The sequence below is a fragment of the Danio aesculapii genome, chromosome 5, assembly GCF_903798145.1.
Source record: "Danio aesculapii chromosome 5, fDanAes4.1, whole genome shotgun sequence".
NCBI classification, from domain to species: Eukaryota; Metazoa; Chordata; class Actinopteri; order Cypriniformes; family Danionidae; genus Danio; species Danio aesculapii.
The window spans coordinates 25,102,668-25,174,756 of record NC_079439.1 but is presented as its reverse complement, the minus strand read 5'-3'; the positions used below and the strand labels follow the sequence as shown (position 1 = coordinate 25,174,756).

General features: G+C 38.4%; 2 protein-coding genes across 2 annotated transcripts in view; both read left to right on the top strand.

Annotated features, from left to right (window-relative positions):
- LOC130228342 (globoside alpha-1,3-N-acetylgalactosaminyltransferase 1-like) overlaps positions 1–8,971 on the top strand; it is a 13,791-nt gene extending 4,820 nt beyond the window's left edge. The window contains exons 3-5 of the mRNA XM_056456781.1: positions 6,296–6,411; positions 7,294–7,445; positions 8,797–8,971. Coding sequence (XP_056312756.1) covers positions 6,296–6,411; positions 7,294–7,445; positions 8,797–8,971 — 443 coding nt within the window. The remainder of the gene's footprint in view (positions 1–6,295; positions 6,412–7,293; positions 7,446–8,796) is intronic.
- Positions 8,972–37,651: 28,680 nt separating this feature from the next.
- Positions 37,652–65,770, top strand: LOC130228341 (globoside alpha-1,3-N-acetylgalactosaminyltransferase 1-like). The gene is made up of 5 exons (XM_056456780.1): positions 37,652–37,773; positions 52,875–53,033; positions 60,543–60,572; positions 60,717–60,854; positions 65,074–65,770. The coding sequence occupies exons 1-5, from the start codon at positions 37,652–37,654 to the stop codon at positions 65,762–65,764; spliced, it is 1,140 nt and encodes a 379-aa protein (XP_056312755.1). The 3' UTR covers positions 65,765–65,770.
- The last annotated feature ends 6,319 nt before the right edge of the window (positions 65,771–72,089 follow it).

Sequence of the window (72,089 nt, the reverse complement as noted above, 5' to 3'; positions counted from 1 at the left end):
AATCAGTGGCGCTGCGTTGTCTGAGGGCCTCGGGATGAGTATCCCCAGGTAGAAATAGAGAATAAAGATAATAATTAGCGTAGCTGCTGTTCATAGTGTATATAAACAAGATGCAGAAACCTGTGTGGAGCACATTCATATATCATACCGCTAAGTGTGCTAGGCAGCCAGCAAACAGAGCATTACAGTAATCCAGCCTTGAAGTCATAAAAGCATGGACTAGCTTTTCTGCATCTGAGATGGATAGCATACTTCGTAACTTAGCAATATTTCTCAGATGAAAGAAGGCAGTTTTGGTGACTATGATTTTCAAAAGTTAAGTTGCTGTCTAATATGACACCCAGAACTTTTATAGTAGAGCTAATGCTAACTTTGTATCCCTCTTATTGTAGATTGAGTTGTGGGATCTGCTGTGTACAGGAGTTTAAGAGAAGAAAATTGTTGGTCATCCAGTCTTTAACATCTTTAATACATTCAGTTAGCTTAGACAGTTCAGACATCTCATCAGGTTCAGTTGAAATATATTATTGAGTATCATCTGCATAGCAGTGAAAGCTGATCCCATGTCTTCTAATAATGTCTCCCAGGGGTAGCATGTATATTGTAAACAGCAAAGGGCCTAAAACTGATCCTTGAGGCACCCCATACTTTACTGGGCTGACTTGTGAAGGCTGTCCATTAATATTCACTGGTAACAATCAGCTAAGTATTACTTAAACCATTGTAGAGCCTGCCCCTGGACACCTGTATAATTTAGGCGATTTATGAGGATATTGTGGTCAATGGTGTCAAATGCGGCACTAAGATCGAGTAAAACTAATAGCGAGATGCACCCTTGGTCAGCAGCTAAGAGTAGATCATTGGTTATTTTCACTAATGCAGTTTCTGTTCTGTGATGAGCCCTGAAACCTGACTGAAACACTTCAAAAACATTGATCATCTGCAGAAAGGAGCATAATTGGGCAGAAACAACTTTTTCTAGCATTTTAAACATAAATGGAAGATTTGAAATAGGCCTATAATTAGCTAAGTTGCTGAGGTCCAGTTGCGGTTTCTAAATTATAGGCGTAATAACAGCTAGCTTGTAAGGATTTGGAACATGGCCTAAAGATAATGAAGAGTTGATAATGTTAAGAAGAGGTTCTCCTATAACAGGTAGCAATTCTTTCAGTAATTTTGTTGGAATTGGGTCCAACATACACGTAGCTCGTTTAGAGCTATTTATAATTTTATCTAGCTCTTCCTGTTCTATGATTTTAAAGCACTGTAGGTTATTTTGATTCAGTGGAATGTTTACTGGATCTGAAGCATAAGGCGGTGCAGAAAGTTTAATGTCTCCTATTTTCTGTCTAAAGCCTTCTATTTTATCACTGAAAAAATTCATGAAGTCATCACTACTAATTTGCCATGGAACATTTTGTTCCAAAGATGGCCGATTATTGTTAATTTAGCAATGGTGTTAAATAAGAATCTAGGATTGTTATGATTATTTTCTATCAGTTTGCGGAGGTGCTCAGCCTTGGCAGATTTTAGAGCTCTCCTATAGCTGGACATACTGTCTTTGTATGCAATTCTAAAAATTTCTAAATTAGTTTTTTTCCATTTACGTTCCAGGGCACGGGTTGCTGTTTTCACAAGAATGACTATTATACCATGGTATAGTTTTAGTCTCTCTAGCCTTTTTTAATTTGATGGGTGCCACAGTATTTAGTGTGCTAGTAAAGATGGCATCCATACTGCTGGTTACTACATAAAGGTCATTTGCGTTTACGGGTGCATTTCGAAGTAGAGAAAGATCAGGTAAATTATTTATAAATTCATCTTTGGTGGATGGAACCAGGGGCGTCGCTAGACCCAATTCACTGGGGCACGTGCCCCAGTGAAAATCTCCAGTGCCCCAGTAAATGCATTGAGATATGATTTACTTCATATGCAAGTGTATTTATTAAGAGTGGTCATTCCGAAATAAAGACGTTATTCTCTATGTGCAACTGAACCAACGCTGGTGAAAGCAATGTAATCAAAAAGCAAACTGACGCATCTCTGCGTGTGCGCAGAGAACACGCGCGCCTCGCGCACGCGCTGCTCTTCTGAGAGTCCCGATAGTAAACATGCGCGCCAAAAAAGCAGGCTGCTTGTTACGCGCTGCTCATGCGTTGGAAACCAGCGTAACAGCCTTTTTTGTTTTGCAAGTGGACAAAACTAAAGTTTAAACAATATGATGGTGATCTTACTAAGCATGCCTCCTGATAGATTTTTTTGTATGAGGTTGGGGGGGTATGGGCGAAGGGGGTACGTGCCCCAGTAGAGCTTTATGTCTAGCAACGCCCCTGGATGGAACAATAGTTCTACTAGGGCGATATACAGTATCGGAGCGGATCTGCTAATTTCAGGTAAACACAGCTTATATAGTAAGAGGTAGTGGTCTAATATCACTTTGTGGTATAATGTCTACATCAATGACCTTAATTCCATAAGACAGAATTAGATCTAATGTATGCTTTAGGCGATGGGTTGGACCAATAACGTTTTGCTTTATCCCCATTTAATGTAGTAAATCCATAAACGCGAGCCCTAATGTGTCGTTAGCATCATCTATGTGGATGTTAAAGTCTCCTACAATTAGTATTTTATCAGTTTAAACTAGTAAGTCAGAGATAAAATCAGAAAACTCTTTTAGAAAATTGACATAGGGTCCTGGGGGTCTAAATATGGTGATTAAGGCGAGATATATCGTCCTGGTTACGTACATAACCCACGTTCCCCGAATAGGGAACGGAGACGTGTGTCTGTATAAACAGACTTTGGGAGTGCTTTAGACGACCAATCACTTCTGAAGATAAGAAAACGGGCCAATGAAATGCCAATTGAATTGGCGGAGCTTAGCTCCACAACTAACACTGATGAGCCAATTAGGGCTATATCAGTCAGCTGCTGGAGCCAGCTCATCAGAATTTGCCTGCTGAAGAGCCGATCAGTCAGCTCCCAGCTGGAGACTCAGGTGCTGTGGCAGTGGAGACACAAATCTCCGTTCCCTATTCGGGGAACGTGGGTTACGTACGAAACCAGGACGTTCCCTTTCAATAGTCCCCTAGGCCCAACATATTACCATTACATGGGAATAAAAGTTTTAAATCGGGGGTCGTAATTGTGCTTTTACCTAGCTAATATAGACTAGGGATTTTTGGAAAACGACAGTACGTTGGGAAGCGTGCCAGTCCCCGAAGTGGGAGGACGCAGCAGAGACCACCTGCTACCCTAGAAAGGGAGACCTGATGGTAAAGAGATATTTGGACTAGCCCTAATGAGGGGGAGTGCTGCATATGATAAGCTAGTTAGCGGTTTAGGGAAGACATGGGACCGCCTAATGAGGGGGAACACACCGTGGTAATAATGCATATGGCATCACCAAATGGGGATGCACATAGCTGGTTCCGATCCTCAATATGCGTGTAGACCAAATGGGCATACCAAGCCATGCACTCAACTCCTCTGCTTAGTCGATGCTGGGGCCCTCGGAGGAATTCTCTAGGGTTCGCCTGGGAAGGGGAACTTACCAGTAGAGTAGTAAAAGCGCACGCAACTCCGAGTTAGGGAGCCTGGCGCAGTAAGCGTTTGTGACACCGAGCTTAATTCCCCCCCATCCCCCCCCCCCCCCCCCCCCGATTGATTGGGATTACCCAATAACCGGGAGGAAACTGGCTCCACTCGAAGGTTATAGAACCACGCGAATGTGTTAGGTGTTGACCAACCCATGAGGAAGCGACACCTCTAGTCGTGTGCGCTCTCACGTTAGGGGGGGCGTGGCTTGCCCTGGCAGTGATAAGCGAGGGCGATGGCATCACCTAACCAGTGGGCCAACCTCTGTGTTTATACAGCATTTCCCTTCTGCCGACCACCGTAACAGATAAAGAGCTGTTCACATGATCTTACATTTTTTGTTCGTTCCACGTAAAGGCGCAAATCGCGAACCAGACAAAGCAGTGAGTGCGCTGGGAGTGCCTCCTCCGCAGGCAGCGATTGCAGGTTCATCACCTAATCTCTAAATGGGGTGGTAGGAACCTTGGGCACATAGCCAGGTCAGGGTCTCAGGACAACGTGAGGGTAACCCGGCCCGAATTCAAGGCACAATTCGCTGACCAAAAATGCCTCCAGATCCCCAACTCTCTTGAATGACGCCAATGCGATCAGCAGAACTGTCTTTAATGACAGAGTTTTAAGTGATACAGAATCGAGTGGCTCAAACGGATCTCTCTGCAGACCCACCAGGACTATAGAGAGATCCCAAGAGGGCATGAGAGGGGGCGGGATGGATTTAATCGCCGTGCCTCTGAGGAATCGGATGATTAGATCATGCTTCCCGAGCATTACCATCCACCATGTCAAGATGAGCGGAGATCGCAGCCACCTAAACCTTCAGTGTGGAGGGTGACAGCCTACGCTCCAGCTTATCCTGAAGGAAGTATAACGCAATACTTATCTGGCAAGTTCGGGGGTCTTCTCGGTGAGAAGCGCACTACTCAGAGAATAGACTCCACTTCAAGGCATAGGCATGCCTCGTAGAGGGTGCTCTAGCCTGAGTGATGGTGTTAAGTACCGCAGGCGGTAACGTTAAGTCATTTAAGTCCTCCACGCTCCGTCTATGGACCACACATGGAGGTTCCAGAGATCTGGGCGTGGGTGCCAGATGGTGCCCCGTCCCTGAGAGAGGAGGTCCACCCTTAGGGGAATGCGCCAAGGAGGGGCCGCCGCGAGGAGTGTGAGATCGGAAACCCAGGTCCGGTTGGGCCAGAGGGGCGCAACAAACAAGACTTGCTCCTCATCCTCCCTGACTTTGCACAAAGTTTGTGCGATTAGGCTCATTGGGGGTAACGCATATTTGCCAGTGCATCCGTGCCGAGGGGGGCCTCGGTCAGGGAATAAAACAGCTGGCAATGTGCGTTCTCGGTGAAAGCAAACAGATTGATCTGGGCTTCCCCGAAGTGCACCCATATCAGCTGGACCGAATCGGGGTGGAGTTTCCATTCTCCTCGGGACACTAGCTGCCGTGAGAGTGCATCGGCTGCGCGGTTGAGCTTGCCTGGAATGTGATTGGCATGCAGTGATTTCAAAGGAGCAGACGGCGAACGAGCTGAGACATACGGCGAGAGCGCATACCCCCCATTCGGTTGATATAAGCCACCATCGCCATGCTGTCCGTCCTGACCAGCATGTGTTTCTGCTCCAGCACCGGAAAAAAAGTGGCGGAAAGACAGATACACTGCCAATAGCTCCAGGCAGTTGATATGCCAATGCAGGCGGGGTCCGGACCATGAACCCGCGGCTGCATGCTCGTTGCACACGGCCCCCCAGCCCGTGCTGGAGGCATCTGTCGTTACGACAAAATGCCTGGATACTAGCCCTAGGGGCACTCCGGCCCGTAGAAAAGCCAGATCCATCCAGGGCCTGAGGGTCAGAGACACAGCAGAGTGATGTGCACCTGGTGCGTTCCCGCGTGCCATGCCCGTCTGGGGACTCGATCGTGAAGCCAACGCTGAAGTGGTCTCATATGAAGCAAACCGGGCGGCGTGACCGCGGCTGCAGATGCCATATGCCGCAGGAGCCTCTGAAAACATTTCAGTGGGACCACTATCTTCCTGTGGAGCTCGTTTACACAGGAAAGCATTAGCCTGGCATTTTGTGTAAATGACAGTTCAGTCTGCGCAGATCTAGGATTGGTCTTAACCCCCCATTCTTTTTAGGCATGATGAAATACGGGCTGTAAAACCCGACAGCGATGAGTTTAGAGTCGTTGTGGACTGAAATAATAATCCTTGGCCCCCCACCAAGGAAAGAGCAGGTCCCCTCTTCTCCCTTCACAGAACCATTAGTGGGCATTGTACAGCCTCAATCTCCTCCAAGCTATATCATTGGGTGTAGTGCGCACTCTTACAACACTTAAAAATGGCCAGGGTGTCGTTAGAATTGTTAACCCTACAAACCAACCGGTCTCCTTGGGGGCGGGATGCCCGATTGGTCAGTTTTTTTGCATTATGGGAAAATCGCAGGATGAATACGCAATAGTTTAATCTATAACCACCTCCGTTAATAAATTTAATGCTGCTCAAGAAATGCTTTTAACGGACACCTGGTTGAATGCAGACCAACAATCCTCGCTGAAAGATCTGTTAACCGAATTTTTCGGATATTTTTAGCACACACCCACATGATTATGGCAAGATGGATTTAATTGCACACTCCATTAATACTGGTAGTGCCATGCCAATTAAATTGTGACCATATCGCACCTCACCAGCAGTGCAGAACATCCTTCAGGACGAAGTGTCTAAACTATTAGAACAGGATATCATCCTGGACAGGAGTCGCAGAGCCCATGGTCAGCCCCGGTTGTGCTCGTTCGTAAAAAGGACGGTACACACCGGTTCTGCGTGGACTTCAGACTACTTACTCAACACGGTTACGATTAAAGATTCACATCCTCTTCCTCGGGTTGATGACACTCTAGATAGGTTGTCTGGAGCACAAATGTTTAGCACGATCGATTTAACTGCGGGATACTGGCAAATACCATTAAATCCAACAGACAAACAAAAAACGGCATTTTCAACAGGTGCGGGGCTTTATCAGTTTCGTATGATGCCCATGGGGATATCTAATGCGCCACCTAGCGTCCAGCGATTAATGGAGCTAGTTCTCCGTGGTCTCCATTGGAGCATTTGTTTAATTTATCTTGACGATATAATTGTTTATGATGCGAACATCACACAACATCTGAAACACTTGTGTGAGGTCTTTGGACGCTTTCGTTCTGCTGGACTTAAACTCAAACCATCTAAATGCCATTTGGTACGTGCTTCAGTTACATTTTTGGGTCACCAAGTGTCCAGGGCTGGAGTTGAGCCTGACCCTTCAAACGTCGAGAAAATTAAGACATGGCCAATTCCCATGTCCGCCAGGCAGGTCAGGGACTTTTTAGGCTTCACTCACTTCACTCACACGGCAGAACCTCTACACTGGTTAACACACAAAGGTGTCACATTCAGTTGGTCCGCTGATGCAGACAACTCGTTTGGTGCCTTAAAGGAAGCATTGACATCACCCCCCGTTATGGCATTTCCTAACCTCTCGATGCCTTTCTTACTCTACACGGACGCGTCTTTACATTCAGTCGGTTCAGTCCTTTCACAACATGTGGATGGTAAGGAGCATGTTATTGCATATGCCAGCCATGTGTTGTCAGCTTCAGAAATAAAGTGGTCCACATTTGATCAAGAGTTATTTGTCATTGTGTAGTCGGTGCGCCATTTTCGCCATTACCTTGCTTACCCCCCTTTTACCATCATCACCGATCATAAACCGCTGGTCGGACTCAAAAAGCTGCCCTTGGACCATGATCCAACAGGAAGACGAGCACGTTGGGCAGTCGAATTAGATCTCTATGAATGGTGCGTGCGCCACCACGAAGGAGCTGAACATTTAAATGCAGACTCCATGTCTTGATACCCGCATGTTGAGTTCACGCAAGAGAGTGATGGCATCAAAAGAGAGTCTGTCACATTTTCAGTTGCAACACAAATCGAGTTATCTGAACCACAAGTAACTCTGGTGCTAACACTGACACTCACACATAAGGTGAACAATAAGTCTATAGGGGTTGCGCCACTTCCAAGTCATGTCTTCTAATAAAATCTAATCTTCTAATCTAATAAAAATTCAGAGCGACGGAAAAATGGCGGATCAACAACGGTTTGACTCTGACTTAGCCTCCATCATTTCATGGGTAGAATCAGGTCACAAGCCCCCGTTGTGGAAGATCCGAAACTCATCACGCTATGTCTGAATAATGTAGTCCTAATTCAATCATTTGACTTTCCATGACAATGTCTTATGTAAAGTGTCACGCACCTCTCATGCTGAGGATGTTCTCCAAGTATCATTCCGACGCCTTTAATCCCAGATGTACTTGTTCAGGTTCATGACGATCCTTTGGTTGGGCATTACGGTTATGCTAAAACATTAAGTAGGGATAGAGGTTTCTTTTATTGGCCATATATGTTTATGGATATTTCTGAACATTGTTCCCGATGTGTGGCTTCTCAGTCCTGGCATTCACCTGTTCCCAGATCGCAAGCCCCGCTCACATCCATACCCCCGGATCGACCATTTCAAATTACTGCTGCAGATATAACAGAGCTGCCTCTGTCAACCAGAGGCAATCGTTATGTCTTGGTGATGATGGACCTGTATACAAAATTTGTCAACCTGTATCCCTTAAAGGATCAGACAGCTGTATTGTTAGCGGGTTGTATTTTTGATCACTACATATGAGTCCCTACATGGAGTCCCGGATGCCTGGCATTCTGACCAAAGCAGACAATCTGAATCAGACCTCATTAAAAACCTCTTAGAGCTAATGAACATTAAAAAGTTCCGCACATCCCCCTACCATGCCCAATGCGACGGTGCAGTAGAGCGATTTAATAGCACCTTAAAAGATGAGCTCGCCAAATTCCTCTTTGAACACCTCTCTCACATCGCGTTAGCTTACAATACAATTAATCATTCCAGCACAGGGTTTATACCATTTTTCCTAGCGCATAGCCATGAGGCCCGGGTCCCATTAGACATACTGTCTCACAATAGCTACCGTACGCCTGCAGCATTTGCCAATTCGCTACGCCAAAGATTGTCTGCTGCTTATCGTTCAGCAACTGTGTTTAGGGACAAAGCACAAGAACGTCAGCGACATTATTATGATCAGCATGTTCAATACACCCCGTACAAACCTGGTGACAGGGTGCTCATTGATGACCCGGCCAACAAGCATAATAAACTACATCCTCGCTGGGTGGATCCTTATGAGGATCTACAGTCAGTTGCACCACCTGGTACCTTGATCCCTGTAGATTTCACTGTTCGTGACACATCCAAACCACATACAAAGCCTAAAGTCATTCACTATAACCTATGAAGCCATATATCACTCACAATCATGCACTCACCCCTGTTACGCCAGTGACCCCTGGACCCCTTGCCAGATCAAACTTGCCAGAAACAAACAAACCTGTGGTGCAATACAGCTCGTCACAGGAGGTTGTGTCTGCAAATGCATTAGTCATTGCCTCCACACCACCCGTGTTGCAGCCAGCCCAGATGCCAACCTTAGTGGTTGGGGAAAGATCAACTCGGGCCCCAGTGCCCCCTGTCACACCACACGGACATTCACAGTCATGTTGACCACCTGCTTACTTGAAAGACTTTCAACTCTACTAGGTTACGTACTGTCACTGAACTGCTTTGCCTTGGTTATAATTTTCAGCTGCATGCCTTGGGTTATGGCCAGGTATGTGTTGTTACTAACCACTGTTGTGAATCTGTATAATTGACCCATTGGTTTTAGGGCTATGTTGCAGTGTTGACAGATTGTTTTATTGTTTTTTAGTTATTGGCTGTTGTTTTTGTTATGTAATATGGGACAATATACTATTATGACTATTCTGTTATGAGAAAGTAAATGAAAAAATATATATTAGAAATGAGGGCATTTCTTAGGGGAAGGGGAGTAATATGTAAGAGTTAAAAATGTGTTTTAAATAAAGTTAGATTCTACTCTCGCTTGCCAACTGCGCCTCCTCCAACACCCGACTTGGCGGAGAAGTGGAATGCCTGGCTCAGTGTGATGCCTGGTATGACCATTTAGTCTACCCATATACTGAGATTCGGTGCCAGCTATGCGCGGCTCCCTTTGATGACGCCATATGCTTATTTCAGCCACGGAGTGTTCCCCCTGATCAGGCAGACCTGTGTCTTCCCTTCCCGCTAACCCGCTTATCATATGTAGCACTCCCACTCATTAGGGCTACTCCATATGCTCTATTACCAACAAGTCTTCCCTCTTGGGTAGCAGGTGATCTTTGCAGCGTCCTCCCCCTTCGGGGTCTGGCACACTTTCCCAATGTACTGTCATATTTCAAAAAATCTCTAGACTATATTATCTAGGTAAAAGCACATTTATGACCCCCAATCTAAATTCTATTAATTATTCCCATGTATGGTAATTTTCTGGGCCTAGGGGACGTTGGAAGGTTGTGCTTTTGGTGATGTCAGTGAGCGTATGAAGGGGAACGTCCTAGTTACATCCGTAACCGACGTTCCCCAAATAGGGAACGGAGACGTGTTTCTCCAATGCTACAGCCCCTGAGTCTCCAGCTGTTAAAAATTACTGACTACTACCAGAAAATTGTAATTGGATTACATTACTAATTACGGTAAATAGTAATCAGATTGCTTATTACTTTACTTTGAAGTTTAGCGTCCACCATGTGAAGTCTCAAAGTCAGGAGCTCTGCTTACAAATTCTTAAATTTACTAAATACATAGTTACAACCTACTCCAAGTTTATTGTTGCAGCAGCTAATTTGTTTTGTGGACTATTTCTGAACCTGCGCCTCGATGTCGAAAGCCCTACGTCAGAAAAAGACTGATTTGGCGAGCTCTAATGGGTCCACTGAGTTGGCCAGCATTCAAATCTTTGGAAATCGAATTCACCAAAAGTTTCACATGCATGCGGCTGAGTTCCGAAAAGACATATTATCCCAGCGGGAAGACATGCACAACGCGCTAATGGCGGTAACTTCAGATATGAAAGCACACGAGGAGAGGCTAACTTGTCTGGAAAATGCAACATCCGAGTGGACGGTTAGTTTACAGGCACTTGAACCGAATGTGACCGCCCTACGGGGTGAGATTGCTGCTCTTCAGGCCAAGTGCATAGATTTGGAATGCCGTTCTCGATGAAGCAATCTGCTTCTTGTGGGTATTCCTGATGTTATGGAGGGTACACAGCCTGCAAAGCTCATTGTGGAAACACTGCAAGAGATATTCAGCCTCCACGATTTTTTTGTTTTTTTTGGTTTCAGTTTCAGAAGAAGTGACTGGTGCGTAATTTTGGGTGTTAACCTAGGGAGGCATACGCTCCATCAATTTTTCATATGTGGGAAAGGGAAGCTGTGTTGTTTAAAAACGGAGTTCATTATTAGATTTCATATTTTTTCAAAACATTCACCTTAGACTTTTTTTGTGTCGTTTATGCTTTTGTTTGGTTATTTTCTTTGCTTTTCTGTGTTTTGATTGTCTCTTTACTTTTGTTTATTTTTAAATATTTTTTATTTATTATTTTATTTAATAATATTTTTTATTTTTGCATAACATCTCCATTAAACACTTATGACAAACTTTCTGAGGTATGTTAGCTGGAACTGCAGGGCTGTCAACAATCCTGTTAAGCGCAGTCGAGTCTTGAACCATTTGAAGAGCCTAAATGCAGACTTTGTTTTTTTTTTTGCAAGAAACACATCTTCTTTCCTCTGACCACTTTAGATTAAAGAAAAATTGGGTAGGTCAGGTTTTTCATTCAAAATTTCATTCTAAATATAGAGGCTGTGCAATTTTAGTGCATAAGTCTGTCTTGTTTATGCTCCTAATTACAATGACCCTACTTTTATCTCCTCCTTTTTGTCCTCTAGTCCTAATATTCATTCACACCCACTTATTTTGGCTGGGGACTTGAACTGCATTATGTCTCCTGCTCTTGATAGATCATCCAAAAAATTATAGCTCTATCAAAATGTGCCTATATAATTCACAATTTTATGCAAAAAAATGGTATGTGTGATGCATTCCACCACCTACATCCCTCCGAAAGGAATTATTCATTCATCTCCCATGTTCATCAAATGTATTCTTGCATTGATTATTTATTTTTCTACCATATATTTCTTTCATATTTAAAAGACTGTTCTTATCGTAAGTTTTGTAAGTTCTGATTATGCACTTATTAGAGCTTCAGATTCCAAATCAGCCACCAAAATATAGTCAGTGGCGTTTAGATCCACATTTCCTAACTGATAAGGATTTCATCAAAAGATACCACATCAGGCATGCCATATTGTACTATTTGGGAAAGTCTAAAATGTTATCTATGCGGTTTAATATTCTCTTATTCATCCCATAAGAAACAGGAGAAAAAAAAAGACATCTCAAAGAACTATTTAACTCAATAGCACTTATTGATACACAGTATGCTTTGGATCCCTTTCCTGAAGCTGAATTTTTTTGAGGAGCGTCAACTCTTACAAGCAGGATATGATATATTATCAACTGATGAGGTTGAAAAATTGATTCTGCATGCCCAGCATATGATTTATGAGCAACGTGATAAGACAGGAAAACTGCTCGCTCAACAAATCTTGTATGATCCCCCAGATCAAAACAAAGTCAGGGATAATCACAATAAACCATACAAAAACAAACTCTGAATTCAAAGAGTTTTACATGGATTTATACTCCACAGAATGTCCATCAGATATTTCCTCAGTAAACTCATTTCTTAGTGAAACTGAATTTCCTACTATAAATAAGCTGTCCCATGACTCTTTGGAGAAAGACATTCAAATTGAAGAAATTAAGGAATCATCTGGCAAGGCCCCAGGACCTGATGGATTTCCGTCTGAATTTTATAAGGTATTTTCTAACTGGCTAAGCCCAATTTTACTTTTGGTTTTCTCAGAAAGTCTCCAGAATGGTTATTTACCTGTAAGTCTATATGAAGCAACTATTTCGTTACTTCTAAAGAAAGACAAGAATCTACTAGAATGTGGTTCATATCGTCCCACTTCCTTGTTGAACTGTGACTATAAAATTTTAGTCAAACTTTTGGCCAACCAGTTAGGAAATTTTGTTGGTCAAATAATATCACCTGATCAAACTGGCTTTATTCGGGATAGACATTCTTTTTCTAATATTAGGTGCTTTTTAAATATTGTACTCTTCCCACTCAAACAGCCCAGAGGTGGTACTGTTACTTGACGCTGAAAAGGCATTTGACCGTGTTGAGTGGAGCTACTGTACCTCTTTCAGGTCTTAGGAAAATTTGGATTCGGCCCTACATTCATATCCTGGATAAAAATCTCATATGCGGCCTCTAAAGCTTCTTGTACGTACTAATAATGTTTTCTTAAAATATTTCAAACTTCAACGGGTACAAGACAGGGTTGCCCTCACTCGCCACTTTTATTTGCCATAGCTATTGAAGCGCTCGCAATTGCTATAAGGTCTAGTGCACAGGTTTGTGGTATCACCCGTGCTGGTATAATGCACAAGATATCTTTGTATGCAGATAATTTCAGTTCCTCAAATTCTCTCCATTTTAGATACCTTTAGCAGTCCCTCTGGGTATAAATTTAATTTCTGTAAAAGTGAACTGTTCCTATTGAACTCATCTTCTCTTCAGATTTCATTTTCAGACTTTCAGTTTAAGGTGGTTAGGAATAGTTTTAAATACTTGGGAATTTAGGTGACCCACAAATACTGTAATCTGTTTAAAGTTAATATTAGTCCCCTCCACAATTATGTTAAATCTGGTTTTGTGTCTTGGAAATGCCTTCCTTCCCTGTTTTTGATAGGAAGGGTGAACATTATCAAAATGATATTTCTATAGGAAGACATTTAAGTCAAAACAAATTAATCAAAGTCATCTTATGAAACCAAAGCATTTGGGTGGCCTAGCTTTGCCAAATTTTCAAACTTATTATTGGGCAGCAAAGATTATACACCACTTGTTATATAGGGTACAGCAGGATTTGCAATTAAAGACTTCTAGTTGGGTGATGATGGAAACCATCTCCTGTAACCCAGCAACTTTAACCTCCTTACTTTGTGCACCACTTCCCTTAAAACATTTTTCTCTAATTAAAAATAATCCAGTTGTTAAACATTCATTGAAGATTTGGTTTCAGTTTCGTTCTGCGCTACACCTGAAAGACCTTTCTACTGTTCCTCAAATTTTTTGCAATATATCCTTTCTACCCTCTTTAATCGATGGGGCCTTTAACATCTGGAAGGAACATGGCCTAATTACAGTTGATCAGCTATTCATAGATGATAATTTTGCATCTTTTACTCAACTTCAGGAAAAATTTGACCTACCCAATTCTCATTTATTTAGATACTTTCAGTTACGGAACATTATCCATAAGCAGTTTTCTTATTTTGCCATTGTGCCAAATAAAAGTATACTTGAAGAAGTACTCGACCTTCATACCTCTTCAAAAAAGGTTATTTCTAAAATCTTTACTATTATTAACACAAAACAGTCCCCCTCAACACATGTACTGAGGGCTTTTTGGGAGGAAGAACTGAATTTAACGATTAAAGAAAATATCTGGGATCTTATGAATACATTCATCATCAATAAACGCTAGGCATACTCTCATTCAATTCAAGGTCGTGCACAGAATACACTGGTCTAGAACTAAACTGTATAAAATTTTCATTGATCTTGACCCAACTTGCCTTTGCTGTACAACCGAACCAGCCACACTGTTACATACTATCTGGTCTTGTTTGAAACTGTCTGATTTTTTAAGAAAGTCTTCAGGTGTTTTTCTGCTGTTTTTTTCATTGTCAATAGACCCAAACCCCTTAACAGCACTTTTGGAATCCTGTTAGAATATGTTGAATTAAATTCATTACAGGCCGATAGTGTACAGGCCAATTCTTATGAATTGGAAGTCAGCAGCTCCCCCTTCTTACTGGCAATGAGTTTTCGATTTCTTACATGCTCTTCAAATGGAAAAGATTCGGTTCGCAATAAAACAAAAGCCAGAACAGTTCCAGAAAGTCTGGAGCCCTTTTCTAATTTTTTTTTAAAGGAGACACCTATATCTTGATTGCCCTTTTTCCCTTTCTTTTCGTTGTATAATTTATTTATTTATTTATTATTTTGTATTTTTTTAATTCTTATATGTGTTATCTTATGTTTGTATATTTTTGTGTATATATGTGGTATTTTACCTTTTATTTATATATTTACTTAGTTAATAATTATGTTTTCCTGATAATTTTTTGTTTGGTGAATTGTATCAGTGCATATATCTAATGTATCAATATTATATATTTTGTCTAACCTAAGATGAACCTAAAAATAAAAAACATAAAATAAACCTATAAAAATACAAAATAAACTGCAGCTCTTTTAGTAATTTAATATTCACTGAAAAACATTACAATGGGTTGAACACAGCAGCTTGACATATTCAAAGTTTTGGAGTTTTGGAGTTCATCCAAAACTTAAAATTATCATTCACTTCTTCTTTTTTTTTAACACAAAAGAAGACATTAGAAGAAAACTGGATATCTGTAACCTTTGCCATCCATAGCATAAAAAAGCACTGCAGTGTTTGGTTGTTCTGTGTTTGTCTGAGGTAATTAGTCTACCTAAATGTGTATATTCCAAAGTCTAAAGTATAGTCCAAAGACATTTACATCCACAGTCTATGCATATGTACAGTATGTGATTATCTTTATTTAAAACAGCCCGGATGGCAAAGTTGGTCCTCTAACACCATGGCTAGCTCCAATTGTATCTGAAGGAACTTTTGATTCTACACTGATTGATGCGATCTACAAACAACGAAACATTATTGTAGCAACCACCATCTTCGCTCTTGGAAAGTGAGTGTTTTTTTCAGTCTTTCTCTGGCATTTTTCATCAACGTATAGTATATCAAAGGAATAGTTCATCAAAGAAAGGACAATGGACAATAATTAAATTATTAATAAACCATCATGGAACAAATAAGTAAACGAAATTAGAAAAAGAAGTGCTACTATTGGATGGACAAGTTTTCTTTTGATAATGACTACATTTCACCAGCTTGGAATGGTAAAAGTGAAAGATCTTTGAAAGTGATTTTGTGCATCTCAGAAAACACAAAGCACTTGCAAAAAGCATTCTTCTGGCAAATATGCAAGTCTGAAGTAATGAATTCACGTAACGGTATAAAGAGCTAGTGTTTGTTTTGTAGGCAAACAACAACCTTGAACCTTGAAATTCTTATGAACAGTTTTTGGCAAAGAGTAAATTGATGAACAAAGGAGTGACCAACACTTTTTTTAATTTCAAATCTACCTCAGAATAAACAAAAAAATAAAAATCCAATGTAAATGGGCATTAATAGTGCAAAACGAAGGTAGAGGAGAGGGCATGGCAAGGCAAAGCAGAGGAGTAAGAGAGGAGTGAGAAAGTGTCATCTGTCAGTGGCCCAAATAACTTATTAAAATCTGAGGTAACATGAGGAAAAGCAATATTTAATAATAAATGAGTGCTTATTTTTAAAATTAGAGACACAGATACTTTGAAGATACAGAAAAGTCCTGGGAACATTCTATATATATTAGTGGGGTCAAAATTAGTGCGTTAACGCATGCGATTAATTTGAAATATTTAACGCGTTAAAAAAATTAACGCAATTAACGCAGTTGCAGTTTTTTTTCCTGTTGTGGTCGACGTGTGTTCAATGTGCTGAGAAAAATGGATGAGACCAAGGAAGCACTTTTAGAAGTAAAGTTTCAATTGTTGCATGACCAGGCTATCCAGCGTTTCATGTAATTTCATGTTTCATTTTTAATCTTTCGACTTTTGTTTTAATGCAATCTGATACCGCATGGCGAACGGAAAGAAAAACCTCGGCATTTCATGACTCAGTGGCCCTTTAAGGTAATCAAAAATCGCAGTTTACATTGTAGACTCTTAATCAGAGTATTATCTTAATCATATTAAAATCAGAGTATTGGTGTCCATGTAAATGTACTCAGAAAGTGCCTGATGATGTCGCAATCTGTCAGAGACCAGCGCATTCCTTGTGTGTTTGTGTGTGTGTGTGTGTGTGTGTAATACAAAAACAAATCATCATGAATTCCTTATTTGTCATTTTGTTCTTTCATTCATTCTATAATTTTCCTTCAGCTTAGTCCCTTCTTTACCAGGGGTTGCCACAGTGGAATGAACCTCCCACTATTCTAGCATATGATTCAAGCAGTGGATGCCCTTCCAGCTGCAACTCAGTTCTGGGAAACACCCATACATTCTTGCTTTCTCACACACACTCATTCACTACAGCCAATTTTGTTTACCCAATGCACATATAGGACGGGAGCAGAATGAAAATTCAAATGGTTTTCTCAAGAACGATACCAAACTTTGCATTTACACCTCTGCATGTGGATTAGGGAAGCTTTTAAATTTGGGTAGTCAAAATCCAGGCAGAAATACCAAAAAATAGCTCTTGACTTTTAATGTTAAAATAGAATTCTGACCTTAAATCCATGAGACAAAATTAGATCTAACATATGCTTTAAGTGATGGGTTGCACCAAAAACATGTTGCTTTATGCAGTCATTGTAATAAATCTATAAACGCGAGCCCTAACGTATCATTAGCGTCATCTATGTGGGTAAAATCTCCTACAATTAGTATTTTATAAGTTTAAACTAGTAAGTCAGAAATGAAATCAGAAAACTTTTTAGAAAATTGACATAGGTTCTTGGAGGTCTATACACAGTGATTGAAGAGAGAGATAACATGGATTTTTTCTAAATATTCGAAAGCATAACATTGAGCTTCAAAAGAATTAAACATAAGTCTGTTTCTCTGATTATCATTGAGAACTAAAGATTGATGCAACTCCACCACCACAACCAGTCTGTCAAAGCTCATGCTTATACATATATATCCTTTCAAGAGTTCACACTTAGGTGATGATCAATTATAAGCATGTTTGTCATAAGATCATAAGTTCCTCAAGCCCCGGGCTCCTTCCCCTTTGCAGGGTGAGAGAGAAGTTTGAGGATAGGTCTGCAGAACTCCTCAAAACGCCTTTTTGCTCGGGCAGCTGCATATTGAAGAACACCTGTACCCCCGCCGACCCACCCCCTCTTCTTGCAAGTCTGCCCATCAATAGTTGTTTTATTTCCTGCTCTGCACAGATGCGCTGGCTCTCAGCTGGCTTAAGGGCTTATGCAATATGTGTTTTTCCCCAGTGAGCCTGCTCGCACAGACCCTGTGCAAGGTCAGGGAGGATGCGGTACTGGCCCGTCCTTGATCATTTCCCCTGAGGAAGCACTTCCTTTCTCGGGCATGGGGCATCCTCGGGCACCCGCGTGGAGTGAACGAATTTTCAATGTGACTCAGGAACAATGAGTCCTCTCAGATTCATTCATCCATGCATGTGCACAGTTGTGCAGGTAAGGATGAGGATTTTTTTTTTTTTTTTTGTTATTTTTTTGAGTCTTTTGAGTCATTTATCACATGTAAAGTCTGGTTTATACTTCTGCATTGATTGATCGGCGTGACCCACGGTGCCTGCCTTTCGCATAGTCATACATTTATAGTTCTGCTTGTTGTTTGTATTGCTCTGCAATAACATTTCCGAAACGCTAGCTGGATGTAGGTTTTTATGTTCCTCTGTGTCGTGTTTCTTCATGGGTATTTTTTTATTTTATTTTTTTCCGAAATACTACAAGTATCTAAAACTTGCTCATTCAGAGGCGGGCACCAGCGTATGTGCAACAACTTGAATCATAAGGTAAGCACAAAACAAAAGTTTGCATTTGGAGCTCCTTGTTGAGTCCTGAACACTTGTAAACACTCGCTCCATCAGGCTTGTGGCTCTCAGCACCCCCCCATGCTCGTCACAGAGTCATTGCAACATGTAGTTTTTTGAAAGGTGTGTGTTAGCGTCAGCATCAGCCCGGCGAGGGCTATGCCGGACCATACACATGTGCTTGACACAGAAGTATAAATCAGCCTTAAGACATAAGCCAATCTTACGTAATCAGAGCTGGAAAAAGATTTGATACATTTGTCTCTTGAGTCCTAGGTTTGCGTCATTCATTCATCATGTGAAAGACAAAGCCAATCATATGTAGTCAGAGCCGGAAAAAGATTTGATCCCTTCATCTCTCAAGCCATCGGTTTGAGTCATTTGTCTCTCTTACATGACATTACAGCAGAATTGGGTGCAGAAATTATAAATGGTTCCAAATCCTCTTTAGAGATGGGTGTATCATCATCATAATCATCGTTATTATTATTATTATTATTATTATTATTATGTGCATTTCTGACCTTAAACTGTAGCTCCACTGTATAGACCATTGGACCATTTTTTATCATAAATTATTTTGTAATAATTATAAATAGTATAAAATTATCATAAATGTGTTCCTTAAAAAGCATTTTCTTAATGAAAGATAATTTTGATTTCTTGAGCTGCTGATTTCATCATGAAGCTAAACATTTAAGATGAATGGACACTCCGGTCTTTCCACTTTCCTAAGTAACTCACAAAAAACAGATACCATGCAATAAAACAATAAACGGTCTAGTGTGAGCAGAAGATCTGCAAGGAAGCAAGTTGTTCAATTGTTTAAGTTACTCATCATGTGCCCCCCTCTCTTCTCACACTCCATGTCCTTCATATGGTGTATCTTGTGAATCTGTAATTTTAACTTGTCATGTTTGGTATTATTTAAAATGTCTCTGTGTGATTGGTAAATGGTCTCAATTTTGCAATAGTCACTTGTATTAAGATAATTATTCTCTGTTGAATTGAGATTGGGTAAAGTCTGTTCTACTGAAGTGTGAAATTGTCTGTCAATTATGAATGTTTTACTCCACGTGGTGATTAGTTAACATATAACCAGATGGAGGTCTTGGTAAAGCTTTTATTATCTTGAACTGATGATTGTTTGTTCTGAGTTAAGTGTTTAGGGAAAAGGTGTAAAAATGTAATTGGGATATTGTAGCCAAGATACCCCATTGCCGTGTATGAGTCTCTGAGGTCTGCATCAAGATTTATATGCTGTAACATACTTCTCTGGTCAGGTATGCATCTCTAACTCTTTGATTTATCTTTGAGTATTGGATGTTGTATACTTACAGTATAATAGTACAATGTTAACTGACAAATAAAATGTTACATTTGATTTATTTTGAATTCTACTGAAATCATTAAGACAAGACAGTTTTGAGGACGCTTTTGTTGATCCTTGGTGTTTTACAGCCAGTGTGGATCAAACTAGAGGATCACAAGTGAATGGAGCAATGAGCACTTCATTGTAGGCTTTTTGATTACAATCCTTAAGCACATTATATATGTGCTAATAAGTCAAGAATACAGCATTTGTAGATGTATTTATAAACTGCTTACTAAAGTCTATTAATGTATAGTTAATGCTTAACAGATAATGAATTCACTTTTGCTAATGCTTAATAAACGAATCAATAGTGTGTAGTTATTATAAAGTGTTACCAACTAATTTATTTCAGGAGTTTCCCTAAATGAAATGGTGAATATAAACTAGTGGTGGGCCGTTAACGTAAGACTCTTATCGTGCATTAAAAAATATCGCCGTTAATCTATTCTCAAAGTCGGGTTGGGAGCTGGGTCTATTCTACGCAAGCTATGATGACTTTCATCTTGATATTTTAGCGCGGATGTATACCTGACCGGTGAGCCGTCTGACAAAGAAGTGCCCTTCTGAACCAAGTGGTGCTCACTGCAGAGCCACTTGGGCAGAGCTGAGCTCCAGCAAGGGGGAGCTTGAGCTCCAGCTCCTCCTTTCTTGCACTTCTTCTATGAGTGATGTCACTGGGGGCTGGGGTTTGGGGTGGGTGTACGCATTAAAACAGCTTATTGGAGGAGGAGCGAGAGCTCAAGTGGCTCTGCAGCGAGCAGTGTCTCCTTCTGAATCAAATCAGCAGGATGCCCTTCAGGATCTTTCACTTACTTCGAAGACACTACTGACGTTTACATGGACATCTGTGGTCTAGTTATTTACCTTAATAGACAATAATATAATTAAGATGTTCACGTGAAGCGCGTTCATGTAAGAGTTTCCTGTAATTTTGGGTGATTCTTAACTGCAGTTCGGCAGTTTCACTCTAACTCATAAACATTTCATTCATGCCCCTGTGACAAACTGGGGTATTAGACGCAAATAAGGAGTAAGGACTGGTGGAAGAGTGTTATGGAATTTAATAACACATGCCAAATGGAAAGAAAAAACTACTGCATTTTGTGATGTGTGTGTGCGCGGTCTTTTACTGACAGCCGTGTGTGTAGATCTTGTCAGAAAATATGGCGAAAAGTCCTACATGATGGTGTTTACTTCAATAATGCCACTAATACAGTATATGCATACTCCACGTCTTAATTCCATTTCTGTTTAGTTCAGTTATGACTTAGGTATGATTAAGGTAATCAAAAATCGCTGTCGCAAGCTTATATAGGCCTACAATTCAAAATTCATGTTTAACTGAATAAACAGTAAACACAAGTACATCTTATTGAACATAATTTATTTTCATCACCAATTATCATAGTAGAACAGTTTCCCAGGCAGTTTGTGATGCATTTTGGAAACAGGAGATGAGCCCCCCATGTGTAATGCGCCACTTGGCTTGAGAAACCGTTCTCAAAGACTTAAATTTAGTCATTATTTGGGTAGCACATATATTTTGAATGCCTTCGGCAGAATTCAAATGAGCCATTTTAATCTAGATTAATTCCAAGATTACAGTGAAATTAATCTAGATTAAAAAAATAATCTATGCCCACCTATAATATAAACATTACCATGAAAATCTTAATAAAGGAATAAACACATTAAGGGTTTATTTGCTGAAATTCGTATCAAAATCTGTTTTATTTATATTTTACAAAGTATATTTGTAAAGTCTTTATGCATAGTATGTATTTTTTAAAAGGGGAAAAACAATAAATCATTGTATAAATGCTGTAATGTTTAAATAATTTTCCATTAGAAAAGCGTGAAGGTCACATGACCATCAGGAAGAACGAAGCATCCCCTCAGTCTCCTGACTTTGTTCTTTCGAGGACACCTGGCAAGACCGGTCTTCACAAGAACGCAAGTACGTTCTATGCGTTCTTGTAATTGAGAAACAGCCACTGACTTCTTAAGATACTTGACATAAATAATTATCACTGTATTAGCATGATGATATAAACAAGCATATAAACTAGCATCTAGCACTAGATATAAACTAGCATCTTAGGAATCTTATGATCATAAACTCTGCGTGCTCTTGCACGTGAATGCTCCGATTGCGCTAGGTGAGCTTTACCCCATCATTACTGAACGTCTCGCTAATAGCATATAAACGCCAAATCACTCGATCATTAGATACTGACATGAGATTGATTGTCCTTTAGATGTGACCTCACAGTTCGTTATAGATGCACACTGTTCACTGACAAAGTCGGGTTGGGAGCTGGGTCTATTCTATTGTACTGCGTAATGTTGTAGGCCTTAAAACTGTTTTTTTTTTTTAAACAAATTTTTGTTCAAAAAACAAGAAGATTTTTGTGGAAACCCAGTCTGGTTACTGGCCCCAAAAACCCTTTAGCAGATTAGATGTAGTAATGTAGTAGATGTACTAATGTAGATTAACATTAGTAGGAAACAATAATAGTGTTGTTGTTGTTGGAGTTGAGGAGATAAAAGAATGCCAAAAACAGCCTTTTATGAGAATTGTGAGCTTAACAGTACAAAATACAACAATACAAAAGCTTCTTGTATAATTTTATTTTATGTTTTTAACAAATAATTTCCAAATTGACTAAATTTATTTGTATTTACTATATTTGTATATATTTTTATATTCCTTCTACAGTGATTTGATATTATCTGTATCACTTTTGGTCTAAGTGTAACAATTTAAATTCTCTGCCATGTCTGGTATGTCTGTACATGTGGCAGAATTGACAATAAAGCTGATTTTATTGTTTCCATACATATGCCCAAGATTTTTTCACGTATTTTTGCATTTATGCAAGTTGCAATATATAAGCAATATATAAGCTTGAAAAGGCAGTCCAAATGTACTACAAAGATCATGTACACGTAATCTAAATATTATATTTATTATTTAGGGCCCTATCATACACCCGGCGCAATAAAGCGCAAGATGTGTTTCCACGTGTTGCTATTTTCAGATTAACGCAATCTGGATTTTCCCATTTTCAGCCACGTTGTTTAAATAGCAAATCCATTTGTGCCACTTTGTGGACTCATGGGTGTTCCAGTCAAGAAAAGAGGAGTGTTAAGGCGCATTGTTGGCACGCTGCTATTTTGAGGATCTAAAATAGACTATGCAATAGACCAGCTGAGAGCAGGTCTAAAGTCCAGCGCAGAGCGCGTTAGTTGTGCGCCTCGCTTACACATTACTTAAAGTATGCAGGATGTACAGCAATACGCAAATATCTTTACAAATTAAAAAGAATTAAAGGATTAAAATGATACAGAAATTATTATTTTGTCCATAAATATAAAACCACTGCCTCCATGCCTTCTTCATCTTGGGGGGATTTTTCAGTTTACTCACGACAACTTGCTTTTGTATAATGTTATTATTATTAATAGTAGTATTTTTTAAATGCATATTTATATTTGTTTTAATAAAAACAAGCTTAGATTTGTCCACCTGTCAGGTTTTGGACCATATGGGGCATAGCATGTGTATTTGGATATAACTCAGTTTTTTGTCAACACTTCATTTTTATTGATAATTTATTCATTTGCTGGAATTAGAGCTGAATTTAGAAATAGTTTTGAAACAAATCTTTGCGCATAACAAACAAAATTAATTATGTAGGATAATCGATGTCTTCGTCAGATCACTTTAGCTCAGTGTGGTTTAAAAATCACTACTGAGAGTCCAAACACTGAAGAGCAAATCCATCGATGTGTAGCTCTACCGATCCCAAAACCATGCAAGCTAGTAGCGACAGCGGAGAGGGAAAAAACTTCAAGAGAATAAGCAGAACCCTATTGGACCATGCGCTGCGGCGCAGAGCGGATTAACAGCAAAAGTGGATTCGGACACGCCCTTAATGTTTTTGCGCTTTGGACTTTGCTCCTAGATTGTTAAAATTGAGCCCTTTGGAGCAAAAGCACATCTAGAAAGCAACTGTTTCCAATATTCTTGAGCATCTCCCCTTGTGTTCAACAACAACAACAACAAAAAAAAAACTCAAACTGGTTTAGAACAAGTGAAAGGTGAATACATGATAACAGAATTTACATTTTTGAGTGAACTATTCCTTTAAGTGCTATTCTTTGACAATCTTTAGTATAAATTGTTTAGTAATGTATTAATGCTGGAAATTCAAAAAAGAAAAATGTCTCTTTACGTCAAATAAATGATAAGAATAATTAACCAGAAAAATCTCTAATACTGTAGTGTGCATGCCATTATTAAAAATAAATAAAAATCAGGTTCCATGCGTAATAATTAAAGTAATCCTCTATCATAAATGCACAAAAAAGTCACACCCTTTTCTGTTGAAGTCTGTTTCTCTTAATTATGCATTATAGTAGAGAAGAAAAGGTGGTGTCAAGTGTTCAGGTTTCATTAAAACCTTTTCACCTGTCAATACACATTTACACTTGCGTGACAGAGACTATAGTTATTATTCTATGAATAACACCATCAGTTGGGAAGCACACACTTCCGTGAGAAGAAACTGTGACATTTCAAAGCCAGTTTGTCCACTTCTCTGGTGACTACAACTAATTTTATGAAATCTGTGGCAAGTTAGAAAAGACTCTCTATAAAAAATGCTGTCATTTGATAAATAAGAGTATGTTTTGCATATGGTTTTAATTAATGGCAAAGATTAAAGAAAATACATCAGAGAGTTGGAAGTAGATTTGAATGATGTATGTGTATTTGTCTATGAAAATTAGTAAATGAAAATGGCTTCTGTTACTAATTTGAACAAGTGAGCTATAGAACTGTGTAAACACACCACAGAGATCACAATGCTGTTTCCCCCCTGCAATTCTCTTCCTGCAAAATTCTTAGATAAGTTCATGTTTCTTTTTCATGTTTAAATATTCGTTCTAGACTTGTGCAAATGCTATCCTAGACTTGCACAAATGAGAAGCAAAATAATTCGCAAAGTAATTTAGCTATATATGTGAATCTCATATTTTTGTTAGTGGGCTAGTTATACAAACATTTTGCCCAGGTTGTTAATGAAACATAAGCTTTGTGACAAATCACATTTTAACACAGTTTGTGAATTTCAAAAGTTTTAAAGTGTTTTTTATTATTATTTGAAAGTTGTATAGTGTTTTTGTCTGTGGCTTTTTTGCATTTTGCTTTTATTTAACCTGTAAAACATCTAAACATTGATTTCCATAGTATTTGTTTGTCCTACTATGGAAACAAATGGCTACTGGTTTCCAGCTTTTTTCAACATATTTTCTTTTGTGTTTAATAAATAAAGAAAGTCAAACATGTTTGAAAAAAAAAGTGAAGGGTGAGTAAATTACAGAATTTTCAGTAATTTAAAGATTTAAAGTAACTTTAAAGAACTTGCTTAAAAGTACTGCTGTGTTTTAGAAATACAGCTTTGAGCATACATTTCTTGATAAATTTCTTGTGTGATAAAATATATAATCACTTCAGGATTAAAAGTTTAATCCTATTTAAATTAAATTAATTAGTTTGTGGGCATCACGGTGGAGGAGTGGGTAGTGGGTTTCCTCCAGGTGCTCCGGTTTCCCCCACAGTCCAAAGAAGACGTGGTACAGGTGAATTTTGTATGCTAAAAATTGAGCATAGTGTAAGAGTGTGTGTGAATGAGTGTGTATGGATGTTTCCCAGTGATCGGTTGCGGCTAGAAGGGCATCCGCTGTGTTAAAAATATATGCTGGATAAGTTGACGGTTCATTTTGCTGTGGCGAAACCAGATTAATAAAGGGACTAAGCCAAAGAGAAAATAAATGGACGAATGAATGAATGGTCTTAGCCAGACAGATTTTACAATTGGCATCAAATTAAATGCCATTACAATTTGTGTTGGTTTACAAAGACACCTCAATAACATGATCAAGTTTTTTTGCAGAGCAAAAGGCCAGACAAACTGGGCATTTTTCTTTTGCATTTGAAGTTTCAGTCTGTCATGATGTGAGTTTTATAACACTAACATCTACTGAGGTAATTTTGTTCACACTGGTCACATCTGTGTTTGAAGCATCAGTTCATCAATTTGGATGCTGTGCTTTTTATTTTGCAATGACAATTTAGGAATGCTGATCAAATTCCTCTCCATATACATCTCTGTATTTTATACATACATTTCTGCCAATGTTAATATTTTCAATTAAATTCACCTTTATTTGTATAAATACAATGTAGATTGGGTCAAAGCAGCTTCACATAGAAGATCATAGTAAATTGAAACAGTGTCAGTGTCACTACTGAGAGTCCAAACACTGAAGAGCAAATCCATTGAAAATTGCACACAACTTTGATTACATGCCCAATTGAATTAATCTTCTGATTGTATTTAATACTAGGTGGCTTTCCCAGAGAGGGATAGTTTAGTTTAACAATACTTTTACCAGTTCCAAGGCAAGGCAAGGCAAGGCAAGTTTATTTCTATAGCACATTTCATACACAGTGGCAATTCAAAGTGCTTTACATAAACAGGAATAAAAAAAACAAGTATAAGAGAAATAAAAACAAATAATAAAAATGGTAAAAATAAAAATAAAATAATTGATTTTTCTTTTTTTCTTTTTTAAATATTTACCAAATGATGTTTAACAAAGCAAGGACATTTTCACAGTATGTCTGATAATATTTTTTCTTCTGGAGAAAGTCTTATTTGTTTTATTTCGGCTATAATGTTTTATGAACCATTTTTAGGTCAAAATTATTAGCCCCTTTAAGCATTTTTTTTCGATTGTTCAATTTAATTCAATTCACCTTTATTTGTATAGCACTTATACAATGTAGATTGTGTCAAAGCAGCTTCACATAAAAGGTCACAGTAAATAGGAACAGTGTAGTTCAGTTTGTAGTGTTTAAGTTCAGTTCAGTTTAGCTCAGTTCAGTGTGGTTTAATAATCACTACTGAGAGTCCAAATATTGAAGGGCAAATCCAACGATGCGCAGCTCTACAGATCCCGAACCATGCAAGCCAGTGGCGACAGCGGAGAGGGAAAAAAAACTTCACTAATGGCGGGAGTGAAAAAAAAAAACCTTGAGAGAAACCAGGCTCAGTTGGGCACGATCATTTTAATTTCTCCGCTGGCCAAACGTCTTGTGCAGAGCTGCAGTCTCAGTGGCGGAGGCTGGAAGCTGGCCTCAGCGAAGACTCGTCTGTCTCTGGAGCGTCACAGGAATCAGTCTCATGTTCTCCACTCCTCCATGACCATCACAGTAGCTGCTCAGGATACGGCCTGGTCCAGGATATGGAAACCTTGGGATCATCTCGTCCTTGGTCTTGGATCGAATCAGTGACTCTGCATAGTCTGAGGGCCTTGGGAAGAGTATCCCCAGGTGGAAATGGAGAATAAAGAAAATAATTAGCGTAGCTGCTGTTCATAGTTGATATAAACAAGATGCATAACCTGTGTGGAAGCCCCCTAAGTGGTGCACTAAGTGTATGCTTTACTGAACAGATAGGTCTTTAATCTAGTTTTGAATTGGGAGAGTGTGTCTGAGGCTATTCCAGAGTTTAGGAGCTATAAATGAGAAGGCTCGACCTCCTTTACTCGACTTTGCTATTCTAGGTACTACCAGAAGCCCTGAGTTTTGAGACCTTAAAGAGCGAGTTGGATTGTAGCGAGACAGAAGATTGGTTAGATAAACAGGAGCTAGATTATTTAAAGCTTTATATGTAAGAAGCAATATTTTAAATTCAATACGAAACTTAACAGGCAGCCAGTGTAAGGAGGATAAAATTGGGGATAAGATTGTCTACAGAACAAACCATCATTATACAATAACTTGCCTAATTACCCTAACCTGCCTAGCTAAATTAATTAACCTAGTTAAGCCTTTAAATGTCACTTTAAGCTCTATAGAAGTGTCTTGAAAAATATCTAGTAAATCATTATGTACTGTCATCATGGCAAAGATAAAAACTTTATAAACTAATTTCAAGAGGATCACGTGCTTATGATTTATCACAGCCGGTCTCGTATTAGCTAATCATGATCTTCCAATCATATGATTCCTAAGCTACTATAAATAACCACAACCTCTTCCTCCCCATTCTCCTTCTTTACCATAGATCGGGTGGCACGGTGGCCCAGTGGTTAGCACTGTCAGCCCCACAGCAAGAACACTGCCGGCTCTGGTCCCGCCAGGCCGGTGGGTGTTTCTGTGAGGATTTTGTATATTCTCCCCGTGTCCACGTGGGTTTTCCCCGGGTTCTCCGGTTTCCTCCCACTATCCAAAGATATACATTATGCATAACAGACTTAGCAAATCAAGCACCTGTCCAGCTCCCTTTTTTTCACATGTTCCCTTAGCTACTGCAGCCGGGGAGTTCTGAGATCCACTGAGCTCAAGCTCCCCTCTCGCTCTGCTAACGGGAGGTAGCCCTGGGCTCGAGGATCCCTTGAGCTCAGGGCTCTCTCCTGGGACAGCATGCCAAACAAGCTTTTGATAGATCAGCTCAGTGTGAACACTTGAAATCAGTTGTTGAGTTTTTAAATGAGTTATTAAAACTATTATGTTTAGAAATATGTTGAAAAAATCTTCTCTCCATTAAACAGAAATTGGGGAAAAAAATAAACAGGGTGTCTAATAATTCAGGGAGGCTAATAATTCTGACTTCAACTGTACATACCTCTCCTTGTCACCAACAGTAGTAATAACTTCAAAGGAATTATTCAAAGTTCAGACCGATGGACTCCTGCAAGGAAACATTTTCTTTGTTAATACAATTATGAAATACAGTGTAGCCTTGACTAATGCTGTCCTCCTGTTTGTGGTTTACTGCAGCCATATAGAAAATAGCTCCACTGAGCTCCACGAGTTCCACTGAAGAGGCAAACTCATTCACATAAAGACACATGATTCTTAAAATTAATTAATTGATTTTAGCATACAGTTAGTTAAATTTCTAAATCATAAAGTGTTTCTTACTTAAAGTAAGACAATCATGTGCTTTAAAGGGCACCTAGGTTAGCCCTTTTTTCAGATTTAATATAAGTGTTTTGCGTCTCCAGAATGTTTCTGTAAAGTTTCAGCTCAAAACCCCCATCAGATTATTTATTATACCTTTTACAAGATTCTATTTTATGAATTTTTTCACTAGGGGGCTGTTTTGTTGTACTGCGCCTTTAAGGCTAGTCCTCCCTGCCCACCGTTTCTACGTGCCTTTCCGCGTGCCTTAATCTCCTCCCTCGGCTGCATTAGACAACAGACAGACTTAAAGGAAGCAGATCTCACGTAGCGTTTGTGAGAAATACTACAGTAAGAACTTTACCAATGAGTATTTGTTGTGCAGTTGCATAGATGAGTCACACAAAGTGCACGCCCGCACGCACGCAGGCACACACACAAACAGAGACAGACAGAGCGGGTTTAGCTATGCACTCTTTTTGCACGCATATGTGACAGGATACAGGTTCATCTCCACTGCTGTATGAATATCTGTTATGTTAATGTACAAAGTAAACCTGATTTAACATCCACAAACCGGTATTGAAGCGTCTTCTTTTATAATTGTTCTGACAGGCGGCTGTGCTGATGAAGTAAATCTGAAGTAAATCGCTGTAATTCATGACACACGGGCTCTGTTTTAAAACATTTTAAACATGAGAAACTTACTCTTGATCACATTTGATGATGATTGATGATCCTAACAAACTGAACAGACCTTTTATTCCCGGTTGCTTTACGCTCGTCTTCTCTTGTTGATATGATAATACTTGTGACTACCAGGACATGTTAATACACACAGCTGTCAATCAATTTGGTGGGCGGGGGGACCGCACTCCTACGTAAAGTTGCGGTCGATCTGAAAACCGCTCCAATTGGTCCACCATTTTTATGTTGCTAAAATGGAAAAAAAAAAGCACTGGGTGTGTTTATATCACCCTAATATTACGGTCTATACACCATACATGCACATATGTCTGTCCAAACAGCTTGAAAAGTAGATTTTTCACCATAGGTGCCCTTTAAGGAAAAACTAAATTAGCCTAGGTGTACTTTTTAGTGACACAAAGAACTATTATATGTTTTTTATGGAAATTAAAAGTGTCTAACACAATTACAAATATGCAAATGCAATTAGCCTAATAACCTTGGATATTTAACTAATAAAGCCATAACTATTGAATTGTTCAGTTTAAAGACACATCTCTTTGTGTAAATGGCCACAAGAGGTCACTATAGATGGTTCATTTTCACTCACCTAATTCAGGTTAATGGCTTTAAGGCAAACCCCGGAACCTGTATAATCATACTACACCACACTCATCAAAACACTCTCATCTCAGAAGCTTGGTTATTAAACTCCTGTGACAAATGTAAGTTAATGCAATTTCTCTAAGCACGATGATGTGCATTATAATGTAGTTTGTTTTTTGTTGCATTGTCTCATGTTTACCATTCGTGTGTACTGTTTAGCTAGATGACCATCACTAAACTAAGAAGCTACGTGTTTAAGCTAGCACCCCTTGGTGAGCGGAGTGAGGTGTGTAATTTATGTTTGTGTTTCAAATTATGATGTAAATGTCTAAATTGTTTATTTGTGGAAACTGTTGTGTTTCGAAATTGTCAACTGAGTGAATTATTGTTTATAGGCTGCTTTACATAGCTCTTTTGCTGTGCACTGCGTGCTGATGCATGATAATGCACTGTAAATGTGTAGTAACTCATTGTAAATTTGCTTTGTGCAATTTGTGTTTACGTCTAGTTTTCACGGTGTTTATGCTGGTTCCAGAATAAAACTCATTACACCCGTCAGACACTCTCTGCTTCGTTTAAAGGAAATCAAGGGCTGCTACACTTTGCATTAGCATACACACAAGACACAAATGCTGTTGAAATCCAAATCCTCTAAAGGATTGTTAGTCTGCATTATTTAGGGCAACAGGAGCCGGGAACACTTCCCAAAAAGACATTATAATTTGAATGGGATCTGCGCTTATGTTACTCTTTTTTTTATTGTTCCCGAGGTTTCCAAAATCTTGGACCAGGCTGTATTCTGAGCAGCTGCTGTGGTGGTCATGGAGGAGTGGAGAGCATGAGACTGATTCCTGTAATACTCCAGTGACAGACGAGTCCTCACATTGATCCTGAAGGGTCAGCCTGTACACCAGCCAGTAACCACTCCCACCTGCAGCTTCTCCATGATGAACGTCTAGCACTCTCCAGCCTCCGGCGCCTAGACTGCAGCTCTGCACAAGACGTTTTGCTATAGGAGAAATGGTTGTGCCCAACTGAGCCTGGTTTCTCTCAAGGTTTTTTAATTCTTCACTTTCTTTTTTTTTCACTTTCAAGTTTTTTTCTCGCCGCTGTTGCCACTGGCTTGCATAGTTCGGGACCTGTGGAGCTGCACATCAATGGATTTGATCTTCAGTGTTTGAACTCTCAGCAGTGAATATTAAACCACACTGAACTAAACTAATCTGATCTTCAACTCTGAAAACTGGACTGACACTGTTTCAATTTACTGTAATCTTCTATGTGAAGCTGCTCTCACACAATCACTTCAGCAAGTTCTGACACAATAAAAAATTATAAAATAAGCAACCCTGTAGAGGGATTACACACTGTACAAGAAAAAAATATGCACACTATCGATCAGTATACACGTGACTACCGGGACATGTTAATACGCAGCTGTCAATCAATTCGGTGGGCGGGGGGACCGCACTCCTACGTCAAATTGCGGTCAATCTGAAAACTGCTCCAATTGGTCCACCGTTTTTATGTTGCTAAATTGAAAAAAAAAAAGAACTGGGTGTGTTTATATCACCCCAATATTACGGTCTATACACTATTTCTACACACGTCTGACCAATCAGCTTGAAAGGTAGATTTTTCACCATAGGTGCCCTTTAACATCTGCTTTGTCCATTTTACACCCATTCAATTTTCTTTTTCATTCTTAAATCATGCTGAATCATCATGAGATTTAAATGCCATTATTGGCTGTGATAATATAATATATCATTATGTTGTTATTACATAATTTATATTACCTTAAAATTGAATTAATTTAAAATTGTATTACTTTACTCTGTAGAGTGTGCTGAGTAATTATATCAGAACGACTGAATATCATCTTAATAGACTGATCATTTAGAGGCCTCGCTTTTGATATGGCCATGTGCTGCAGTTGTTCTTACATTTTCCCTGTGTGCGCAGGATCAAATCAAACTGGAAACAGGCATAAACTTTATTGCCTGGACATTTAGTGAAATGCAAGCACATACTGCTTGAGAGCACAAGTCAATAGCTCGGTTAAAAGATTTTTGTGAGTTAGTCACACTTTTCTTATTTTGAGCTATGTTAGTAGAGGAGCATTCTTTTCTAAATATTTCTTAATATGTGAATGCTTAAAAGTTGGGTATGCCAGGGCAAATGCAGAATAAATCTTCTAGATTTATGAGTTGGGTGTAATTAGTTACAAACTAAATAGTTACTGCAGTTTAAAATGACTTTTTTGCAAAGAGCCAAGTAAGGGATTACTTCTCATTCTTAGGTAATTTAATTACAGTTACTTATAATATACCTGCCTTAAATGCTATACATAAATTCAACCATTATATTTAAATCAATGCAGAGAAAAAGTGTAATCCCTATCTTACCTATCTCAAATAATGAAATGTAAATTTATGAAAACATTGTGTCATTTATTGAAACATTGTGTCTTCTCTCAAAACAACGCTACACATTTCTATTTGTTTTATTTCTGTTACCCATGCAATTTATGTGAATTTTAGGTTTTAGGCAAGTTATTAAATTACTTATTGAGTAACTGGGTTACTTTACAGGCAAAGCCATTACAAACATAAATTAACTACAACTGTAGTGATGTAATTAAAAATGTGTTTCTTCTGTCCTTAAAGTAACACTCCCAACACTGACCATGTCCTTTTCTGAGAGTTTTGAAACTCATAAGAGTGTAATAATTTAACCATTGGTGGAGAAAGTAAAGTTAAGGTCAGGAAGGGGGGCTGAAATAGAACAGTTGAGCAGCTGGTTTCCTGATCTTCTTTTCAGATCAGAAAGTTTATTGCTTTAGTGCTTGACAATTCTTCAGGAATTCTTCTCAGGGTTTGATATTATGGAGAGGCAGTCATCCTTACACTAACATTACTATGGTAATGGTGGTTATTGGAGTTATTGCAGCGTTGAGGTTACAGCGTTGAGGTTGAGCACAGCTAGCTCCTGTGAAAATTTGAGGGGGTGCTATACCACATTGGGAAGGAGAGAGAAAGGGCTCCAGCAGGAGTGAACACTGCTGTGGCAATGATGAAATGTAGATGTAGCTTCTTGGGACGTGAACACTGTCACGGCAGTTATGCGATGTAAATGAGGGTCCTGCCGAAGCAGATACTGCTGCAGCTGCTGCTGTAGATGTAGATGCTGTGAGAGCTGTCACTGCTGAGGCGGTGATATAAAATGATGCAATGGATTTGTGGTCGCATGTGGGAGCCATCACCATTCTGGCAGTGATCTATAATGATTCAAATGTATACAGTGCATCCTAAAAGTATTCATAGCGCTTTACTTTTCAACCATTTTTTTGTTACAGCCTTATTCCAAAATGGATTAAATTCATTTATTTCCTCCAAATTCCACACATAATACCCCATAATGGCAATGTGAAAAGGATTTTTTTTTAATTGTTGCAAATTCAAAAAAAAAAAAAAAACAGACAAATGACATGTACACAAGTATTCACAGCCTTTGCCGTGAAGCTCTAAATTGAGCTCAGGTACATTCTGTTTTAACTGATCATTCTTGAGATGTTTCAGCAGCTTAATTGGAGTTCACCTGTGGTAAATGCAGTTGACTGATTTGAAAAGGCAAACACCTATCTGGCCAGGTTTGACAGTGCATGTCAAAGCACAAACCAAACATAAAGACAAAGGAATTGTCTGTAGACCTCCGAGACAGGATTGTCTTGAGGCACAAGGCTGAGGAAGGTTATAGAAAAAGTTCTGCTGCTCTGAAAGTTCCAATGAGCACAGTAGCCTCCATCATCCGTAAGTGGAAGATGTTTGGAACCACCAGGACTCTTTCTAGAGCTGGCCGGCCATCTAAGCTGAGTGATCGGGAGAGAAGAGCCTTAGTCAGGGAGGTAATCAATAACTCGATGGTCACTCTGTCTGAGCTCCAGCGTTCTTCTGTGGAGAGAGGAGAACCTTACAGAAGGACACCATCTGTGCAGCAATTCACCAATCAGGCCTGTATGGTACAGTGGCCAGACGAAAGCCACTCCCCACCTGGAATTTTCCAAGAGGCATCTGAAGGACTCTCGGATCGTAAAAAACAAAATGCTCTGGTCTGATAAAGCTAAAATTTAACTCTTTTAGTGAATGCCGTCGTTACGTTTGGAGAAAACCAGGCACCGCTCATTGCCAGGCTAATACCATCCCTGCATTGAAGTATGGTGGTGGCAACATCATTCTGTGGGGATTTTTTTCAGCAGCAGGAACTGGAAGACTAGTCAGGATAGAGGGAAAGAGGAATGCAGCAATGTACAGAGATATCCTGAATGAAAACTTGCTTCAGAGTGCTCTTGACCTCAGACTGGGGCAACGGTTCATCTTCCAGCAGGACAATGCCAAAATTACACAGCCAGAGTGGCTTCACAACAACTCGGTGAATGTCCTTGAGTGGCCCAGCCGGAGCCCAGATCTAAATCCAATTGAACATCTCTGGAGAGATCTGAAAATGGCCGTACACAGTCGCTTCCCATCCAACCTGATCAGTACCTGAGCTTAAGAGGTACTGCAAAGAAGAATGGGCAAAAACTCTCACAAAACTAAGGACAAATGCACACATCAAGGGCTCCACCAATAAAGAAGTGTATAACCAGGTGCTTGCAGCTTGCTTCTGACAGGGATGGAGGAAGAAAACTATGGCCAAAACCTTGCTCCATAAACCCCACTCTTACTTTTGGTTAACCAGTGTATTTATATATAATAATACAATTTCTGATTTTATGCAAGATTTTATTTCTTTGTTCGGAAACGCTTTCTTGTACCACCCGCAATGTACCGCGTAAGTACAGTGAAACGACGGTGTACTTTTCTGTAAGTATAGTATAAGTACAAAGAACATATGTGTAGGTATAAGGGATCAAACTGTAATACTTGGGTAATAAGGGGGTAATAACCAGATATGCAACACGCAAAGTAATGCGCAAGTATATTGAATTTACGGTGTACTTTTTTATAAATTGTGAAGGAACAAACCATAATGTTTGGGTAATAAGGGTGTAACAATAGAAAATTCAACGCACAAAGATCCACTTAAGTAGATTGAATTTACAGTGTACAGTGCAATTTATCAGAATTATTGAACCCCCTTTGATTGTTTTTTCTTTTTTAAATATTTCCCAAATGTTGTTTAACAGAGCAAGGAAATCTTCAGTTTGTCTGATATTTTTTCTTCTAAAGAAAGTCTTATTTTTTCGATAGTCTACAGAACAAACCATCCTTATACAATAAATTGCCTAATTACCCTAACCTGCCTAGTTAACCTAATTAACCTAGTTAAGCCTTTAAATGTCACTTTAAGCTGTATAGAAGTGTCTTGAAAAATATCTAGCAAAATATTATTTACTGTCATCATGGCAAATAAAATAGAATAAATCAGTTATTAGAAATGAGTTATTAAAACTATAGTGTTTAGAAATGTGTTGGAAAAATATCTCCATTAAACATAAATTGGGGGGGGGGGGGGGGGGGCAAACAGGGGGGCTAATAATTCAGGGTATTTATTAATGTAATATATATTAATATATATGGAGGAATTACCTACCTACACAGGGGTTCCTGTTTAAAAGAAGAGACCGATTGCAATAGCAAACAAGTCGTGTTGTGCAGTAGGATGCCAAACTCGAAAACTTCACTTTTTCCATACACCACACTGCTTTTAATGCCAACCTCAGACGTCTTTGGCTAAAAGAGAGCTAAATGAAGTGACGACCTTATTAAAAATGCTCGACTCTGCATTTCTCATTGTATATCAGGTTCACGCTATATGCTGAAACATACACATTACTAGTTTTTGATAGCAGCAATGATTTCAGCAAAAACAGTTAAAAATGGTTAATTAAACTGCAGACACTGAATGTTTAGAATGAAACTTAAAAGTGTAAGTTCGCATACCCTGCCGTACAGTTGCAGTTTGCTGTCAGAATGCAGTTGTTTTGATTGTTTATGATTACGCAGGCCTTGTATATCTCCTCCGTCTTTTTTTCCTTGTTGGCAGCCAAAGACTTGTAGGCATTTAACAAGCTGAAATTTAATAAGCTGAAAGCATTATGTAAATAATATATATATAATATGTAATCAATATACCTTATTTCTAATGCAACAACAAACTCTGAACCGCATCGGATGTCATTACCTCGCTGTAAATGCTAGTACTCCCATTTTTTTCTGCAACCTCACTGCACACGCATCTTGAATGTTTACAAACATGGTAATTCGTCTATATGTTGGAGAGGTGGGACTTGACATACCTGTCTATCAGCCTCATGATGCAGCATAAAGCAGAGCTATGCAGAGAGGTGCCCGCAGCTATGGGAAATGGCCTCATCCTATGTGCCTTTGTGTGCTATTGTGTGCAACGGGGAGCTTGCTGGAGCTCAGCTCTGCCCAAGTGGCTCTGCAGTGAGCACCACTTGGTTCAGAAGGGCACTTCTTTGTCAGACGGCTCACCGGTCAGGTATACATCCGCGCTAAAATATCAATAAAATATTAATAAATCAGTGATGATGACGACCTGAGGATAACGTATAAATGATATTAATAAATCAGTGACGATGGCCTGAGGTAAATATTAATGTTATGTAGTAATAAATCAGTGATGATGACCTGAGGTTAACGTATTAATAATATTAATAAATCAGAGATGATGACCTGAGGTTAACATATTAATGAAAATAATAAATAAGCGATGATGACCTAAGGCAAATATTAATGTTATGTAGTTATATATTAAGCAATGGTGGCCTCCCAGCAAGCAATAGCCGCCATTTCACCGGCTAGGTGAAGTGTAGACCAGATCTAGCTCGTGTAACCCAATTTTAGCCCAAATAACCTTAAATTTGGTTGCATGTTGTTTTTCTGCTAAATAAAGCTTGTGATACGTATGATACTTCGTCATGCAAAAAAGGTCAATAACAACTATGAGGTTCCTGCAAGTAATAGACATAGTTTCAGTTTCTCTGTGAAGTATAGACCCAATCTAGTCCGGCTATGTGTAACCCATCTCTAGCCCAAAAAAACGTACATTTGCTTAACTGTCTTTTTTTGGCAAAATACCTTGTGATATGTATGATATTCCTTTAAGTAAGGAAAGTCAATCGCATATAAGGAGTTTGGGCTTTTAAAAATATATGCTATTTTCATAGTCTGAGCTTAGCCTTGAATTAGCTCGTCATCCGGCCGGCTATTTATAGCCCACTGATAGCCTAAACTGATTCACTGTAGTATTTGGCCATGCAGCGCGTGCATCACGCACGCATTATCAGTAAGTGTTAAGGTGTAATTTCGTGACATGTTCTATTTGTAGCCATAATTTAGCTTTGAATTAGATGGGCTTTACCCACCTCGCAAAATTGACATAAATGAATTGTAGACTTACTCTTTTTATTTTTAAGTAAAAATGAATATGGCATAATATATCTTATTTATAATATATTACATTTATCTTACGGTAAAACAAGCCAGATCTAATCAGTTAAGAGAAATCAATGCAGTTCCGTACTCCACACGATAGATGGCGGTATTGCACATTTGTCGAGTCGGCTCGGCTGAAACGGACCAACAAATCAAGAGGAAGAAGCTGTTGTGGTTTGAATTTTGTAGCGCTAAGGATTGCGAGCGCGAGTGCCCTACAAGGTAAGTGTAATCTGCTTTAATATCATGTTGTTTGGCAATGTTTTTTTATTAAATGTGCGAGTTTTAATATAGTATTACGCTAATATCAATTGATAGGCACTCTTTATTTCAAAAATCTTAGACAAACATAAAAACAGTGTGAGGGAGTGTTACAACGTTTTAAACACGCAAAATTAAACACTTATTAAGCAAAGTTCGGTGATTAAGAGCATTTATTGTGTACATTTCGAGTCGTCTTAATTAAATTTCCCCATGAAGTCAATGGAAAAAGTCTGTTATGAGATGAAACTTATGCAGTTCTGGCTCCTAAATCATGTTTGCTTGTGATTTCATAATAAGAGACTTTTAAACAAGTTAATTCAATAATTTTTTTATTGATTTATGTTTTATAAATAAACTATATATATATATATTCATATATATATATATATATATATATATATATATATATATATATATATATATAGAGTAACTGTATTTTGACTTGTCACAGTAAAATCTAGTATAAAGTAAGCTGATTACTATGAGATAAGTTATTGTTGTTATTATTATTATTATAATGCTTCTCTAATATTTGTAATTATTTGTTTTTCCCCACAGATATTTGAGTGTAGCTGTGTAAAATGAGCAGTCTAGCAGGTATGAGTTGCTTAAACACTTTAGACTAAAACATTATGACCACATTTGCTGGTTTCCCTGTTCATATGCAGATTGCCCATGTACATTCACAAGCTGGATGAAGCTTTCGAGTCACATCAAACACACAGAATGAATATTAAACAATATTTATGTATTAACCATATAACTGCTGTTGACATAAAGAAACATTGAATATAACACATTGATACTAAATAGTTAAAATAAGTGAATGAATAATTGAATTTAAATGTGTAAATAAGTAATCAGCTTTAAGCTGTAAACCTGTGGATAATTATTTTTATGTTAATAGATCTTTCTTCTAGTTTTAATGCGTAACCATCAAGCGTAATGGTGTCCTAAAGACCTACCGCATTTGAAGAGTCTGTGCATCTACCTCAATGAAGACTTTTAAAGGAATATGTGATAAGTGTGTCAACCCACCCTCCTTTCATAAATGTATTTGTAAAACTCACAGTCACAGGACTGAGTTTAGAACACATCTCAGTATTTTCTCTCCTTTTTCTGCAGGACTGAAAGTGGCTGAATCTCAATGCACACACAACAGTGGAGATCTTTATTATTTGGGCTGAGGATGCTGGTCCTGGGGACAGACCTACAGATGTTGGTGTAGAGGTTTTGCAGAACCTGCTGAGTGTCACATATAGATTGGATGGACTTTTTGGGTTCATGTACACTTAAAGGTTTTTTTAACCAGAAATGAAAACGTTTAATTATCCGTGTCGTACCAAACATTGATTTGTCTTCGAAGTACAAATTAAGATACTTCAGGTGAAATCTGAGAGCTCTCTCATTCTCTATAGACAGCAATGGTCTCAACTTGTTTAAAGTCCAGATAAAAACCTAAAACATCCTCAAAACAGACCACATGCTTTCAGTTGTTCAATCAGAATATTTTTAAGATACAAGAATAATTTTGAGTGCATCTAAAGCAAAAATAACAGCCTTTGAGTTTCTTTATTCTGTTGAACAAGATATTTTGAAGAAGGTTGAATAACTGTAACCATTGGTGTATAACCTGTACTTGCATGGTATGTTTTTTACAGGTTTTCAGCTTTTTTCAAAATATCTTCTTCTGTGTTCAACAGGAAAAAAATCTTAGTTTTTATCTTATTTGTTTTGTCATAACTTTGACATTTTTATATATATTTATTTTGTATTGTTTAATGTTTTTAATATTGTTAATGTTGCTTTTATTAATAAAAGCTTTGTTTAATCAGTTTGAATGGATTGCATTTTTGAGAACCTGTTGATCAAAAATGTTGATGTGTATGTGTATTTTTGTTGTTTATGAAATGTATAAACATAATCACTCATTAGCTGAAATTTTGATGACTTGTTTATGCTTGGGCTGTACTTAGACGTCTATTGGATTTTCACTGACAGCCTAAATTTAACCATTATTTATCCTAGACCAAAATTCACCGGCTATTAGATGTATACATGTAGCCGTTGAAAAGGCGTCTAAATCACGTCTAGTCTAATCTTGGGCTATGGTTAGACGTCTATTAGGTTTTCACTGACAGCCCAAATTTAGCTGTGATTTAGCCTAGACGTCTAGGCTATGTTTAGACATTTAATAGACGTCTTTTAGACCAAAAAATGCTTGCTGGGCTGCAGGGGCGTCGCTAGACCCAATTCACTGGGGCACGTGCCCCAGTAAAAATCTCCAGTGCCCCAGTAAATGCATTGAGATATGATTTACTTCATATGCAAGTGTATTTATTAAGAGTGGTAATTCCGAAATAAAGACGTTATTCTCTAAGTGCAACCGAACCAACACTGGTGAAAGCAATGTGTTTAATCAAAAAGCAAACTGACGCATCTCCGCGTGTGCGCAAAGAACACGCGCGCCTCTCGCACGCGCTGCTCTCTTCTGAGAGTCCCGGTAGTAAACATGCGCGCCAAAAAATACGGCTACCTGCTGTGGGTTTACTGTGGGACAGTGTGGGCAGGACAATCCCACAGAAAAACATGTGGGCCCTATATAGGTCAGCCCAAGCAGGGCCCAATGGATTTTCCCTTTGTGGCCCCAACCTATATTTTGTGGGTAAATTTAAATTAAATTTACGTTTAGCTTGTATATGAAAATTAGAATAAATAATTCGCATTTTGGTCTAAATAGTGTGAAAGACAGAAAACTGCCTTGCTGCTTAGAGAGCATCATCCAGAAATCATAGTTTTAGAATCTTGATTTATCATGATATGAAATATCATGTGTGGAGAGTGGGTGAGATGGTTTGTTTACAGGGTTGTTATGGTAACGGTGAACCGCAAGAGTGTCATTACCAGAGAGCCTCGATTTTGAACAACAACGCAGCCGCCTCATCATCAAAGAGCTTAGAATGACCAACTCTATGCTCTGTCATCATTTAGGTGGGTACATCCTATCACAATATCGATGAAATGTTAAGATAACATGTTACTCAAGTGTGCTAACAAGTTTAGTCAGGTAACCTGAAGTTAAAGAGTTAGTTAGTAGCGAAGATTGTAATCTGATTGCTGACATTGTATCAAAACGGCAAAACGGGCCGGTTGTGTTATGATAACTGCAAAGTTAACTAAAGGGCTCCACCACGCTGAAATCCTCTGTATATGTTACAATTTTGTATTAAAGTTGTTAAAACGGTATTAATATCAATTTCGTTTGTATAAATGCACTTTTGGTCAAAGACGAGGGTTACACTTAACGACTGTAACAGAATTGTTTACGTTTGGATTACACAGAGCTATCCCAGAGATGCAGAGCAGATGTACGATACTGCGCTGACACTCCACTGGCCCAGCAACAGCTGGAAGGGCTCTGACCAGATAAAAATGTCTTTGGGAACATACTGATCTGCAAAGCATTTAAAGGTAGAGCATGTAATTTTTCTATATTATAACCCTCTGTAACAAGAGTGAAAAACGAAATCTGAAGGAAAAATTACTAGGCATGTACAGTAATGGCCCGTTTCCACTGAGTGGTACGGTACGGTTCGGTTTGGTGCGCTTTTATGGCCGTTTCCACTGTCAAAAAGCGTACCGAACCGAACCATACCGTACCACTTTTTCGGCACCCTTTCGAAAGGGTAACAAACACGTGAAAGGGTACCAAAAGGCGGAGCCACACGCGCAGCTGAACGCTATTGGTTTACAGAGATATGTCATTTGCTTATGCAACAAGCCAGAATGAAAACAAAAAACCCGCCATGTTTGAAATACACAGCGAGAGATTATAGCGGAATTATAAATACATATAATAACGAGCCATGGTCGATCTGGGCATGTGTGACGTAGGTTTGTAATTGGTCTATAAGTTGTATTTGTAGAATTAATTTTTTTCTCATTTTGCTTATTTTGTGAATATACTTGGTTTTGTCAATTACTTTACATTTATGTGTGGATCATAATGTATTTATTTGGAATTTAATAAACAAAATAAACAAATAAATAAATATGTCTGATATTTATTCAGTTTATAGCATTGTCTCATCTGATCTTGGTTGTGTGTAACATTTAAGAAAGAAAAAAAAACAATTGCTTTCTCACTTCACACTCTTACTTCCATTCTTCACAGTACTTCTCCTTTTTTGTCTTCTCTTGTCACTCTGAACTAATCTAGCTAAGACCTCACTGAAGACTTTATTCTTTTATTCTTTGTACTTGATTCTTTTTGGTTTATTCTATTGATAATGCGCTAGATGATTGGATTGACACTGATAATTAAATATTAATATTGCAGCTTCAAGTTAAGATTTTCATTTAATATTTATTTGTATTTGTAAACTTTTAGTACATTTAAAAATAAATAAATAAAACAAATCCTCATATTTAGCCATCAGACATAGCCTAGACCTATTTTGCATCAGATATCCAGTCCCAAAAGTGTAATAGCCTAAGTTGGAAAATGAAACTTCAAAACATTTTTTTTCTTTTACTGTTGGCTGGGATCTCATTAACTGGGTATGTATTTACACTTTTTTGAATTTTGTTGGTTTTGTAGCTTGGTTCATGGTAGCTTTAGATTTCAATTCTATAAAAGTAAATGGAGGTGATCATTATTTATCACAAATCAGGTTATTGTGCAAAGTTTATGGATTAGAAAGAATGCGATTAATAGAGGATTTACATCAGTTTATAATGAAAACATATCGCATGCTAAGGAATGCTCCAACAAAATATAAGGTTGGGTCATTCTACAGAAATGTGCACGTTTGTTTGGGAAAAAATGTGTAAAAACCTAATTTTTTAACATTTAAATTTACACCACGTAGTCAATCGAAATGTTCGACTTTAAGAAAACACGATAAGTGACAGATTATAATGTTTCCCAAGTGATCTAAATCAAACCAAGGAGATTTTCACAGTATTTCCTATAAAACACAAATAATTATTCTGGAGTCATAATAAGTTTTAATTATTATAAATTTTACTATATTACTTATAGTTTATTTCTTGAATAAAAGCAGTTTTAAATTTTTTTAAAAACTATTTTAAGTTAGTGTTATTAGCCTCATTTAAGAAATATGTACTGTGTATTTTTTGATTGTCTACACTACAAACCCGTTATACAATAACTTGACTAACTATTCCAACTTTCCTAGTTAACATAACCTAGTTAAGTCTTTAAATTGCACTTTAATCTGAATCAAAGACTGTAAAATACTTAAAGGGACTTTGTATACAACTGTCTCGCTAAATAACTAGTAAAATATTATGTGACTGACTGTCACCATGGGAAAGATAAAAAAGTAGGTATTAGAAATTAGTTAGTTAAACTATTATGTTTAAAAACGTGTTGTAATACATCATGTGTTGAAGACTGCTGCTTTATGTCACGACTGAAATTAAAAACAAATGAAGGCAAAACTAAATGAGTTGAATATTACTTTTACATGAGCGTGACTGAAAACTAAACTGGATCAATGTGTTTCATCTGTTTTCCAGTACTTGCCGACTGTTTGTAAGTTCAAGACTGCATTTCCTAACTTTAAGCTATACACTTAATTTCTGATTGATAATAACCTCTGCACAGCCGAGGACTAAAAGTTTTGAAATCGTTACTGAAAACAGAAGTCTAATATAATCAACAGTGGACATTTTGATAGTGTTTCACAACACAAATATGACAGAAGGTGAATCTTTATATTAACTGTGTCAATTTGGCGTTAACTTCTGACGAATGCGGGGAACAGAAGTGCGCACTGCGAAGCACCGCCACTGACAGAGAGGGCGAGAGCGCACGCCACCGAGAGCGCGCGCCACCGATGGCTGATTTCGCTCCTCCGTGGCGTTTTGACACATGGGGGGCCAGAGGGACAAAATATAAGGTTGGGTCATTCTACAGAAATGTGCACGTTTGTTTGGGAAAAAATGTGTAAAAACCTAATTTTTTAACATTTAAATTTAAACCACGTAGTCAATCGAAATGTTCGACTTTAAGAAAACACGATAAGTGACAGATTAATTATATTTTTATGATATTTGTACACTTATTTAAAGTGTAAAACTTATACTTTTTTGTTAATATTAAAGTTTTTTTACAAGATGCATTTTACAAGATGTTGGTATATTAAGGTATATAAACACATGCTGACAATCATACACTCACTAAATTAAAATGACGAATCATTTTATATTCTGTTGCTTTACAATTGCTTTACAATAAAGGAGTCACACCAGTGATGCACCTAAAAGCTTTACATAAAATCAAGAGATAAATATATCAAATTTCTGAAAACTGAAAAATGACAGTGGAATTACAATGTTACAATGGGTTGTTGACACGCACCCCCTTCCCAGGCCCCCCTCTAGGACCGCCACTGTAGTGGAATAGTGGCTGTATTTTCAATAAGAAACTGATTTATAGTGACTGTTATATTTATTTATACTGTAAAATATTGTTGAAGGTACACAGCTGGAGAGCCACGTATTTTTGGTCAAAGAGCCACATGTGACTCGCGAACCATAAAGGTTTCATACCACTATATTAGGCAATTTCTTAACCAATTAAGTTTAAAGGTACAGTTAATATAAAAAAAAATCTATAATCTCTGAGCCACGTTCTACTCTTTTAGCTGATATTACATCCTTTTTTAATTTGTAAGGTTTATTTTTCCATATAAAATCTAAGAAGTATTTATTAATATTTTTTGAAATTTCAGTACTAACATGCATGGAAAGAGCAGGATAAACAAATCTAGATAGACCCTCAGCTTTGGATAGTATAACACTGTCAAAAATAGTAAGATCCCTTTGCAGCCAATTATTTGAAATACATTTAGCTTTCTGAATTTTTGACACAAAATTAAATTGTTCACAAGCAGTTTTATTTTTAGAAATATGGATTCCAAGATATTTCACAGAATTTTTAACACGAATATTTTCAATGGACAAGTCTATAGAATTACAGAGGTGTGAACCTACACTGGTCTCGGTTCAGTTACGGTTATCAAGCCATCGATTCGGTTCAATTCGAAATCTCTGCGCTACACAGTGCATTGACGATGCTTTCCATACACAGTTTTATATTTTCTTCACAGCACAGCAATTCTTGTATTAAAATGTATAAATATATTTATATTTATACACTATTTGTAATACAATTTTGTCCTTTAATATAGATATATGAACTGTATCAAGTACATGCACAAAACAACATGAGCATTTTTAGTAAAAAAACAAATATAAATATCCCGCTTGCTTTCTGAGCCTTGTCTAGTGAGTTTTTTCTTACACCCCTATGATTGGTCAACAAAAAGGGCTGCAATTGGCTCTAATGCTCTGGCACTGTTCACTGATGACTGACACTGACAAACGACAGCGGCGATGACAGCTGATCCATGATAGACACGGTGGAGAAAACTCACTCTGCAGACACGCGCTCGTGTCTGGATCCAGAAGTATAGTTGTAACAGCCGAGAGGAGCAATAATATCCAACTGCAGCCCCGCAGACCCACACACGTTTCAGGCACACACAATCCAGCGCACGCAATCTAGGCAAACCATATATGGTGGTTATGATGGATGTTAATGTTATTAGCGTTTTCTCGGACATCGTCATCAATATATTTATATATATATATATATATATATATATATTGTTAATAAATGTTGTATACAATAGACAATAGTGTATACTATTTCACAAATATGGTGATCATGACGGGCGAATGGGGAACATTGTTTCCGATCGCCATTCAATATAATAGGCCTTGCTGTAACATTTTTCTGATATATATAAATGATGTAAATTAGACAGGTTTAATTTATTTAATGGATTCATTATAATGAAGGAAATTATAGCAAGTTAATATTTATAGGCTGTAATGTATCTTTATATGTAATACCAAAAAAATGTATGCCAGCAGGTCAAATGGGAGTGAGAGAGAAATGGAGTTTACTTTTATTTTCTCAATCGCAGTGAAATAGGGGCTTCTGCTGTAAGTGTCAGTGAAAGACTGTCCAGCAAACACACGTGCAGTGAAGTTGTGCACAGTTTCTGTGCTTTTAAGTTGTTGTAGTGTAGTAAATACTCGAGCTCGCCTCCCTCGCCATAGTAAGCTACGGCAACATAGTGCAAATGAGATAAATGACGTCAGTACATAATAACTGGTTATGATTATTATTGAACCGATAACGAGTTGTCTGTGTCTGCATCGCAGTGCACCAAATAAACAATTAATTTTGACTCCCCTAGAATTATGTATGAATAAGATTTCGCATTTGTGAATATTTAGCTTTAGACCAGAAGATTTAGTGAAATTTAGTTTGGAAATAAGTTCTAGGCCTGTTTTAATTAGATTTTTATCTTTCAGAAAAAGTGCAGTATCATCTGCCAAATGTGAAAGTTTGATTTCTCTGTCAAATATTTTTAATCCCTTAATATTTTGATTATTTCAAATTTAAACAAAGTAGCTCAGCAACTGATAAGAACAAAAAAGGTGGAGATTGAACAGCTTTGGTTTTTCGTAGTTTAAAATGATATAACTATTAATATCTTTAAACAACATTTCTATAAATTATGCAAATTTTGCGGAGTTTGCTTGATTTGGTGAAAATTCTACGATTGCAAAATCCTGGAGGGACTGTTAAGAGAAGTGGTTCCCAACCTTTTTTTGCTTGAGATCTACTTTATTAAAATATTGTAAGGCCCCCCTCCACATTTAATGATAATATATATTTATATATATATATATATATATATATATATATATATATATATATATATATATATATATATATATATATATATATATATAATTTTATATAACCTCGTTTGTTTCCCATATCAAACTTGCAAAGTTTGAACTTAAGAAAAGGGTGCAAGACTGAAATTTGTGCAATTAATATAAAGGAAAAAGCCCCAATCAGATCTCCATTTTCAGATGTCTCAGCTTTTCTCCCATCCACATTGACACGAAGCAGCAGCATTTTCAAACAAAACGGCCTCTTCAGCATTTTCAAAATGCTTCGTTTTCAGGGCTCGAAAACTCCAGAGTAGTGTGGATGGAAGGCGAAACCATAGCAAAACTCATGCGTTTCATAACTAAAACGTATTAAGGTAAATGGGGCCTGAGTTTGACACCCCTAATTTAGCGTGCTTTCACACCTAGAAGAAGTGTTAGATGTAAGTGTTTAACTCAGCAGTATGTCTAGGTGTGAAAGCAACCTAAAAATGCCTTGAGCATGCGTCAGAATGGTTTATATGCATCTGGTTTATATGCACTAAGGGCTGCTTGTAAGTTCCTAATTTTTGGAGGTCTTCTACAATAGGTATATACATCTGAGATCTATATATATCTGAGGTCTAAGATCACAAATTTTCTCATAATGTCCATTTCAAATCAACTAACTTCTCAATGATGTTCAAACAAAACATTTGATTCATTTAAAGTTTTAATCTTTCTAAGCCCCTATTTTCCAATTGTTGATATTGTTGATCGTTCAGATGGTCAGTTTGTTACTGCTCACTAAAACGAAATGCTCCTCATCATATCTGGGGTGCTTTTCCTAAACAACAATGTAAATTACTGCAAATCTACCATAATACTATGCATTGTTGAAAAAACTAACTACAGTAACTAACTACTGTAGCTGTTTCTTGAACTGTGTAGCAGACATGGAATGTCATTTAAACCATATTGATTAAAAAAATTATCATAGTTGATTTTATAGATAGTGAAGTAATACCTTTTCTACTTAACAAGTTTTAAGAAAATAATAAAAATAAAGATAAAAACAACCATAGAATCAAATGACTTAGGCTATGTTCACACTGCCAGGCTTAGTGGTCAAATCTATTTTTTCTCACATCAGATTTTTTTGAATGGCTGTTCACACTGCTCTTATAAATGTAGCCAATATCAGATTTGCAGTGTGAACAGATCCTGACGCGCATGGGCACTGATACGGACAGAAAGAAATGTCTAAATAGCACAAAATGTGTATACTGTATGAAGTAAGCATGTTGTCAGATAATGCTTAAGAATATTACTCTTTTCACAGACAACCGTGGTGTATTTGATGAACTTTAAAGAGTTGTTCTGCTACTACTGTGTATTTCGCCATTTGAGACCTAAAATAAGACTGTGATTAAAAACACTGATCATTTGTGATTTATGACAACCGTGGTGCGTGGCGCTCTGAGCAGCGGGGTAGTGAATTCATAAAGGGTTAATGAGCAGCCGTAGACTGAACTGTGAAGGCGGAATTGGTTTATTTCTGTTTGCAGAGTAAAGCTGCGGTCACGCCAGAGTTTGTGTGTGCGAAATTCTCTAATTCTGTTGTGTGGCGCTGGGAAAAGGGGCAGGATTAAACAAGATGATTAGACGTTTAAAAAAGCGAGCGACTGCTCCATGTTTTAAAGGGCACCTAGGTTAGCCCTTTTTCCATATTTAATATAAGTCTTTTGTGTCCCCAGAATGTGTCTGTAAAGTTTGAGCTCAAAACAACCATCAGAGTATTTGTTATAGCTGTCTGAAGTGTCTGTATTATAACCGGTAAAACTTGGTTGCTGTTTTTTTGTGCTGGGCCTTTAAGGCTAGTCCTCCCCGCCCACCGTTCCCACGTGCCTGTCAGCAACATGCCTCAGTCGCCGCCCTTGGCTGCCTCAGGAAGCAGATCTCACGCCGCATTTGTGAGAAATACTACAGTAAAAACTTTATCAATCAGTATTTGATGCAGTTTTTTTAGTTGCAACCATGAGTCACACACAAAGTCGTTACAAAGTTCACGCGCACACACAGTGAGGACACGCGCAGACACACACACACACAGAGAGAGAGGAGTGAGAGCGAGCGTTTAGCTTCAAACTCTGTTTGACAGGATACAGGTTAATCTCCACTGCTGTATGGATATCTGTTATGTTAATGTACAAAATAAACCTGATTTAACGTCCACAAACTGGGATTGAAGCGTCTTCTTTTATAATTGTTCTGACACGCGGCTGTGCTGATGAAGTAAAGCTGAAGTAAAATCGCTGTACTTCATTACACACATGCTCTGTTTTAAAACATTTTAAACTTGTAAAACTCACTCTTGATCACGTTTGATGATGATTGATGATCCTAACGAACTAAACACAACTTTTATTCCCGGTTGCTTTGTGCACGTCTAGTCTTGTTGATATGATTATACACATGACTACTGGGACATGTTAATACGCGCAGCTGTCAATCAATTCGGTGGGCGGGGGGACCGCACTCTTACTTCAAGTTGCAGTCGATCTGAAAACCGCTCCAATTGGTCCACCGTTTATGTTGTTAAATTTGAAAAAGAAGGACTGGGTGAGTTTATATCACCCCAATATGATTTAAAAGTAGATTTTTCACCATAAGTGCCCTTTAAATTTCTGTCCAGAGAGGTTTCCTCCTATAGATTTCCATTCATAGGCACGCGAATGCGTCAGACCTGAAACCGCAGGGTCATGCTTTAAGTTTCATGCAGAATTGTAAGTAAGAGTTCAATTTCTAGGCTTCAATGATTAATATAGTTTTTTCATTTATTTTTTTAATGGCTCAGTGGTGTTAGCACTGTCGCCTCAAAGGACGAACATTGCTGGTCCAATCCCCTGCTGGACGGAATTTCTGAGTTTGCAAGTTTTTGTTTATTTAGATCCCCATTAGCCACTACCAGTGCAGAGGCTATTCTTCCTAGGGTCCAACAAATAAAATGACACATTTACATTAAATCATCATCAAAACCAAAAAATAAAAAGGATAATTTACACTAAACCATAACAACAGACACCCTATGGAAGCCTGTTCCCGCCACTAAATGATAAAAAAATTAATAAAAAAAAAAGTTTAGGCCACTAAATGATAAAAAAATAAAATAAAAAATGAAATAAAAAGTTAAGGCCACTAAATAAAAAAAAATATTTAAAAAAAGTTTAGGCTAAAATAAAAAAAATTCTGAGTTATAAATTCGCAATTCTGAGTTATGAAGTCAGAATTCTGAGTTATAAAGTCAGAATTCTGAGTTATAAAGTCAGAATTCTGAGTTATAAAGTTGCAATTCTGAATTATAAAGTTGCAATTCTGAGTTAGAGAATTGAGTTCTGAGTTCAGAATTGCAAGTTAGAAATGAGTTTCCTGTCTGACTGGCCATAAATGGAGTTTTAAAGACGGATCCACATTAGCTCATAATCACAACATAAAGCCTATATCTGACTTTGTAATGTTTATCACGCTTTCAAAAAGGAAATATATAGTTTATCTAGGCTGTCTATTTATTCGTATGGATTTGTTCTTTGTTAATTATTACCATTTGGTCTAAATAGCAGTTATAAAGCATTAAACAGAGTGCCTGAAACAAGCTATAGGTTGTGTGATTTCTCCAAAAGTCTAAAATTGGGATTTCTATATTATTCATCCATTATATGTGTAACAATTATATGATATACATTTTGTCGCAGCTGTTATTTGTTTCATATTGCAAGAGTGCCTTCGTGTGGTGTACTTGGGAGCTGCAGACATATCGTACATAGACATTATAAGGGCTAAAACTAAAAGGGTTGTATTAGTTTATATTTTAGTTCAGTAAAAGTGTCAACCAAATACTGTGTATTCCTGGCCTTTATTGGTAAACTGGGCTGCGAATCCATACCACATCACAAGCAGAGAACCTAAAGAAAGAGTCTTTAACACTTCATTTATGGCTAATCGCCATAACAGGAAACTCCTTTAAAACTCGCAATTCCGACTTAATAACTCGCAATTCTGACTTTATAACTCAGAATTCTGACTTAATAACTCGCAATTCTGACTTTATAACTCAGAATTCTGACTTAATAACTCAGAATTGCGACTTATTTTTTTCCAATTAATTTTTTTTTATTATTCAGTAGCAGGAACGAGCTTCCATAGACACCATACCACAATCAAACAAAGACAACTTTTATATTAAACCATAATTATAGAACCAATACAATAAAACATATAATTTGAAATTTGTTTACAACATCAAAAGTATCAATTAACTAAATACTGTTCTGTTAAAGGTGCAATAGGTGATCTGCCTAAATGCTAACCAGTTGTCATAATATGATCATGTCATTCGCCAGTTGGAAACTTTATAGTACTTTAAAATACAACTCTGAACGAAAAACTGTATTATTGTTAGGGAAGCAGACGGACAAACAAGGTGAGTAAGTAAATAAAGATGTTTATTCCAACATTGGAGCACAAAAGGATAACATTGGGGAAGTGAATGGAGATCGGGTGAGCTGATGATTCTTCTATGTGGTAGGTTGGATGACAGACACTGAGGAAGACCGAATGCACACACCAGAGGGCTTGCGGGGAAGACAGACTGACGATACACACAACTCTGACAGGACACCGGAAACACTGGACAGACTGGAAGAAAACAGAGATCAGTTAAGTTCAGACGATGATATATAGTGATAGTGACTACCAGGAGGTACTCACTATGAGTCCGCTTCGTGGGAACGAGACCAGACAATGAGTGAGGTGAGGTGTGTGCTTTTATAGTGAGTTTGAGTGATTGGGTGCAGCTGTGCATGATTAGAACTCAGGTGAGGATGCTCGTTGCGTGATACTGGTGGAAGAGCCTGCCCAATCCGTGACATTACCCCCCTTCCCAGGGCCTGCTCCTGAGGGCCTAAACCTCCGACGTCGTGGTGGTCTACCTCTTCCACGAGGTGCTGGGAACTCTGGGTGATTGGAGTGGAACTCTTCCATAAGTGCGGGATCTAATATATCGGATCTGGGGACCCAAGACCTTTCCTCTGGACCATACCCCTCCCAGTCGACGAGGTATTCTAGATGACCACCACGACGCCGGGACCGTAGGATGTCCTTGACTTGGTAGATGGACCCTTCTTCCAACATCAGTGGGGGAGGGGGTTCCTCTTCATGGCCAGGCTCTGTGGAGGGAATCGGAGGATCGTGAAAGGGTTTGAGAAGGGACACGTGGAATGTGGGGTGGATTCTGTATTGTGGTGGTAACTGTAACTTAAATGTGACTGGGTTGACCTGTTCCAGGATGATGAAGGGACCAACAAATCTGGGACTTAGTTTTCGGGAGGGCAATCGCAAGCGGATATCTCTGGTGGATAGCCAGACTTTCTGCCCCGGAGTATAGATGAGACCTGGAATCCTCCTTTTATCGGGCACCTCCTTTGCTCTGCGTACTGCCCTCTGGAGATGGTGATTAGCATCGTCCCAGACCCCCTCGCTCTCCCGGAACCAGTAATCCACTGCAGGGACATCAGATGGTTCGCCATCCCAGGGAAAGAGTGGAGGTTGGAATCCTAGGATGCACTGGAATGGCGTAAGTCCGGTGGTAGGTTGCCGCAGGGAATTCTGGGCGTATTCCGCCCAGCCCAGAAACTGGCTCCAGGAGTTTTGCTGACCGTGACAGAAGGTCCTGAGGAACCGCCCCACTTCCTGAATTTTCCTCTCTGTCTGGCCGTTGGTCTGTGGGTGATAGCCAGACGAGAGGCTTATGGTCACACCTAGGAGTCTGAAGAAGGCTTTCCATAGTCTGGAGATGAACTGGGGTCCTCGGTCCGAGACTATATTTTCTGGTAACCCAAAATTTCGAAAGACATGGTTGAACAGGTTTTCGGCGGTCTCTAGGGCTGTGGGCAGACCCTTCAAAGGAATCAAACGGCAGAATTTTGAGAATCGATCTACAATGACTAGAATGCAGGCGTTACCTTCAGATAATGGGAGATCTGTCATGAAGTCAACTCCTAGGTGTGACCAGGGGCGGTTCGGGATGGGCAAGGGATGGAGTTTACCAGCAGGTAGATGTCGAGGACTCTTCGACATAGCGCATTCTCTACAGTCTTGGATGTATCTCCTCACATCCCTCGCCATGTTCGGCCACCAAAAGCGTTGGGATAGCAGCGAGAGGGTGTTGTTGGCCCCGGGATGCCCTGTGCCCAGAGATGTATGGCTGGAATGAATGAGATCTACCCGTTGATTTTCAGGGATGAAGCGTCGATTGGAGGGACAGCCCGGCGGGGTTCTGGATTCTGGAGTGGCGTCTACTGTAGGAGCGGGCCATGTGATGGGACAGACAGTGATCGGATCGGGAGGGATCTTGGCCGGGGTCTCAATGGTTTCATGCTGATCGTGAATTCTGGAAAGTGCGTCTGCTCGGATATTTTTTGATCCTGGTCGATATGATATAGAGAAATGAAATCTGGAGAAGAACAATGACCAACGAGCCTGACGAGGACAGAGTCTTTTAGCATCTTTTAGGTATTGCAAGTTTTTATGATCTGTGATCACCTGGAATGGATGTTTGGCTTCCTCCAACCAGTGTCGCCACTCCTCCAGGGCGAGCTTGATGGCAAGAAGTTTTCGATTTCCGATGTCATAGTTCCTTTCCGCCGGGCTGAGCTTCCGGGAGAAATAGGCACATGGATGGAGTAGTGTGGGAGTTCCGTGGTACTGGGACAGGATGGCTCCCACTCCGGTGGTTGATGCATCCACTTTGACCACAAAAGGCAAGTCAGGATCGGGATGAGTCAGGAGTGGAGCTTGAGTGAAGGATTCTTTGAGGTTTTCTAATGCTGCGGCGGCTTCGGGAGGCCAGGGTAGTGTTTTGGGTTTGTTTTTGAGCAGATTGGTAAGCGGATGAAACTTCGATAGAAATTGGCAAATCCTAGGAATCGTTGGAGTTCCTTTATGGTTTTGGGTTCTGGCCAGGAGATGACGGAAGTGACCTTCCCCTCGTCCATACGAACCCCTCTCTGATCGATGATGTACCCCAGGAACTGAACAGATGGTAAGTGGAATGAGCATTTTTCGGCCTTGAGGTACAACCGGTGTTTCCTGAGGGTTTTCAGGACCTCCGCAACGTGGTGGCGATGTTCGGCCTCACTCCGGGAGTAAATCAGGATATCATCTATGTAGACTATGACGAAGAGATGGAGGAACTCCCGGAGGACTTCGTGGATGAAGTTTTGGAATACGGAGGGGGCGTTAACCAGACCATAGGGCATGACCAGGTACTTGTAGTGTCCAGTAGGGGTCACAAACGCAGTCTTCCACTCGTCCCCCTCACGTATTCTGACCAGGTTATAGGCGCTGCGGAGGTCGAGAGGAAGGGGATAGCGGAATTTGACGGTTCCTTGATTGAGTATTCGGTAGTCGATACATGGCCGCAACCCTCCATCCTTCTTAGCCACGAAGAAGAAACTTGAGGCAGCGGGTGACGTGGATGGGCGGATATACCCCTGACTCAGAGCCTCCTGAATGTACTCCTCCATGGCCTTAGTTTCCGGAAGGGACAACGGGTAGATCCTACCTCTGGGCATAGGAGCATCTGGAAGCAGGTCTATGGCACAGTCCCATGGCCGATGTGGAGGTAGCTGGGAAGCTCTCTTGGGGCAAAATACGTCCTCATATGAGGAGTAGATCTTCGGAATCTGGATGGATCGTTTCTCGATGGGGCTTTCGACTGACGTGACGTATACTGTTAGGGGTCTCTGAATCTGCAAGGGTAGATCAGGAAAACAGCTGGATCTGCATTCTTCACCCCATCTCTTGATTTCTCCTGTGCCCCAAGAGAGGATGGGATCGTGCTTCACCAGCCACGGGCGCCCTAGGATGATATCCATTGATGCACCCTCCAGAACCAGAAATTGAATCTCCTCTTTGTGGAGCAGTCCTACTTGGAGATTGACAGGTTCACTTTTACGATGGGATCTGTGGGATACAACTCGGGTTGCATAGTGAATACCAGGGAACATTGTAACAGAAATCCATTGCACTCCTCCGCCACGCCAGAGTAGGGCGCTGGTCAAGCCATGGGACTGGATGAGTGGGTGGACGGTGAAGAAGTGCTCGGTGCTGGTGGTGCTTCGGGAAGTGGAGCAGATGGTAGTAATACTCTCTTCAGCGGGTCCACCAACTCCTGAAGGGGATCGTGAGTGCCAATGCTGTTGATTGTAAAGGTCCGGTCTTCTGTTAGGGAAGCAGATGGACAAACAAGGTGAGTAAGTAAATAAAGATGTTTATTCCAACATTGGAGCACAAAAGGATAACATTGGGAAGTGAATGGAGATCGGGTGAGCTGATGATTCTTCTATGTGGTAGGTCGGATGACAGACACTGAGGAAGACCGAATGCACACACCAGAGGGCTTGCGGGGAAGACAGACTGACGATACACACAATTCTGACAGGACACCGGGAACACTGGACAGACTGGAAGGAAACAGAGATCAGTTAAGTTCAAACGATGATATATAGTGATAGTGACTACCAGGAAGTACTCGCTATGAGTCCGCTTCGTGGGAACGAGACCGGACAATGAGTGAGGTGAGGTGTGTGCTTTTATAGTGAGCTTGAGTGATTGGGTGCAGCTTTATTAATCTGGGGTTGCCACACCGGAATGAATCGCCAACTTATACAGCATATGTTTTACGCAGAGGATGCCCTTCCAGCTGCTACCCATCACTGGGAAACATCCATTCACACTCATTCACACACATACACTACGGACAATTTAATTTACCCAATTCACCTGTACCACATGTTTTTGGAGTCGTGGGGAAACTGGAGCACCCTGAGGAAACCCACGCCAGCACAGGGAGAACATGCAAACTCCACACAGAAATGCCAACTGACCTAGCCAGGGCTCGAACCAGTGACCTTCTTGCTGTGAGGCGATTGTGCTACCCACTGTGCCACAGTGCTGCCCCTTATGTTTCACAAATAAACTAAATAAAAATCTACATTACTGATGCTGTAAAAGGGTCCCTAATGAAATTGAAAATAGTCACATCAATCTTTCGCAGGAAGATTTCAGTGCGGCTGAACAACACTTCAGTGCATATAACCCATTCGTAACACAACAAAATCGGCAGATCTGAGTGAATGTCTGCAGACGTACAAATCTACATTTGCTGACAGACAGTTTAGGCTACTTATCAGAATTATGGAAAACTGCAGCCTGACCATTTTTAATTGGATGAACATTATTTAGTCTTATGCTGCACCCAGAATATAAAAAAACATATAAATACATCTAGATCATTTACTTTATTCATTACTATTGGAATATGAAGTGACTTTCAACCAGCACAACAAAAAATATTTCTGAAGACAATCACCTACTGCACCTTTAAGTGTTTTAAAATTATTTTCTAAACCTTGTTTTACTTATTAAAAGACAAGTCATATATGATGGCAATTCATTCCATGTTCACATACCTCATATGTTACCATTCGTTGCTTTGCATTATTTTTAGAAACTTAAAGTAAGAAGTATCATTTTAATGCATGCCTGGTGTTAAAAGTCTAAATCACACTGTTATAAAAAGTTGACTGTAGAGTATACGAGCTGAGGTATTCTTAACAAAGAAATATTTCTTCTAAAACAAAGCACAGATACAATTACTCTGTGTCTTTTACCATTAACCGACTTAACATTTTGTGCATTCTTATAATAACTCTTCTAATACAACTCAAGTAAGTCATACAGCTCTATTTAAAACTAATTTTAGTTTTTGTAAATCCTTGCTTGCTAAACTTGATCATACCACTGGACAATAATCTAGATTTTTTGAACCAATTAGAACCATTTTTTGCCCAATTTGCGAGATGTATGAATACTTTTCTGATGCACTGTAATTGATGAGTATTGTTTTTATTTTTATTTGTTGTGATCAACTTTTTATTATCTTTAGATTAACAAAATAAAAGACATTCAAACAAACAAACATGGAAGGGGGAGCAACAGACATATCAACAATTTTCAATCTAAAAGAAGAGAAGAAGAAGAAGAAAAAAAACCTTTACATCATTCCTTACGTCATCCCTTTATATAGTCTAAAATGTTGGAAGAAAAACAATGCCATGCATCAATGGTACTAGGTTTAGCCTTATTAATTTGTGCTATTGTACCTTCACAAGTCACTATTTTAAGGAGGCTGTAAATCCAAAATATTTTTGCAAATATCTGTGGAGTAAACCAGTTTTGTATGACTGCATTCTTTGCAGCTGTAAAACCAACAAACAACATTCTCTTCTTTAGTGTACTAATACAGAAATTAGAATCGTCATTGAGAAGACATAAACCACAATCAGACACAAAACGGACAAAACAGAATTTCAATGAGACCACAGGTCAACAACGATTGGACATTCCCAAAACATAGGTCAAGTACCTGAAGATACAGTGCTACAGAAGTATTTTTCTAATTTTGTGGATTTCCCGTCTGCCATTAACAGTCCTCATCGGTTTTCTGCAACGTTGCCAGATTGGAAATGTCAAAGTATCGTACCAGTTATTGTACACAAATTATTGTACACAAATTATTGTACACAAGTCAAACAGAGAGTATACAGCTATTATCTAGACAAATAGCATTCTGACACAAAGTGCAAATTACCACAAAAATAGGCGTGCCTTAGTGGTTCAAACTTAACATCCGAGTCGCTTTCAACTGATACCTGACTTAAAAGCAGAGGACGGTCAGAGAAATTTCTGGCAGTGAACATGAAAATCTGTCAGGACGGCTACTGGAATGTTAGCCTGCTTGACATGGTGCATCACTTTTACATCCAAGTACAGCGTGTTTAATTTTTTGTTAAAGTCTCTTCACATTCCAATAGTAATAATTAAAGTAAATGAAAAAAATAACTGTAAAACTCTAAAATACATAACTCTAAAAAACAGGCTCTTGGGAAATAACGACACAAGAACTTGGAAGATTATAAATCTTACAATCTTACAAAAAACTTACAATACAGTGTATAAACACAGAGTCATTTGCCTCCACACCCCAGCGGGTGAGAATGCGGGACAGCTCATTCCTCTACTTTCCTTCTTTCTATTCACACACCCTCCTCTTCATTCAACTTGACTTACACAGAGTCAATGTCAAGTGACTTTATCCATTATGTTTGATATCATTTAAAATGTCCTCATGTGACTGGTACAATGGTTCTCATTTCCTCACAAATAGACAATCAAAATAATAGATTTATAACTCCAGGTATCTTTTGATCCACTGCTAAGGGTCATAGATTAAACGTTTATGTGCTTTTCTAAACAATGAGAGTTTTTTACAGTATTTGGATGCCTTAAATACCTTATCTGTAACTTCTGCTTATAATGATTTTCAGTCTCAGCTTGGCTTTAACATTAATGATTTGCTATCTTTTCCCCATAGACTCTTTTATTTGGGCTTCACCTCCCCCTCAATAAAGTGAGTTTTTCCAGGTTCTAATTATTTATAATTCTTTCTAGAAATGAATGGGATGAGCCTGTACATCTATTACTTTAATTTATATAAATAGTTAATCTTACATATTTGGTTACTCTTTAAGTAATTACAGTCATGGTTTTTCACGTCATGATTTTGCCAAGTACGATGCGATCCTGGGTTAATCTACTGTATGTTGATCCTGTAACATAATTTAAAAAATGTAATCCATAACTATTCCCCACCCTTAAACCCAACAATAACTGTAAATTATTCCCAAAATCAGAGGGGAATAGTAGTTGAATAACACTCATGTAGAAGTGCATAAATCTAACCATAAGCCTAAACTTAACATAAACGGTAAACATACTCCTCAATTCTGATTAGCTCATTGTAATGTTGTTCTAGGAACAACATAGATGTTAATTCAGGAACAACATACATGTTCATACAGGAACAATCCAGGGACATGTCCTACTTGGTGAAATCAGGTTGGCAAATCACAATCAGTTTACAATTCATAAGGCACTATCTGCCTAAATAGACCAATCACCAGGTTAGCATATCAAATTAATTTTGACTGTTCAATTAAGTTTAATTTAAATATTAAACACATAGCTTATTTAATCTTTACAAGTGTGCGTAAATACTTTGTGAATGCGACAATGTTTAAACCTATAAATGGTGCCACCAAGTTCTCAGGTCAAATTACACATTTATTCCTTGTTCATGTTGACATTAATACACATTTTAGGCATTTGTGACATTCATCAATGCTTCACAGTAAGTCAAAAAAATAGCATGAGAATTAAAAAAAAATAATAATCCATGCTGAATTTTAGAAGATATTTTTTTAGACAAAGTGTAACGCAGACTCAGGATGCTGTGGAATCATTTGCAAGCTTCTTTATTATAGTAGCCTACCATAAACTAAAACAAAGTAATATCGTCACCTTAGAATTATAAGGTTCTATCTGTCATTTTTGGCAAAAATTGAGTTATTGACATATTCTTATTAAATGACAACTTATTTACATTATGGGATGTTTTTTTTTTATAAGTTGCGTACATTTTAATACTTTTTATTTAAATATATATATATATATATTACACACATACTGTTTGCTATATGGAATGCAAAAGCTTTGAAGCTCAATATCTCAAAATCATACACGCAGATAGAACATTATAATTCCAAGGTGACGATATGTAACACTTACTAAAATAAGCAAATCAGCACTAATGCAGGCATAATCAGTCCAGGCAATGGTCAGGGCACACAGAGTGAGATAATATTTGAGATTCCAGGCGATGGTAAGGGCAGGCAGCATAAAATCAGAGATAAGTACACAGGTAGGGGTCAGGGCAGATAGAGAACAATCACAATCAGAGAAAACAGTCAAATTGGCAACCATGAACACAGTCCAGAGATATAAGAAACCCCTCAGAATTATCTGCAAGCAAAACAAGACTTTGCAGTGAACTAAGATTAGAGTCTGTATTTACGTGCTAGTGAAGATTGCCATCAGGTGCTGGACAGTCAGCACCAAATACAGGATTGTGGGATTTGGAGTGCAGAAACAGCTTTAGTATTCTAATGATGATGGTCTTTGCTGGTTGGTGAGAGGATTAGCTGGGACCGAGCTGGTGACACAAGCATACACTGACCATGCAATGTTACAGCATTAACTATAATATCCTTGTATCTGTTGCAGACATATGGAGCAAATACTCTGCCTCAAGTAAGTACTGTCACTGCTCACATACTGAAATACATGCTTTAAAAATGTTCACACAAAATAACAAGCTCTGAGGACATATACTTCATATATTACTGTATGTCTTCTGATTCTTAGTATAACAAAAAAGAGCCGGGAAAATGCTCTCTTGCAGTCACCACAAGGGTAAGTACAAACACTATTTTCAACAGCTCTGCTCTAATTTGCACGATCTATCTGTTTGGTTGGATCTTATTCAGAGTCCAGGAAATTTGTCTTTTAAAGATATTACATTTATATGACAACTTCCTTAAACAAGTGATGGAAAGTCAGGTTATTTTCTATTAAAGTTAGCTCAAATAAATACACATCAGCTTTTTACAGAACCCAGTTTACTAGCCAATTACTAGTTAAACCAACTGCTCATTCAAAAGGGGTTATAAAAAGAGCAAACCTTAAAAAATTTGAAAGTCAAATGGATGTTGAATTGAATACAGAAAATCACTGGCTTTGAATACCAATGGTAGAGTTTGGGTGTAATGTGCTGCAGAGTTTTATTATTAGTAAAGTCAGTTAAGAGCTGTGATTTTTGTAAGCTACTATTTCATAAGCTGTATACTTATGAATAGTAGTTAAAAGTAAAGAAAAACAAACAAACTGTGAATGTACATCATAACTGTGTACTACTGAAATTTTGAAAAGTCTTATTTATTTTACAGGCTTACATATAATCAGCCCAGTGTATTGGGGTAAGAAAATAGACACGGCAACATTTGTAATTATATTATATTATATTATATTATATTATATTATATTATATTATATTATATTATATTATATTATATTATCTATTGTACTAAGCATATGTATGTGATTATTCTTATTTAAAACAGCCCGGATGGCAAAGTGGGTCCTCTGGCACCATGGTTAGCTCCAATTGTATCGGAAGGAACCTTTGATCCCACACTGATTGATGCGATCTACAAACAACAGAACATTACTGTAGCAACCACCATCTTTGCTCTTGGAAAGTGAGTTTTTTTTATATATCTCTGACATTCTTCAGCAATTTATTGTATATTAAAGGGACAATTCACCAAAAAGAACAGTGGAGATAATTCACTATTCCTTTTTATTAATAAACTGTTATGGAACAAATAAGTAAACCAAATAGTGCTATTGTAAGGTGGGCAAATGCTCTCTTGAAAATGGCGACATGCTTAGTGTGATTTGGGCAAGTCATTCCTCCAGCATGGAAAAGTAAAAGTTAAAGATATTTTAAAGGGCACCCATGGTGAAAAATCGACTTTACAAGCTGTTTGGACAGAAATGTGTGTAAGTATAGTGTATAACCTGTCATATTGGGGTGAAATAAACACACCCAGTCCTTTTTTTTTTTCAAATTTAACAACATAAAAACGGTGGACCAATTGGAGCGGTTTTCAGATCGACCGCAACTTTACAAAGGAGTGCGGTCCCCCCGCCCACCAATATTGATTGACAGCTGCGCGCATTAACATGTCCGGTAGTCACGTGTATAATCATTTCAACAAGACAGGAGGAGTGCAAAGCAACCGGGAATAAAAGGTGTGTTCAGTTCGCTAGGATCATCAATCATCATCAAATGTGATCAAGAGTGAGTTTTACAAGTTTAAAATGTTTTAAAACAGAGCATGTGTGTAATGAATTATAGCGATTCACTTTAGATTCACTTAATCAGCACAGCAGCATGTCATAACAATTATAAAGGAAGACGCTTCAATCCTGGTTTGTGGAAGTTAAATCAGTTTTTTTTTGTACATTAATATAAGAGATATCCACACAGCAGTGGATACTACCAGTATCATGTCACATATGCGTGCAAAACGAGTGCAAAGCTTAACACGCTGTCTCTTTCTGTGTGTCTGTGCTATGTGTGTGTGTCTGCGCTATGTGTGTGTGTATGTCTGCGCTATGTGTGTGTGTATGTCTGCGCTATGTGTGTGCGTGTATGTCTGCGCTATGTGTGTGCGTGTGTGTGTGTGTGTGTGTGTGTGTGTCTGCGCTACGTGTGTGTGTGTGTCTACGCTATGTGTGTGTGTATCTACGCAATGTGTGTGTGTCTGCGCTATGTGTGTGTGTGTATGTGTCTGCGCTATGTGTGTGTGTCCTGGCTGTGTGTGAGATCTGCTTCCTGAGGCAGCCGAGGGCGACGATTGCTGACAGGCACGTGGGAACGGTGGGCGGGGAGGACTAGCCTTAAAGGCCCAGTACAAAAAAAACAGCAAAAACTTTTTCCCAGCTATAATATAGACACTTCAAACAGCTATAATAAATAATCTGATGGGTGTTTTGAGCTGAAACTTTACAAACACATTCTGGGGACACAAAAGACTTATATTAAATATGAAAAAAGGGGTAACCTATGTGCCCTTTAAAAGCGATTTTGAGCACTACAAAGCACTTGCAAAATAAGCAAACTCATACAACTCTGACTAAAAATCTGAGATAAAATGTGAGGAAATGCTATATTAATGTTAAATGAGTGCTCACTTTTAAAATGTAGACACACATACTTTGAAGAGACTGAAAACTCCTAGAAACACTTGAGTGTTTGAAAGTCATGTCTATCAGAGGATTTGTAGTTCGTCAGCTTATAGACACAGCTTTCAAATGTACCTGTGTCTGTGTATAATGTTATGGAATATTAGACCCCTGACTTTTTCACAGTGTTCGTTTAAATAAAGCTGCTCATAGATCCCACTCAGTTGTAATGTAAGCCAATTCCTGGTTCAGCAGCTATCATGCTGTTCTTAACTGAAGATTCTGCCCAAGCTAGTGTCCAGGACACCCGCAAACTTTAACTCAACAACTTCAGAACATTAACAAAAGAGTTGGTTAAAACTCAAAGAGTCCAGCGGTTTATGCCAACCCTACTGAAAAAAAGTAGCCAGGCTGGTCAAGCTGGTTTTATCTGGTCATTTTCCAGCCTGACCACCTAAGAACAGCTAAAACCAGTCAACCAGCCTAGGCTGGTTTAAGCTGTTTTTTTCAGTAGGGAAGCCTGCCACTTTTTCCAACAATGCTTATGAGATGTGCTAACATCTTTGAACAAATTGTTGTTTCTCAAGTGATTTAATCTACAATCAGTGGTCAGTAGCTTACCACAAGGAGGGAAAGAACTTGACTGCAAACCACAGGCCTCCAACAGGGCAAGACTAAGTGTGAGAAGAAGCAACCAATAAGTAGCTCTCACAGTACACATTCGGATTAGTTTTTGAACTTAAATGGTTCGTTGCAATCGGTTTCATCAAATTGTTTGAGTTACCTTAACTTGGTTTTTTACAGCATTTAAATTGGATTTTACAGCATATGTTTGACATTGGTACGAGTGACCAAAGGTTTGGTTATAGCCGCCGGCGCTGTATATTGACCCTGTGGAGCTTCCAACAAACTTTTTAAAGTTCTTCCGTTTTGGAGAGTTGTAGCGTATATTTAATTCTGCATTGAGTTGGGCAGCTGTGGTTTTCATTTTTTTGGATCCAGTCTGGGTTAGAAATCAGACATCCCTTTCAGACAGCCTCCTCTTGCACCCACAGTTATTCCTGTTGGATTTAGTTCGTCTTTCTTGGTGGTGTGCTGACATTACTCTGTATGCTGTGGCTCTTGATAGATCACAAAGACTTGCTGTCTTGGTCACAGATGCTCCAGTGAGACATGCACCAACAATTTGTCCTCTTTTTGAACTCTGATATATCACCCATAATGTTGTGTATTGCAATATTTTAAGCAAAACTGTGCTATTACTTTGCTAATTAAACCTTCAAACCCTGCCCATACTGGTGGAATGTGCAATCAATGAAGATTTGCCATCAGGCTGTTCAAATTTAGCCATGAAACCTCCAACATTAAATTGCACAGTGTTTCAGTTTCTTATACAAGCAACCTGTTGGGCTTGGTCACCCACTTCCCACATTTCCCATGATCCTACATTGCCACAGACTTATTCACTGACTTGCCTGAATTCCTGGGTAGTCACAAGATTCTCACAGTCATAGACAGATTCTTCAAAGCATGAAAACTCATCCCTGCAAATAAGCCTGTGCTTATTTGCTCCACCATTGGCTAGTCCAAGGGACACCTGTGGGATGCAATTGCAGGGCCATTGAATGTTTGTTCATTGGCAAAACGTTGGCCCATAAGTTTTGGCTCTGCATGGGAAGACCTCACCAGGCCCACACATTATAAATACATTTCAGTTCAGTCCTTATATATCTGGAATTATTAATTTTCATATTGCCATTCCAGCCTAGTGGCTTTATTTACGGCGAGGATCAGTTAGGTAAAAAAGCAGGTAATAAAAATAGGTCAGATTTTAGTTTAAAGACTTAAACAAGAATGTTAAAAGAAATTAATGAAAAAAGTATTTTTGTTTCATAAAAGAATGAAACAAAAATAACCAGAAAGTATTCACAAACATGTAAATAGATGCCTTGTGGATATGACGCAGGTAAAAGCATCTTATATGAGCATGATCAAAATCATGAACAAAGCATGCATTTTAGTGTGGATGACCATTTGTAATTTACAGTGTGGACACGGAGCATTTTTAGGGAAATACACCATTTTCAAATTTATCTAGATTAGTGTAGATGTAGCCTCAGTTTGTTGAAAGCATACAGTTTAATACACCAAAGAGTCAGCATGGGCCCTGCACGAGCATGTTCCTCTCCTCAAACCTCCCTCTGCTCTTAAAAAAAGCAGAACTTACTTGCAATTATATTTTTACACTTCTATGGTCTACCATGTTTCTGACCAAGGACCACAGTTCACCTTCTGACATAAAGATCAGTCTAATATACAGTTTGAATTTCTAGTGGATCTTTTAATAAAGAACTGTTTATGGCATCTACTTGACCTGCAGTACCACACTGACCCACTAAAGCTCAAGGTGTCTAATTTTGTTTTTCTGTTGTTATCTTTAAAGTTGTGTCACTTTCTTCATGACTATGATTTTATCTCCTTAAAGAAATAGTTCACCCAAAAATAAAAATTTACTCACTATTTACTCACCCTCAAATGGTTTTATACTGTTCAACAGAAAAAAAAAAACTCATAAAGGTTTGTAACAAGTGGAGGGTTAGTAAATGATGATAGAATTTTCACTTTGAGCTGAACTATCCATTTTTATTGTCTGAATCTAGGATGGGAGGAATTAAATTGCCAATGTATTTACATTTCTATGATTCCCCCTTTGTGTTTTTTTTTCAGATACACCGTTTTCCTAAAAGATTTCCTGGAGTCTGCAGAGCAAAATTTCTTTGTTGGGTTTCGTGTGCACTATTTTGTCTTCACCGATCATCCAGAACAGGTTCCTGATGTGAAACTGGGTGAACAACATAAACTGACGGTGATGACAGTCAATAGTTCGAGCAGATGGCAGGAGATGAGTTTGGGCAGGATGAAAAGTCTGGAGATGCTGATTGAGAGTGGACTGGTCAATGACGCTGACTATCTTTTCAGCCTTGATGTGGATACAAAGTTCTACGGCCACTGGGGAGCAGAGACTTTGGGTAATCTTGTAGGTGTGATACATGCATGGTATTATAATTCCCCTCGTGAGCAATTCCCATATGAGCGAAGGCCTGAGTCTCAAGCGTTTATCTCTAAATCTGAGGGTGATTATTATTATGGTGGGGCTGTGCTTGGGGGTTCAGTGAAGTACGTATATCAGCTTGCTAAAACCTGTCGAGAGCAGCTGGACATTGATGCAGCTAAATCCATTGAGGCAGCATGGCAGGAGGAGTCCCATTTGAACAAGTACTTCCTTTATAACAAACCCAGTAAACTGCTTTCACCTGAATATTCTTGGGATGATAAAAGAGGGAAACTACAAGAGATCAAAATCATTAGATTCTCTCATGTCCTTAAAAACTATGCTGAAGTTCGTCCAAACAAATAAAAGAATGCTTCTCATTTTACCACTTTGCTAAATTAATCTTTTGAAATTCACAGCTTATAATCTGACATAAAACAATCTGGGAGAGGTAAAGGGATAGTTCATCCAAAAATGAAAACTTACTCACTATTTTTACTCTATTACTATTTATTCCTTTAAAGATATTTTGAAGGAAGCTGAAAACCTGTAACCACTGCAGTGGCAAAGAGCAGCCCTGGAAAAGCCCCAAAAGAGTCCAAAATGCTCCTGGAAGAAGTCTGACTTATTGCCAGAAATGCAGAACCAAACTCCTGCTTCGTTACATATATACAGTACACACATACAGAGACCGGTCAGCTCTTAATAGAGAACCTCTGACCCCATACTTCCAGAGCACCCTCCACAGAATATCATGAGTGATATTATCGAATGCCCTTCTCCAAGTCCACGTGTTTGTGTGGGTTTCCTCCGAGTGCTCCAGTTTCCCCAACAGTTCAAAGACATGTGCTATAGGTGAATTAGGTAAGTTAAATTGTTCGTAGTGTATGAATGTGTGAATGTGTGTATGGATGTTTCCCAGTAATGGGTTGCAGCTGGAAGGGCATCCGCTGCGTAAAAAATATGCTGTATAAGTTGTAATGTAATGTGTATTTATATAGTACATTTTTTGTGCATGGGCATACACCCAAAGGGATTATTAAAGGGACTAAGCCAAAAAGAAAATGAATGTTGTATTTTATTATTTTATAACAGCACAAGAATCACTAAACAAACATGAAATGTAATAAAAAGCAACAGGTGGCATGATTCATTGTCAGTTCATTATTACATATGCATAGCTGACTACTGATTCAACTGACATTAAACAAAGAATACACATCTGAGGTGATACATTATTTTCTAATTACACCCCTTATGCTACAGCAGTCTCGCATAGACTGATTGCAGACTGAATCCTTAAACCAATCAGGCTATTGTGTTAAATTGCAGACTACAAAGTATCTTTGAACTGTGCAATGGCAGCTGTATGGGACAGGATCATCCGCATGTCTAGCAGGTAAATAAGGTTTCCGAACCATGCAGTTGACCAGCCAAACATTAAAGTGCAATTTGCAGCGATCGCCGGGTTTCCCAATGTAATCGGAGCGATCGACTGGACGCACATTGCTATAAAGACACCATCTGAAGAGGAATTTGCATACGTGAATCGGAAACATTTCCATTCAAGAGCTAAACTCTTCCACTCTATTTTTTTTTTTTTATTATTATTTTAATTCTGGAGGACAAACTTGCAAATATCAAAGTTTTTCTCTAACTTTACCTCCGATACGAGCACCTCCAATTCACATTCTGTGAAGTTTCTCCTCTTGCTTGCTTTTGCCATTGCTTTTTCGTTTGGTTTTGCCAAAGTAGAATCATTACCATATTTATAAGGGGGAGGAGGCAGGGAGGGGTTTTGCGCTCAAGTTTCACGTTAATTCGTATGTACAAAGAGAATATGCGTGGGATTCTGCGTACGCAGTGTTTCATACATCAGATTGTTTTACTGAGTACGCACATTTACAGTTTTGTCCGTACGCAATGTTTTAGTATTGATTTAACGCAAGTCTTTGTACATGATGCCCCAGATGTTTAGCCACAGGTCTGTGGGAAGTGCTTAGCATGACATCAGAGGCCACAGAGGCACTAATGCTACAGTACCACACCTAAAGGCACCTATTGAAAATAACTGCACACCTTTGAATGTTCACCAATCAATCAGAATCAATCATGGTGTAAAAAAAAACGCCAAAATTAAAACTAGATTATGGAAAACAGTTTCATATTACATGTACAGTATGTGTCCTTGGCCCATCATTCACTGCCTCTGGATTTTATTTTCTTTAGGTTTCTTTGAGAGTGAGGAGAAGTAAACTGAAGAGAACAAACAGGGGTCACCATTTACACTTTTTGAAATGTTGTCAGATAAAAAAATGTAAATTTGATGGGAGATTACTATAGTAAGGTGTTTGTAGATAAGCCGCCCGCCAACCACAATAAAGGGTTTTGCCAGAATGTGCCAAAACCTGTTTAGTGCCACACCAATGATTTTTATGGTGTGCCTGAGGTGATGAATATTGTGCTCTTCTGTGGAAACTGACTGACTCTAAAGATAGGTAATAGCAAATTTGCTCTATACATATAGAAGGAAAATGCAATTGTTGGGTGATAGTTTTAACCCAAAAATGGCCAGTGTGTCAGATGAAGAAAAGCCGGAGTCAGAGATTCAATCAAAGAAAATTTACTGAAGATAAATTGCCGTTTCATTAGCAGAATCCAACAACAGTTCTAGTCTAACACAACATCACTAACCTGATTGGTTAAAACACAGCTAGACATAGAAAATTTCCTCTTGCGTGCGTACAGGTCTGAACAATATTTTCAATATCTCTTTAAAATATTTTTTGGACATTTATTTAAAGATCACCGTCCATTTTTGTCACTGGTGTTATTAAAGTTTTTTTTTTTTTTTTTTTTTTTAATAAAATATTATTTCTTGTTTTTTTTTTCTGCACATGTAGTCATAGTTTTTTTAACAAGTGTTTTTATTAGTTTTACATTTTTCAATAATTACCAAAGGACACAACAATAATAAAAAATACAAGGAATAAGTACATGTAGTCAAAAGTAATGATAATCAAACAAATAAGGAGAATATGATTTATCTGGTTTAATCAGGTTTGTTAAAAGTAATATTTCTCATTGGTAGTTCATTTCTGCACCATACATTTCCTATAAAAATGAAAATATTTGGAAAACATCTATAAACAAGTAATGATGCAATCATTGAAATAATGAATCTTGAGGGTAGCAGAAACCAATGTATGTAAAATCTTTTAAATTATTCTGGATCTCAACACATTTTATATGACAGAGAAAAAAAAACAAATGTCACAAGTGAATCACAGTGAGAAATACAATGATCTTCAGTGCTGTTACCCAGTAGAATAGTAATAATAATAATAATTCTTTACAGTGCTTTTCTGGACACTCAAAGAGATATACACATTTTTTGGGGGACTCTCCTCATCCACCACCAGTGTGCAGCATCCACCCGGATGACATGTCTACAGCTTTGATTTCGCTTGGTTTTGCCAAAGTAGAATCATTGCCATATTTATAAGGGGGAGGAGGCAGGGAGGGGTTTTGCGCTCATGCACTTGCGCTCAGTTTCATGTTAATTCAGATGTACAAAGAGAATATGCGTGGGATTCCGTGTACGCAGTGTTTCATACATCAGATTTACAGCTTTGTCCGTACGCAATGTTTTAGTATGAATTCAACGCAAGTCTTTGTACATGAGGCCCCTGGTCCCTGGCATAGACTTTTACAGGGCGGTTTTGTTGGAACACACCCTCCAGTTCTCCTTCTTTAAAAAAATTAACTACCACACCAGTTGCCCAGTCCAGATGGACTTATGGATTTATGTATACAGGCAGAACACTGCACAAAATGTCTATCTTTATCTAAGTAACATGTTTGCATTCATTGTTTTTTTCTTGTTTTTTGTTTTACAATAATACAGAATTCTACTCATGCTATTTCTGCAACATCAAAATACATTACAGAAGCAATGTAAGGTATATTATTGTAGAGTATGCTAAAGTGTGGCTAAAGAGGACCATATAATGTGTGGAAGGGTGTGTAGGGATTAGAGGTGTGTTTTTATGCACCTTTTAAAATAATGAAGTAATGGATGGAATGAGCTGCAGTTGATGTTCTCTGACATGTTGCCCCATACAGTTTTAATGAGAAGTGACAGGTTGTTCCACGAAGCATCTTGTGGTTTTTAATGTTGAGTAAATAAAGACAGACAAAGCAATCATGCCTGTGGGCATTGTCAAGCAGGCACACCTGTCCTGACTATATCCATCATACAGAATGTTTTCAAGTCTTCTTTTTTATTTTCTGAATGGTCCACTTAAGGTAAGGTAATTTAAGGTAAGGTAAGGTAAGGTAAGGTAAAACTTTATTGTCCCAGTTAGGGAAATTTGTCTTGGGCTCTTGCCCTCAGCTGCAGTCATCACATACATAAACAATAACAATACAACATTCAAAAAACAAATAAGTATTTCAATAAAAGTTACATGCCTCTCTCCATATACATATAAATAAGCAATCAGATACTCTCAATCTAAGCCACCACTATTATTTAATAGCTTAATGCTCATAGGATTAAAATAATTTTTATATCTGTTTAGTCTACAGCAAGATACTCTGAATCTTTTCCCCGATGGTAACAACTCATATTCCTTGTGCAGAACAAGTGATGCGTCACAAACTATTTGTTTAGCACATCTTAAAGCATCCTGTTCATACATATACTGCAGTGACATCAGCTTTGATACACCAATAGTTTTCCAGGCAGTGTGAATCAAACAAACTAATTTAAATCTCAACTGCACAGACAAGTTGCCAAACCAGGCTGTGATGCCGTACCTTATTAAACTCTCAAACACAGGCTTATAGAACATGATCATACATGATTCTGATTTCTTAGACGTCATAAAAAATACAGTTGTTGCTGAAGCTTACGACAAAGATTATCAACATGTATATTCCATTTTAGTGAGTTATCAAAGAAGACACCAAGATATTTACCTGTGTGATGGTTTGAGTTTTAATGATTACAGGCCTATGATCACCAATTCCCCTAGGGTCAAACACCATCTCTTTTGTCTTGCTGACATTCAAATCTAGAAGATTGTCATCCCACCAACTCGCAAATCCTCCAATCTCTGAAAAGTATTCAGACAAATCTCTATTCTTATTCAATAAACCTAAGATGACAGTATCGTCTGAGAATTTAACAATGTAATTATTAGAATAAGAACATCTACATGCATCTGTATACAAAGTGAACAAAACAGGTGAGCTAACGCAGCCCTGCGGAGCTCCCGTACCCAGAAATTTTGGCTCAGAAATTGTTCCATTAACACTAACCTGCTGTCTACGATCAATTAAAAAAAAGAGTAATACCATTTAATTAATAATGGATGAACGTTAAAATCATTTAGCTTTTTAATTAATAGGTGTGGCTGCAACATATTAAAAGCTGAACTAAAGTCAACAAGAAAGTCGTGCATATGAGCTTGGATCCTCTAAATGCTTATTAATATAATGAGTCACTGCTATCATAGCATCATCTGTCCCCCTCTTACTCCTATAGGCAAATTGAAAAGGATCTAAAAAACAACTCACCTCTGATTTTTATGAAATTAATCATGATTTTTTTCAAAACATTTCATTACAATAGAAGTGCTACCGGACGATAATCATTATTCTCCTTACAACTAACTTTTTTAGGGAGAGGGATAATGATAGAACTCTCCCACATTGACGGGACAGTGTGTGTAATAAAAGACTTCTGAAAAATGGGACATTTAAGGAATATACAAGGAAGCATGGAATATGAAAACTGACACTATATTTTTTCTATTAGAGTAAAACTGGTCAAATGAAATGGGGTGTGAATGTTTTTTACATTCCCAGCCTACACATTACTTTAAAAAAAATTATTCATTGATATTCATTTTACTAGATTAAATCATCTATTTTAAGGGCTTAAAAGAGCCTTTTGTTTTTCCTTTTTTCACTTCCATGTGCACATTTGCATATTGTGTGTATGCACATTGGAATGCTCCTGTCTACCTTGTTTTGAAATGTAAATGCAAGGCTATACACATGTACCTATTATATAGGTCTACACATAAGACCTATTATGCAGAAATCACTTGTATAAGGGGTTTAAACACAGCTGTGTGGCAACAGGTAATTTTCTAATGGTACATTTTTTTTTTTATAATCTCACTTTAAAAAAAATACAGTCTGCAGAAACACTGATTGACATTCTCTTTTTGTACAGTGCGTATCACCAGAGGGGGAATACCTCGCCCATAAGTTACAAGCTCTCCCTCAATGGCATAGAAACCCATTAGAGTTTTTACACTGCACCTGGCTGGTGAAGATAATGTCAGTGACTAACAGGATTATGAATGTTTTAGGATGCACAAATGAACACCAGAGTCTCCATAGACTGTCTTCTTCTAAGACACATCTTTTGACTTTTTTTTTTATCTTTTCAGTTCATCTTTTCATCATTTTAAGACTTTTACAATATAGACTGTCAAAGCAGCTTAACATAGATGAAGTTCTATGTTCTATGTTCATATTTGAAACTGCTTCAGTCCAGTTTTCACAGTTGTAGTTCAGTTTAGTTCAGTTCATTGTAATGTAAATGTCACTGCCAAACCATGTAAGAAAGTGGCGAGGAACAAACTTCACCAAATGAAGAGTGTGAAGGGAAAAC

Coding starts and splice junctions, on each gene's coding strand:
- LOC130228341 (XM_056456780.1), top strand. CDS start 37,652: ATGGCGGTATTGCACATTTGTCGAGTCGGCTCGGCTGAAACGGACCAA. Junction 60,573..60,716: donor AATCAGCCCAGTGTATTGGG/GTAAGAAAATAG, acceptor TATTTAAAACAG/CCCGGATGGCAAAGTGGGTC. Junction 60,855..65,073: donor ACCATCTTTGCTCTTGGAAA/GTGAGTTTTTTT, acceptor TTTTTTTTTCAG/ATACACCGTTTTCCTAAAAG.